At 35.7% G+C, this 72,089-nt stretch overlaps 2 protein-coding genes, 2 non-coding genes and 4 pseudogenes across 4 annotated transcripts; all 8 read right to left on the bottom strand.

Annotated features, from left to right (window-relative positions):
* The window catches only part of LOC116116422, a 4,480-nt pseudogene extending 3,332 nt beyond the window's left edge, over positions 1-1,148 (bottom strand).
* Positions 1,149-5,176: 4,028 nt separating this feature from the next.
* Positions 5,177-5,286, bottom strand: LOC116116424 (annotated as a pseudogene).
* A 9,579-nt stretch (positions 5,287-14,865) lies between these two features.
* Positions 14,866-17,878, bottom strand: LOC116116418 (annotated as a pseudogene).
* Positions 17,879-18,882: 1,004 nt separating this feature from the next.
* On the bottom strand, positions 18,883-21,227 carry LOC116116411 (40S ribosomal protein S14-3). The gene is made up of 6 exons (XM_031402479.1): positions 21,103-21,227; positions 20,362-20,481; positions 20,236-20,281; positions 19,866-19,951; positions 19,577-19,706; positions 18,883-19,135 (listed from the first exon to the last, which is right to left on the bottom strand). Exons 1-6 carry the CDS (start codon positions 21,103-21,105, stop codon positions 19,068-19,070), a joined length of 453 nt encoding a protein of 150 aa, XP_031258339.1. The 5' UTR covers positions 21,106-21,227; the 3' UTR covers positions 18,883-19,067.
* Positions 21,228-23,514: 2,287 nt separating this feature from the next.
* Positions 23,515-23,621, bottom strand: LOC116116425. Its single transcript, XR_004125811.1, has one exon. It is a non-coding gene; the product is annotated as a small nucleolar RNA R71 (small nucleolar RNA).
* An 11,661-nt stretch (positions 23,622-35,282) lies between these two features.
* On the bottom strand, positions 35,283-39,195 carry LOC116116403 (annotated as a pseudogene).
* Positions 39,196-39,401: 206 nt separating this feature from the next.
* Positions 39,402-39,481, bottom strand: TRNAL-UAG. Its single transcript has one exon. It is a non-coding gene; the product is annotated as a tRNA-Leu (tRNA).
* Positions 39,482-40,173: 692 nt separating this feature from the next.
* LOC116116413 (protein ABHD11-like) lies at positions 40,174-44,941 on the bottom strand. Its single transcript, XM_031402481.1, has 5 exons — positions 44,620-44,941; positions 43,932-44,170; positions 42,100-42,212; positions 40,836-40,976; positions 40,174-40,606 (listed from the first exon to the last, which is right to left on the bottom strand). The coding sequence occupies exons 1-5, from the start codon at positions 44,855-44,857 to the stop codon at positions 40,357-40,359; spliced, it is 981 nt and encodes a 326-aa protein (XP_031258341.1). The 5' UTR covers positions 44,858-44,941; the 3' UTR covers positions 40,174-40,356.
* Positions 44,942-72,089: the final 27,148 nt, after the last annotated feature.

Genomic DNA, 72,089 nt, shown 5'->3' with positions numbered 1-72,089 from the left:
ACAGTTGATGTTGTAGCATGATTTATAGAAAACATCGTCTTTAGAAGCAAACATTACAGCTTTTCTTTAAGTTCTCATAAAGAGTTTTCAGCATTAGTGATGAGCTAGGATTCAGAAATGTGTGTCAGTTTAATATCAGATTATAATACTTAGAACAATTAGAAATGAGTTATGCGCATACATGGATGATTAGCGCCACCATAAAGAATGTTCAATGGAATCATGTTGTTTTCTGTATTTTATAAGAACCATTGCATGACTATTGTTGAAGATTGTTTTGCAAACTCCCCCCTTTCCCCACTCACTGAGTATTTCAGCTCACCCCTTTTTAAATGTTTTTCCCCCCCCAGGACCTCCCGGAGATCGTGCCGAGCAGTGAGTCTCCGCTCAGGGTTGTGCCACGCGTTGACATCTTTATGTGGGTTTTATATTTATGTCGCATTGTAAAATTTGACTTTCGTTTCAAGAACTCGTGTTTTTCCTTCATGTATTTCCTTTTGTTACATATTTTGGAAATTGTAGTATAAGTGGAAAACCTGATACCACAAGTTTCCCTAACTCTTTTCTTTTGTAAAACGAAAGATGATGCATGTCTTTTTTTGAGATGTTGGAAATGAAATACTATGATGTTATTCAGAAAAGTATGTCTTAAAACGGTTTCGCAGTTTTTCTACATGGCACGTCTCGGGTTATCCGAGTCTGTGGGAGCGCCCGGATCCTACGAGATGAGGAAATTCGGGACGGGTTGTGTCAATACAATCATTATTACTGTCCCACATCACACCACTTTCTCTTCTCGTTTATAAAACTTTGCCTTCATTTCTGCCGGTTGTTCTAAATGATTCACAGCTTGAATGGTTCCACTAAGGATAAATCTATTCCGTGGTTGATTACTTGAAAAGCCCCAGGATTTTGCGGCTTCTTTTACTTGCTGGATGATGTTGGGACGTCGACCGGAGAATTTATTTGGCGAGGTCGATTACTGGAATGCTATGGTGGTGTCATCTTGAGAGATTTGAGAGTGGAGAGAGTTTCAGGGGGTAATGAAATTTTCGGAATGGAAGTAATGGATGAATCAAAGACCCTTTACTCCCATCTTTGATGAATCGAACTTCAACTTCTTTCATACGGTCGTAAGCTGCCATTGATTTGATTTCTTCAAATTTAGTGTTTGGAATTTTTTTTCACAACATTTCGCTTACTTACCTGGTTCTAAATAATAGACTATGCTATTCATTAGCAACTTTTCAACGCTTCTTTCTTAATTAAAAATGTTTACAATTAGCATAATTTCCTTGCACACCATCCTTACCAAATCATAGGTCTAATTGAAATGATGTGAAATGACACAATCAAACTAGTTTTTTCAAGCTTGATGGACAAACCGTCAAAACCGATTAACCGGATTTTAGAGATCAGTTAATCGGTAATCCGAATCGTCACGTCGGTTTGTCCCCAAAATCGTTCGGTTCCATTTCAAGAATTTATTGATGACCACAAATTACTTATTACTTAACAACCCCTTTTACAGCTAACCATTCCTATACTACTAAAAAAGTAAATAAAATTCCCAATTAAACTAGAATCCCTACTGACAAGATAAACAAATAAGAAATCAATAGGAAAATCAAATCTAACAAAATTCGTTTCCCAAATTAAGAAATCTAAAGAAATAAGAAAACAATTATGACAAAAATTAAGACAACTAAATTAAAATAACTCAATCTTATCCTCCATCATTATATATTATAATATATAAGATATGATATAATGTAGCACAAGTTTCACCTAACAAATATATATTTGATAGTGGGCCATTTTTTTATTGGTGATCACAATCGTCAAGATGCCTTACTAGGGCTGAAGAAAAAAAAGAAAAAAAAAAAAAAGAAAAAAAGAAAAAAAAAAAAACCTGAACCGGGAAACTACCGAAAAACTATTTTTTCAATTAATCGTTCGGTTTTCAAAAATTACTAAACCAATTTTCTGATTGGTTAAGTTGTACAATATGCGCTTTGTTTTTTATTACTAAGAAAGAGGGTGACTACTGTTACTTAAACACAATGAAACAAAACAAAAGGTAACAGAGGTGTTAGTTGAATTCTCCCGCCCATGGTTTTGTCTTCCTGGCAAAGAAGCTACTCTGCAAAGTAAAGACACTAGAGCAGAGATCGGAGGAATGCATTGTTTAATTTTGTATTTCTTTGTGTAGAAACCTAGTTAGTAAATACGGGTACGGTAAAAAAATGGTACGGGAATTTTACGGGTATAATACGGCAAACAGAAAAATATGTTTATAAAAATTCGGTCATAATTCGATACGGAAAAAATACGGTACGGGTTATACGGTTTATACGGGGCATTGTCATAATACGTTTGAAAATACGGCAATATCAATCTTAGTTTTAACACTTTTATGGACTACCTGGTTAAAATCAACATAATTTCAAATGCAAAGTATTCAATTAACCAATAACACAAATACATAATACATAATTGATATTCAAATTATTTCTCCAGACTCAAACACATATTTAGCCAAGATTCAACTATAGTATCAAATTAACACATAAGTCATAACAAAATCAAAATTTAAAGTCGAATAAGAGCTCCAAACAAATAAAATACACAAATAATATAACAAAGATTCAATTATAGTCTTTAACAAAACTCACAAAGTACATAAACTAATAAATCAATAACAACTAAAAAAAGAGCATCTTCAACCAAGCAATGTCATCATTATCAACATGTTCTGTCATTTAAGTCTAACTTCTGCACGAAACTTGTACCTCCTAGATTGATAATATTCTTAACTTTATATTACTATGCCATAATTGTCAACATGTTCCGAGAAATGTGATTCTAGATTATATAATCTTCCTCATTTTGAACTTAAATTGAGAGCAATCACGGCAACCAATGAGAGTCAAGTGGGATCGAACACAAATATCAAGAATTTTTTAATTTTTTTTGTCGAATTCTGAGACTAAGATTTGGAAAAATACATGACGTTAAGACACATCTCACGGCAATTTAGTGGCCCTATAGCGTGCTTCTTTCTTATCTTCTCTTTGTTTCCCACTTGTGGACTTTTCTCTATATATAATTAACCCATTTCTAGCTGCTTCTACCACATCGAAACAATGGCTAATTGGGTTCTCTCTTTTGCTTAATTGCTCTCATTTTCTCTCTCTCCGATGGTGCTCCTACAGCTCCTTCAGCTAGTACTAAATATCTTACGGTAAGTCATTAATGATTTCAGTTTCAGCTTGATATGTAACTGAAATGTCATGGTGGGTTTTACTTCGCGTGTGCTCGTGGTGTTCATGCGGTAAGGCTAGGCAACGAAGCTTCAATTTCTCAGAGTGTGAATGTGAAGGCCGAGTTATTTATACGCTCACTTTGAAAGAGAACAAGAGATGAAGAAAGCTGAAAAGTGAAGATTTGAGGAAAGAAAGCTGAAGTAAGGAAGAACGAAGAAGAAGTGAAGAACTGAAGCCTGAGATCTGCTTTAATTTTTAGTAAAAAACCCACAAACGACGTCGTTTTGGGGGTGACCTTTTTTGTTTTTTTTTTTTCAATAATTCGTGAATAATTCGCGAATTATTCGCGGATATTCGGGAGGGCTTAAAATATGCGTATAATTTGGCAGATTTTAGAAATATGTATACGGGCGTTTTAACGCGAATTATACGGCTCTCTTACAATTCGCGAATAATACCGTTTTTACTAACTAGGGTAGAAATGAACGGTGGGATAAGAATCAATTTTGACAATTGAAATTATCCCAGCCGTTTATTTTTTAACAAAGAAACATAAAATTAAACAATTTCATTCGAGCTACAAGTGGTCATCTATGTGATTACTTATCCCAGCCGTTCATTTCTACACAAAGAGTCACAAAATTAAACAATTTTATTCGTAAGATCTCTAATCGTATTCTTTTCTTTTCCTCTCAATATATTCTAGGTTTTCTTTGTGTTCGTCATAGATTAATCATGTTATTTTGAAACTGTATGTCATTTGAAGGTATTGCTTGAAATAAAATTTGACTTGTTATTATGTGACATAAAAATATCAGGTATCTCATTTACTATAGGATATTTTAATAATTTCAAACCTTATTTTACTTTCATCCATTCAATCAAAATTCAAAAACCATTCCAACCTTAGGCTCTTTTGATTTCATTCTCGTTTTCTGCATTTGTTATGCTCTCAAAATCATTAGCATTATTGACATGGTACACGTGAAATCAGTAAACTAAAGGTTTATAGATGTAACCTTTACCATTGTATGTGGTTTTGAAAAGAATAACAGTTCTTTTTATTCTGCATAAAATGTAAATAACATGGTTAAAACCATTAAAACTCCAAAGAATGAATTTAAATAAATTTTACACATCATTAATTGGACAATTTATCTTATCATTTGACTGCCCAAATTTTCTGCATATGCCCTCCCTTAATTTTGCTTTTGCCTTTCTCTTTTTCCCATTTCAATATTTTTTTCACACCCTTTTGCCCTCACTACTATTGGTTGTTGATTAGAACTGATTCTTTCAAACATGCATGTAACGCCCTTTTGACTTTGTTCATCATTCTCTGGTGGTTTAATATTTTAAACTACCGCCAGTGCATCAATCTTCAAACATTTTACAATTCTCTTCACTTCCAACAAATCTATCAATTATATTAGATGCAAGTTGAAACAATGTAGTTGATGTAGGATAGATTTTCTAAATTAGGATTTTATATTAGTTGATTTATCCTTAGAAATTTATTTGTTTTTTTTAGATTAGGAGGGTTTATTTTAGTTGAGTTTTGTTTTCTTATTTTATGATTTCTTGTTCTTGTAGTATTAAGATTTTCTTATTTCATTATAATTTGATTTTGAAGAAAAGTCTTAGACAATACGTAGGAAATGGGTATTTTAAGTATGTATTATTCTTCATTATATAGACATTTTTTCTTTAATATACCTGTATTTTTATTGTCACTCATAGTTTGAATGGCCCTCTAGAAGAAAGATCTTTCAATAGGGAGTTTATTACTTTAGCTTTTAAGGTCAAAGACAGGAACTGGCGTAAAGTATGTTTGTTACAGGGAATGTAGGTTATTAGAGGACTGAAAAAATAAAAAAATCAATTTCAAGGGCTAATGATGAATCTCTTATTAGCAATAGGACTATCTCTTAATTTGTGTGTGTTATCCTTGCGCTGGCAGGGGCCATGCTAATCTTTTCTGGTATCATTCCAATTTTATCATCACCCAATCATATCTAGTTGCTTTTGTCCATGTCTTTAAAATATATTGATCAAGTAAATACCCAATTCTCATTCTTTGTAAGCATGCTAAGATATCTCTGCATGAGATTCCTTCACTTTCAAACTTGTTATAACTTAAACTAAATGATGGCAAATTGAAACCATTCAAATACACGATTTCTCGAATTCTTGAACTAACTATATTCCACTTTTCAACTTTATATGTACAAATATTTTCATCATTAGTCACAACTTCGATCAGATAAGAAACTTTGTTCAATATTTAACTTGGAAATTATAAAACATTTTATGTATACAACTTTGCACATTTGCCTTTCCCTATCAAATGACAATTTCAATTCAAGCTTTTCATTGAGATATACATGATACGAGCTCAACTCTTCATGATGTTGTCATACATGTGCCCAGTTGAATCGCATTTTAAAATCTACCAAAGAATTTCTATTAGAAACTGTTAAAAGACAGCTCACCTTTCTAAAATATCCGGTAAAAGAAGAGGCTAGAAATATTGAAGATTTGGGCTTCAAATTAGAGAAGATTTCTCCATCTTTTGCTTGTTTTTCAGTGATGAATCTTGATTCAGTTTGCTTTTGTTATTTTATTTTGTTTTTGAATATGAACTGAGTTGTTTAGCTAAGGTTTGATGTAACCTTGATACAATGATTCAAATTTATATGAATTGATTTACTTTAAGTTTTAATTTCATGATTGAGTGTTTATCTCTTTGCTTAATAACTTTTGGATGCTTGATCACCATTTAAATGTGTGTTGTTCACAATGAGATTGAGAAATGATTTGTGATTGTGTCTCTTGGGATAAATACCGTAGATTAAGCAAACACTAGAGATAGGTTTAGCGATTTATGAGAGATAGGTTTAGCGATTTATGAAATCTAGATAGAATTCCATAAAGCTTAAAAGACTTTGAGCTATTAATCTTCATTAAGCTTAAAAGACTTTAAACTATTAATTTTCATTTTGTTAGGTGCGGAAGCTTAATAGGGATAAGTAAGAAAATATAGCCTGAGAATGTATGTTTTACAACTTAGGGAATTCGATTTTCAATCAAGGAATTAGAACTTGGATAATAGATTCTATGATTTGGGTTAACATATCTACGTGAAATCAACACCCTAGCATTTTTTTTAGCATTTTGTTTAATTAGTTAAGTTGTTGGGTTTCGCTTTAATTTCATTATCATTCATTTATATTTTCTTAAATTGTATTTAGTTAGTTAATTTTCTATCAATCCAATTTATTGTTGCTTCAATTAGGACTTAAACTAGAGAAATCGGTATTTAGTAACACTATCCTCGTGGGAACGATACTCTACTTATCACTGTATTACTTTTTGCGACTAGTGCACTTGCTATATTTGCATGTTTGTAAAAAATATGCATCAGTAAACTCTTTTGATTATATTGGATTTAAGTGGATCGTTAGATTATATTCCCGTGGTTTTTTTATCTCTTCACATTGAAGAGGTTTTTCCACGTAAAAATTTTCTTGTGTTTCCTTATGAATTGGATGTTATTTTCTTATGTTTTCACTAGTTGATTGACAAACAGTGGCGGAGCGAGGGCCCCCCCGGGCAAAAATCCTAGGTTCGCCACTGTCTGCAGTTTCGTCATTGTTTGTCAAACAACTAATGAAAACTTTAAAAAAAAATTCAAACCTTAAGCAAATGATATAATACAATATCAATAATCTGAAAGAAAATAATGCAATAACACAATATTTTACTACTTGAATAAATCCATGAGAAACAAAACCTTGAGCAAGTTATGTTGAAAATAACATCCAATTCACGAGAAAACACAAGAAAATTTTTACATAGAAAAACCTCTTCAATTAAAAAGAGCAAAAGACCACATGAATCTAATGATACACTTAAATCCAATATAATTAAAAGAGTTTACAAAAATCACAATCCACAAAAAATGTTCTACACAAATTTCTTATTTCTCCTCTTTTTTTTTTTAATTTTTTTTTTCACTCTCAAAGATTATAATATAAATTTCCATGACTTTGATCAGACATAGCCTAAGCTAAAGTCAATCCAAACTTAAATTAAGTCACGTTGTCTTGACTTTTAATATGAATTAATAAAAAAGGGGAAATTTTCTCAGTATAAACATAGATAATAACTCAAACTTCTTAAATAATTTTGAGCAACCAAATGGTGACGTTTGAAATGTAAGAAAGTGATGGGTGAAGGATAAAGAATAACATTCAGTAAAATATAGTTAAGGTTTAATTTGGGAAAGTATGAACATTCTTAAACACAAAACACAAAACAAACTCACAAGATCCATGCCTTTTTCCATCAAATTAGAATAAAAAACCTTCAAAAAATAAGCATGATTCAACCCTAAAATAAACTAAAATGAAATAAGCAATACACATACCTAAAACTAATAAAACAAAAAACGAAGCTAATTGTGGCACCTTGATTAGTGAAAGCTTCAACAATTTCAATCCTCAAAAATTTTAAGAACGAATAACATAGAGAAAGTGAAAGAAAGAATGAGAGAATAAAAAATTTTATGGATAAAATCATAAAAAACAGGTGGACGTAGAAAAAAGTGGTGAGAGATTTAAACTTTTAATATGATATAGGTCTAGTATATATGTATTAATAACAAGTTTTTTATGAGTCTGGATATATGTATAATATTTCTCATTTTTTTTTTTAAACCTGAAGATAGACCTGGATATATATATATATACATTTTAATAGAATTTTTATGTCCTATATAAACATTTTTTTTTTATCATTTATCATTTATCTATAAATAAGGAAAACTATTAACATTTAACAAGTGTTTTTTTCTTTTACGAATTAAAAGTTTCACCTCTTTTTTTTTTTTTTTTAATTGAATTAACAGATAAAATCTTTTTTTTTTTTTTTTTCCCTCTCCGTAATTTTTATGCCTTCATTTTAGTGGGACCTGAGCACTCGACTGACTCCAATTGAGCAATAGAAACTTTTTTTTTTTTTAATTATTCTCCAAATCAGTTTGAACTTAAAGATTAAAAATTCTTTAAACTAACAAATTATGATATAATACTTTTGAAAATGAATAATAAATAGAAGAGTGATTTTAAATTTAGAAAATAAGAAATAAAATAAAATAAAATAAAAACTCTTTTACTCTAATAATGTTCTGAAACCTAGACCGAAAGGTGACTCGGTCAAATGGTCAGTTTCCGGTCTGGGCAGTCCAACCAATCTGACCGACATAATGTCACCCCATCACCCGTCACCTCATCTTTTCTTTCTTCTTCTCTCCTTCGTCTTTTTTTTTTTCTTTTTTCTTTTCTCTTTCTGCTAGGATATAACTGCACCATACGAGGGAACAGCACCTCCCAAGAATGTTAGAGATAAAGAAGAAATTTTTTTATTAAAACTCAGCTCCCTGATTTAGAGAACGTTAATTCTTAAATAGCCTAACAGGCCAACAATCTTAATTGACTTCAAAGACTACCTTCCTAATTAATTCAAAAGACTCTAAAGACTTAAAATAATACTGCAACAAGGCAGTGACTGATCTTACTTGTCAAGGTTGTTTGCCGACAACCTGGTGCAACGCATAGGTGCTTGCTAGAGGCAAGTTCACTGGATAGACCCACTAGAGGATTCCATATGGATGGTAACCCTAGTGTCTATGGAATAAATCCTCTAACGGATGGTGGTACATGTGATCCTTAGACTTGAGATCACCGGAGCGGCTTGTGTACCAATTGGTGTAGTTTGACACTAGCCCAACATAGTTCTATTCAGAGCTATCAATACGATAGTGATTGGCTACATAGAGAAGTGTATCGAGACTGTGGTGAATCGACAAAAGATTCGTCACTCTTAGCTACGGGAGAAGTTATCTCACTAGGTAATTCAGTAAATGGCAATGACATTAAATCTGTGGCCACAGTGGGATTGAGTTGATGCTCAATCCAATTTATTATTCCGGTCATTAGTCCATTAACTGAATACAAACATGTCGAGAATATTTGAGGTTGACACAATTTCTGTACCTTAGTCTCGATGAGATAATAGATGATGAAAGAATTTGATTGCACGGTAATCATACTATTGACAGATTGCGATTTCGCTAAATCTGAACCTATGGGGTGGCCATGATGCCTTGCTAAGTGCTAATATTGGTCTGTGTGTAGTGAGATGATTAATTGGTGTTAACCGCGATACTACACACTGCCAATATGATGAGGAGCCTACGGGTTACACACTTAGAAGATAATTTAAAAATCAATTTGTGAGAAAGGTATTTTCGTCTTTCAGGACAAAAGGGTATTTTGGTAATCTCACAGTACAATTAAATTTGTTGAAGTTGTTGCATGTATTTAATTTTAATATTAAAATTAAATTAGTGAGATTATATTTAAATATATATCTCTGTATATATTTAAATGAATTATTATTATTAATTAAATGTTAATATATTATTATATATTAATTGATTTTAATTATAATAATAATTCATTAGTTAAAATACCATAAAGGGGGTGTTTGGTTGCAAGAGTGAACTAGGGTTGGAGCTCATGGCTATTCCTAAGTGGAATAGGGTTTTATTTGTTACACTATATAAGTGCAACTTAAAAATTAAAACATAAGTGAATTCATTCATTCAATAAAAAAATTAAAAAACCCTAGCCACCCTTTTACTCTCTCTCACGTTTCACTCTTGAGTGAAAAGAAAAAAATTTATTTTTCTTCTTTCCTTGAAGCCCTTTGATTGTTCTAGCAAAATAATCAAGGGTTCTAAAGATTGTCTTCATGTGGATTTGCGTGAGTGCAATCCTACTTTGGATCGATTGACGAAGAATCACATGAACAGTGTCGATAAACAGTTGCCGGTGAACAGTATTCGTGAGCGTAATCAGAGATATTCGAAAGAGCCTCCAAATGTGTGTAAGCATTTTGAATCCTTGTATGGATTTATCATATTGTTGTAATGCAAAAGGTTAAAGTAGGTGCCCTAGAGCCAATCAATTATTGTAAAATTGACTCTGCAATAAATGTTTATTTATCAATAAAAGACATATTCTTATATATCGTATATATAATGATATATGTCCTTAGGATGGTAGAACCGTAACGAGGGTATCAAGTGTTTCAAATCTTGATAGTGAGAACCCTATGATCATATATGGTGACCATTCTAAAAACGTCCGTAGCTCCAGTATTATTCTGACCAAGGACACAGATAATACAGTAAGGCTATCATAGTATTGAACGACTCTGTCGAAAGGCAATGACTGATCTCACTTGTCAAGATTGTTTGCCGACAACTTGGTGCAACTCATGGGTGCTTGCTAGAAGCAAGTTCACTAGATAGACCCACCATAGGATTCCATATGGATGGTAACCCCAGTATCTATGGAATAAATCCTCTAACGGATGGTAGTGCATGTAATCCTTAGACTTAAGATCATCGGAGTGCCTTGTACACCAATTGACAACATAGTTCTATTCAAAGCTATCAATACAGTAGTGATTGGCTACATTGAGAAATGTATCAAGACTATGGTGGATTGACAAAGGATTCATCACTCTTGGCTGCGGGAAAAGTTATCTCACTGGGTAATTCAGTAAATGACAATGACACTAAATCTGTGGCCATAGTAGGATTGAGTTAATGCTCAATCCAATTTATTATTCTGGTCATTGGTCCATTAAATGAACACAAACATGTCGAGGATATCTGAGGTTGACACAATTTATGTACTTCAGTCCCGATGAGATAACAGATGATGAAAAGATTTGATTGTACGGTACCCATACCGTTGACAGGCTGCGGTTTCGCTGAATCTAAATCTATCGGGTGGCTATGATGTCTTGCTAGGGACCAATCTTGGTCTGTGTGTAACAAAACGATTAATTGGTGTTAATCGCGATACTACACACTGCCGATATGATGAGGAGTCTACGGGTTACACACTTAGAAGATAATTTAAGAATCAATTTATGAGAAGTGTATTTTCATCTTTCAGGACGAAAAGGTATTTTGGTAATCTCACAGTGCAATTAAATTTGTTGAGGTTGTTGCCTGTATTTAATTTTAATATTAAAATTAAATTAGTGAGATTATATTTAAATATATATCTCTGTATATATTTAAATGAATTATTATTATTAATTAAATGTTAATATATTATTATATATTAATTGATTTTAATTATAATAATTAATTAATTAATTAAAATACCATAAAGGGGGTGTTTGGTTGCAAGGGTGAACTAGGGTTGGAGCTCTTGATTGTTCTAGCAAAATAATCAAGGGTTCTGCGGATTATCTTCATGTGGACTTCCATGAGTGCAACCCTACTTTGGATCGATTGGCAAAAAATCACGTGAACAGTAACTGTGAACAGTGTTCTTGTCCAAAATCAGAGATATTCAAAGGAGCCTCCAAACATACGTTAGTATTCTAATCCTTAAATGGATTTACTTTATACAGATTTTTGTTTATAAACATGTAAATGCTATAATCTATACTCAGATCTAAGCAAAGAAAGGTAATTGATTTACCGATTGAATTTTTGTTTTCCACTGCATATGGTAGATCAGTTACTTTCAGGCCGTTGGCGTGTTTCCAATGGTACCACGACAATGCAGGACCCTCCATGTGAAAAGAAGAGATGGCCAAGCGTTGCTCATTAGGTGTTTTGTGATAATGAAAAAATTGTTCAGTTTGGAATTGCCAACCTTCAGGTTTGTACCATCAAAACGAGAAAGTTCCAACCAAAAGGGTTTGAAAGGAACACCCAAGGAATTATGGCACTGAGACCCTAATCCTGTTGAAGAAACCCCATTGCCTCCCGCAAATAATTCGCCATTGTCTCCTTTAGGCGCCCCACTAGACTGTGACATCTGCCTTTCAATTCATTCAGCATCCAAGACAGTAACTTGCAAATCCAATTCCTTGAAAAATTGCCCCAAAGAATCCAATTGTTCCACCATATCAGCCTAGGAAGCCGCTAGTTGACAAACCTGTTCATCCAAAGTTTTCAAATGAGTTCCGTCTACCATTGAAGAAGAACGAAAGCACCAATTGTTAGGATATAACTGCTTTATATGAGGGAACAGCACCTCCCAAGAATATTAGAGATAAAGAAAGAGAATTTTTTTATTAAAACTCAGCTCCCTGATTTAGAGAACGTTAATCCTTAAATAGCCTAACAGGCCAACAATCCTAATTGACTTCAAAGACTACCTTCCTAATTAATTCAAGAGTAACGCTACACTTACATCACTCTTTTACACAATTTTCATTACATCATTATGTGACATATGCCATAACCACACAAATTTTTAATTATTTTAAATTTTTTAATATTGTAATAGAATTTATGTGGTTGTAACATATACTACATCATGGTGTAATAAAAATTGTATACAAAAATAGTGTAAGTGTAGTATTACTCTTAATTCAAAAGACTCTAAAGACTTAAAATAATACTGCAACAAGGAAATACCCTTTATTCCTAATACTTACTAAATCCCGATTAAATAACTTCCCACCACCTAAAACAAATACTACTTCTAAATAACGTCATCCTCCAGCTCAGCTTCCATCGCCACATAATCCTTGTACCATTCTGGAGGTTGTCGAACTCTCTTTGAAGTTCTCCTGGAAGTATATGCTCTCCTAACACTTTCTCGCCGTCCTCTTCTCCTTTTTCTTTACTTCTTCCATATTCTCTTCTCTTTTCTCACCTCCTCTTCTCTTTCTTCTTCTGCATCTTCATATCTTCTTCTTCGTCTTATTTTTTTCTCTCTTTCTCTCCTTCCTCTTCTCTCTCTTCTTCTGCATCTTCAGATCTTCTTCTTCATCTTATTTTTTTTTTTCTCTTTCTCTCCATCCTCTTCTCTTTCTTCTTCTGCTTCTTCAGATCTTCTCCTTCATCTTTTTTTTAATTTCACTTTTTAAGCTCGAATCAAACCGAAGATGAATAAAGGTGGAAAAGAAGATGAATGAAGTTGGATTAAAAGCTAGAGAAACAAATGGAGATTAAAGAAACAAAGGCTGAAGCAAAAAAGCCAAAAATTTTGCCTTTTAAAACAGTCACATTTGTTGGACCGGATTTCCATCTGATCCGATTGGACCGGCGGTCTAATACTATTTTGCCGGTCCAAAAGCAGTAAAAAACAGTTTAAATCAAAATATCGAGTTTTAATTCTTAATGAACCGGAGTTATTGACAAAACTCAGTCGTCAATCCGGTTCGAGTTTCAGAACATTGCACTTTAGCACTAGAGTGCAACCAATCAAGCTCTAGAGTGGTTTTCCTTAACTATTAGAGTAAAGAGGATAAAAATGAAAAGAAATTAGATGATGGACTTAATTACAAAACCAATTAAGAGATTAGATTTCAATTTGATCCCTTTAAAAAGAGATTTTTATTAATTGTTTCTGTAAATAAAACAAATTGGAACTCAAAACATTTATGGCTAATTATGTCAACAAATTCTCTGATGAATAATGTATGAGATACCCATCATCATTAATCATTTTATGAAATCTACTCTTTACATTCGTAAAACAAAAAAATGTGGAAGAGTAAACAAAAGCAAGTATTTAGTTTATTTCTTTTTGTTAATTACATTATATTTGCTTATAGTGTTAAAGTTCCAATTTCAAAACTATAATGAGATGGATATAATTGTCAGTATATATCATCAGTTATGGAAGACTTGTAATTGCAGTGGCAAAAAGAAAAAAGAATCTCCATCATGTAAAAAAAAATGTAAAATAAATCATTATTTTATTAAAAAAAATATTGAAAGCAATTGAAAAATACGGAAAATAAAAATACATTAAATAGTTTTGTCCAAAAATACGTTATAAAAGAAATGAACATACACAATAATGTTTTACAAAATTAAAATTAATATGATAGGGACTTAATAAATTAGTGGGGTTTGAATACGGAAATTTGGAGAGCAAAACTGAAAGTCCAACCCCAACATGACCTAAAACACACCTTAGGCCACGTAGGCCCAAACAAACTGAAAAATAAGCCACTTAGGCTCTGAACATTACATTCTTGGCCTCCTAGGCCCAAACTAACTTGTAGCATAATCTTAAAAAGGGCCCAAGCACCAAAACTATTTTTAAGCCCATTATCGATTTTTTAGTATACAAAACTATATAACGTATTCAAATTACCAAAAAGCGTCCATTTGTCAATTTTTTTTAAAATTTAATAGATAAAACTCCTTCCCATTAAGCAAATACAAAAAGAATATGAAGTTATTTTCTAATCCTGAATTTCTTTTTTTAAATAAAAAAAGAAAATTGTGAGAGAATTTCAGAAGTACATTTCCAGAGGAAATAAAAGAACTATTGTAATATCTGTGATTCACAGAAATCACATTTTTTTTTTATGATACACACAGTTAATCCCCCAAACAAACAAATAACATAACTTTTTATTTTCTTTTTCAATGTAAGATACCTCCCTAATAATGGCCTGGTGTGCCTCTGAAAACTGAAGAAATTCCTAGGGCGGGCTAAAAAAGAGTAAAGTAATTCACAAATGTAAAGTAATTCACAAATGAAACCAACAACCAATAATCTTCAAATTTAATACAGCTTGCTTCAACTGAATAATCAACTATAATTTTCCAACAGAATGGTTTTCTTGGTTCAAATACCACAATGCTTTCCAATCTTAAAAGGCAAAAATCAAATTCATCTCACTTAATATTTTACTCCTAAACCAAACAACATGAAGGAGTTCAAGCGTCTACTTGATCTTCTTCTTAGGCCTCAACTGCAAGAAATGAACAGTTTTCTTAATTTGTTGACAGAACAAAGAATCTCCAGACATATCAATTATCAACAAATATAAGATCAAATCAAGTGGCAAAAGGTAAGACAAACCTGATTGCTGTGACCACATTTCTTCTTCCGGCAATTTACAGCCCTTGGATGCAGGCGGGCATAACATCTAGCAATCCAAAATTTAATCCAGTAAAACAACTATAATTTAGTACCAAAAACCACAAATGACCCAACAATAACATAAAATATGATACTGGGCAGTGTCACACTATGTATCCCCGAAAATAAAGGTGCATAAGAATTATTAACATGCTATGACCTAAATTAGACGGCAAAGCCTTTTACTAACACTAACACAATCACTTCTGGCCCACATAACATAACAAGATAAGATACAAGGTATTTTACGACAATTACGCCACTACTGCCAAGACGGTTACGCAATTATAAGACAGCAGAAAACAGCTGATTCACAAATGTTTCAGAGAAAATTTAAACAAACTTGATTAAACTGAAATTGCAAATGATAATAAACACTCAAAAAATGTTATTGAACAAGTTCAAATTCAATTTCAAAAAAATAGAGCACATAATTAAGGCCTCCACAAGGAAAAACTAAAAATATTATCCAGGAAGGAATCAAGTATCCCAAGATGATAGAAACTCATGTACCACCCAAGAAAATCAACTGCCAGTAAAAAATAACAGTTGACAAAGTTGTAATGGAAATCAATGTCCGAACTAGGATGCTCTCCAATGCACCTTTATGGCAGTCGAGAGTTCAAGTATAGTCCCATCATATAAATAAATACTTTAAACTCTCACCCAATACAAAGAGTAACCATATCCTTCAACCAAAATGACGAAAAAAATCAAAAGCACTCTCTGCTTATAATACCCCAGCCGACATTGACAGTGTTTGGAACACTTCTGACAACAATAAAACACCTTCACTAGATTTAAAAAGCATCAATATTTATGTACAATAATCCTAATCACACCATAAGGATATTGTAATGCTACAAAAATACAAATTTTTGATTTATCAATATATGGAAGTTCTTTTATTTATCTTTTGTAAATAAAATATTGATATAATCAAAATTTGTCTCTATTCCCTTAGGACATACCTAAAAAGGTGTTCTTAACGTGTGTCCTAAAGGCACATGTTAAGGCCACAAACAAACAAATTTAGATTGTATCAATACATTTATTCAAAAAAGTAAAAAGTAAAAATCATTAATATTGATACAATCAAAATTCTGTCTTTTTGTAACCTTAACATGTACCCTTAAGGCATACATAAAATTACCTTTTATCTAATAGTTTAAACTGTTAAGCTAAGTGCATATTATGTTTAAAAACAATTGAAACGCTTTCCAAGGAAACACTTGATAGGTGCAAATACATTTAAAACAAGTTTACAAGAACACACTTTTAGGTTTTATCAAAGAAGTTTAAGTAATTTTATAGAGGCGCTTTTAATTGTTCAAAAAAATGTTTTACTACTTTAATAATTTAAACGCTTTCTACAAAACACTTAAACCAACTTTTTGATAGAACAATGAATTTTTTTCCTCAAAAGCAATCAAGTTACCGATCAATATTTCTTCAAAAAAACATGAAAATTTTCAAGATAAAAATCGCATACCTATCACCTATTTCTTAAATAACAATTCAAACGTTTCCTAGAGCAAAAAGCACTTTAGCCAAACCAAGTTCCTCTAAGCAATTTTTCTATAAAATATGAACATTAAGTCTTATTCAAAAGAATAATTCTCGTGTCCTCACCCCAAAGAGCTGCACTTCAGGAACTTCTTACAGAACACTCAGAACCACTTTGGGTAAATACCCACGCGATGCTTCCCAAAAAAAGTACATCAAGTTAAAGAATTTCACCTTGAAACTCTACTGTTAGTTTTTCAATAACACTAAGCATTCTCAACCTCACAACCATGAAATGTTTTCAAAAAATCACTTCAAGTAAAAGCACTCCCATTACACTATGAATATGGAAACCTTATATAGCTCCACCTAACATAACTCAGTTATACTGCTTGGAAAGAGCACTCACGAAAAAGTGCTACCTCGAAATCAAAAGACTAAATGAAGTTCATAGGCACACTTTTCCAACAATCAAGTGATATCCACCAGAAACCTCAACAATCACCACCTAAGTACGACAAGAATGCATTAATTCAAAGATGTACCACCCAAGAAAATCAACTGCCACTAAATAAATAAATAAAAAACAGTTGACAAAGTTGACGAATGAAGTTTGTTTATATTGGGTACTTGTATGACTTCTTCTGCACTGTCATAGCAAGAGAAGCTAAGTCAAGCCCCTTAACCAAAACCACAATTATCAAACCCAACTAAGTTTAATATAGATAAATATTCAATAGAGTGAGCATACTTGCGGCAAATCATCTTGTCCTGATTGTATTTACGAGCCAAAGCCATCAAAGAGGCTCGATGATTCCTCCTCGAAGCCTCAGAACCAAATGAAGAGTCGATTCTTTCTGGATATTGTAATCCGCCAAGGTACGCCCATCTTCGAGCTGCTTACCGGCGAAGATCAGACGTTGCTGTCCGTGGAATTCCTGTTCAATCATTTTCTGATCAAAATCTACACATAAAAGGCGTCGTTTTTGAGTTGAATAGAGAAAGGTTAATGAATCACCTTCCTTGTCCTGGATCTTCGCCTTGACATTGTCGATGGTTGTCGCTGCTCTCGACTTCGAGAGTGATGTCTTCCCGTAGTGTCTTTACGAAGATCTGCATCTTGCTCCGAATTTTTTCGCAAGAACAGCGGTTTGGTGGCCATGATAATTAGGGTTTTATAGAAAGTGTCTAGGGTTTTTTCGTAAGTCATATTGGGCTCGGCTCAACATAAAGAAAAGAAGGCCGAAAGCCCACACTTATCTCTTCTATGTAATTTAAACTATTTAATTGAATTTTAAGTGAAAATTTTTATATGTAAAGTTGTAACAAGAATAAAAACACTCGTCACTATTTTAAGTCAATATAGCCTGACTCTAATAAAATACAATAGTGAAAAAAAAAATTGAGAGTTATTTGCTACCTTATGTAGGTACTTCTAAAATTATTTTACTATAAATAATTAAATATCATTCTCAAGTTAATTGTATTAATTTTTGATGAATAAAATAATATCTATCAAAATGCAAGATGTTGAAAAAAATCTATCCATGCTAATTTGGTGCACGAACCAACTCCTTCACTAAACTTTAACACTTGATGTTGATTATTGTTTTTAAAAATGAAAATAAAAGTTTGATTTTATGTTTCAAAATTTGACATGGATTCCACATCTTTTGCAGTATTTGAAAATGAAAATACGTTACTTGCCTTTTTCTAAGAATAAATTTATAATATCATGATAGATATATTCGTTTAAGTTAATCATATAAATTTTCACTTGTAGAAACAACAAAATCAAAGTTGAACAGAACTTGGCTCATAAAGGCCAATATTTTCCAATTATATATCCTATCTATTCCTATAAACCTCTTTCTTCCGGCATCAATTTCCTCTCTACTTCCCTCTAGAAAATAAATGTTTTTCCCATACACTTTCCAATCACATTGACATCAGTTCAATTTTGTCAGACTATTATCAAAAACGATTGAAGGATTGTAAGACATTGATCAAGATGATCAAACCGTATGATCAGCATCTAGAAAATGATATTAAATGTGAATATAACCATTACAGTCATAATTTGCTGCTGAACAGGTACTGGCTTAACCAATACATCCAGAACCTACCAAAGAAGTAACTAGTCTTTACCATTGTATAGATCCAACTGATCAAAATTGTGAACATAACCAAATCCAAAACTACAGATGTCCCAAACAAAGGAGAAAAATCAAAAGCATTCTTGCATCTAATCAATGGGAAGGAAAAATCCCTGTAACAACAGCAGCAGCTTAAACAATAGCGCAAAGAATCACAACCTTCTTCCCCTTCTGCCACCCTTTCGGCGAGTACTGTCGGTGGGAATTGGTGTCACATCCTCTGGAGGGAAAAAAGAAAAACATTTAACCCAGTCTATAATGATAAATAGATCAAATTTCAATATCAAAATGCCCAGAAAATCATTGGACAGGCTAGTCCCAACTATCTATTTCAGCCATGAGGATAAGAAATTATTATTGCATTTCAACCATGTGACCAGATAATAATGATCAGTTGTCAATTTGAAGAAGAAAAGAAGATATTTATTAATTTAAGTATCAACAAGCATCCAAGGAAACCAAAAAAGTTCCAGAGCACAGAAGACATGGACAACTGTAATTCTTATGAAATCAAACCGAATTATAAAAGGTACTCATTAATCGCATAATCACATTCACTTGAAGACACAAGGTGAAAGAGGTAAATGCATTCTGATCACCCAGAGGCACATACACATAACAAACCAAACAATGCCTACTAAACTAAGTTAGAAAAACAGACCTATGCGACCAATTTTCATGCCTGAACGGGCAAGGGCTCTAAGTGCTGACTGAGCACCTGGACCAGGTGTTTTGGTCTTGTTCCCTCCAGTAGCCCGGAGCTTGATATGAAGAGCAGTTATGCCAAGCTCCTGCAGGTTACCAGTTCTACAAGTTAATACTTTTTGGAAACAAGTGCCAATAAACTGTTCTTTCTATAATAAGAAAAGCATGAATTTCTAGTTTAAATGAAGTCATGGTAAATATTAGATTTATAATATCCATTGAGAGAACTAAAAAGAATGTAAAACCTTGCATCGTTGAGAAACATCTTGCGCTGCAAGCATGGCTGCATATGGAGAGGATTCATCCCTGTCAGCTTTCACCTTCATACCACCTGTACATGGGAACATGTATCACCACTACCATAAAAAGAAAATCAACTTCTTCCAGTAAATCAACACAAACTAGAAATCACAGAAGTCTACAATAATAACTATACAACTACGATCTAATTTAATTTCTAGAACTTTATCTGTATTACTTTACAAACTCCAGGGAGACATAAAAGTAACTACACATAAGAATATCATCATAAATTGCAAGCTACCATAAAAGTTTGGATGATACATACACACGAAATAAAGAAACTATCTCAATGAACCAAGGAGTGTACCGTACCAGTGATGCGAACAAGTGTTTCTCTTCCAGACAAGTCAGTAACATGCTACAATTCAAAGAAACCACATTTAAGTAAATGCAAAACGATTTACAAGACAATCTAAATACATTATGCTCACTACTTACAATGAATGTGTCATTAAACGAGGCAAAAATATGAGCAACACCAAATACATGCTCCCCATCTCGTACAGCTGGTCCAAGTGTAATGTTTTCCTCCTTAGGCTCTCTGACTTTCTTCTTTGACTACAAATCCATCACCCAAAAACTAGCTATCAGATAAGATATTCGAATAATACTCTTCACTACCACAAAATGAGAAACAAAAATGCAACTCATTCTTCTAGTTCTTTTTGGTTAAACAAAATTCCTCAAATTCGTAAAAGGGACCCCGCCAAACCATAATAATCCAAGTAAGGACCTCAATAAAAATTCCAAGCCAATAAAAAAGGTTTCTAACAACAAACACTTCTCCAGTAAACCAGGAACAACTGTTTATTTATTTTTTTTTTTTTAAGAAAAGCTCGTAATCAGCTTTATTTTAAACATAATATGTATAGTAATTAGGCTTCACAATAGGATCCTTTACAAATGCGAAACATACAAAATGCCTGCCCTTAAACGTAGGAAAAAGTAACAGATTCTCACGTTTTAAGGAATTTATTGCCAATAATTTGGTTGCAAAACGAAAATAAAACCATCTACGCTTGTAAATCATGTTACAGTTAAATTTTTCTTCAGAGCAAAAAACAAAAAACGAGTATTATTGCACACTTCTTATATCGGAAACTAAATTGGAATTATGGCTTCAAATGATTAATTAATTGAAAAGAAAAAGAGAGAAGAGACTAGATTTGAATGGGTTACCATGGCTGCGAGTGAAACAGAGAGTGAGAGGATTCAAGTTAGAGCTTCTGAGAGGTTTGTTTGATTGATCTTGAAGCAGCTGCTCGAAGGGCTTAGAGGTTTAGCGATAGAATTTATAGTTAGGGTTTCACTTATACATTTAGAGTGATATGGAAATGACACAACTGCCCATCGTGTTAGTTTTTTCTTTTTTATGGAAAATACAAGTAAAATAAAAAGGTCTATTCCTTTTTTACATCCCTTAATATAAAATTTAGGATTTTTGATAAGAGCCTCAAAATATATATTTTGTTAGTGATTCAATTGGATTATTTTTGAAAAAATGTGTTTAATTTGATTTAATCATTTCATAAATACATTTTTACGGGATCACAGGTGCATTTTGAGCATTCTTAGGTTAAAAACTGATATTTGAAAGAAAAAGAATGATGTCGATGGAATTCGTGACGAGTAGGAACAAACGGTGTAAGAATTGGAGTTGAAACAAGAAAGTTGTGAAGTGTTGAAGACACGACATAAAACCTGGAAATCCTTCAAGATGAGCATGCTTCGATGTTTCGATCATAACTTGAGCTGTAGAAATCGGAATTCGATAATTCTTGTGGCGTTGGAAAGCTTATTCAAACAGACACAAAATTCATGTTGATGACTTTGCCAAATTCTAAAGATTCCAGACTCGTGGCACAGAAAGAATGATCATCGCAACGACCGTTTCTGATCGCCGTAGCGATGGATCACGGGAATGTTTGGATTATTGTATTCTCCTAGTCCGAATCTGAATGGTTTAAGGCACTTAATTCTTTCCTAATTAACTTCCAAACCCTACCACTATAAATAAGGGTCTTTAATAAGTTTTTAAGGAGATTAAAGAAGGAGAAAGAGCGGCTACTATTTTGGATATCGGAATTCTTGCAGTTCTCGTTCGCCAATTAGAGAAGCTTTTTCTATTTTTCTTTCTTGAACTCATGTTTGTTAATACAATGGTTGTTTTTATTACTGCAATTATGAACTTTTCTAGGGCTAAAGATGTAGCCCAATTTATGAATATGTGCTGATGTTATTATTGTTGATTTTTAATTGAGCATTAATTCTAAGTTTTATTATTGTGTGTAATACTTTCAATTCTTATGGATCTGAGAATTGAATGATATCATGGGTTGGGTTGAGATCGAGAGATGAAACCTGATTAGTCTAAGGTAATAAAACCATAGATTGAGCGAACGCTAGAGATAGGTTACCGCAATCTGTGAGGCTCTAGTAAATTTCATAGAACTTAATGATCTCTTAGCTTCTAAATTCAACTTAGAGATATTTTTGGTTGTTGCTTAAGGGTTAACTTGCTAATTGTTCGAGAGAAAGTTAGTGAAATATCAGGGAGTTTGGCCTTTAGAATAAGCTTAATTAGGTTAGCAATAATTGTCAATGCATAGGATTAAATTGGTGTGAAATATGTGCCTTAGATTTAGTCATATTGATCTTTTTACCAAAGTATTGATAAAATTCTGCTTTTGTTTAGTTTTTAGTTTGTTTTCTTTTTCATTAAATTCATTCTTAAAATTTTGTTTCATCAAATAGCAATAAAATATACTAGTTTGGTACTTGGTAGGTAGTTCTCTTGGGATTTGACACTCGTTTACTCGAGCTTTATTACTTGCACGATTTCGTACACTTGCAAATAGCCTATCAAGTTTTTGGCGCCGTTGTTGAGGAACTATTTTTTTTTTACCAATATCAATACGAAATATTTAGTTGCTAATTTGATTTGTTTTACTTTTGCGTAGAAATTAATTTTTATTTTGTTTTGTTTTGTTTGTTTCTTTTAGTTAGAACCTGGAGAGCTTGCGTTCAAAAGGTGGTGGTGATCTTAATCCCTTAGATTCTGAGATCGAGAGAATGGCTAAATAGTTGAGGAAAGAAAAGAGGCAAGCTAACTTAGAAAAATCAATGGCTAACACGGGAATTATAAATCCCAATGTGAAAAATCAAGAGAATGAGAATGAGGATATCATAGGAGGCAATGCAATTGGTGGAGTAGTAGTGGTTTGAAGAGCATTGAAGGACTATTCTAGTCCTACTGTTGATGAGTGCTATCCTAACATCAGGAGACCACCAGTTCAAGTGAATAATTTTGAGATCAAGCCAGCAATTTTTTAAATGATTCAGCAGTCGGTCCAATTCGCTGGGTTACCTAATGATGATCTCAAATTGCATATCACCAATTTTCTAGAGTTATGCAACACATTCAGGCATAATGGAGTATCCGATGACGTAACTAGGCTAAGGTTTTTCCCATTCTCTCTTCGAGATAAAGCTAAGGCTTGGTTGATTTCTCTGCCATCTGGGAGCATCACGACATGGAACGAGTTAGCTCAAACATTCCTCACTAAATATTTTCCACCTGCCAAGTATGCCAAGCTGAGGAGTGAGATTACCAATTTCTACCAACAAGAGTTGGAGTCATTGTATGAAGCATAAGAAAGGTATAAGGATCTCTTACGGAGGTGCCCTCACCATGGTTTACCAATCTGGTCGCAAATGCAAACGTTCTACCAAGGGTTGTTGCCAACTATTCAAGCCATGATAGATGCTACAAGTGGAGCAGCCTTGAACAATAAAACACCAGAGGAAGCATACAATCTAATTGAAGTGATGGCGAACAATAACTATATGAGGACTTCGGAGATAACTTCAACAAGGAAATCAGCGGGAGTGCACGAAGTTGATGGTTACACCGCATTGGTTGCTCAACTTTCAAACATTCAGAAGCAATTAGGTAATGTTTTAAAGATAAATGCAATTGAATCAACTTCTCTAACATGTGAACTCTGTGCATGAAATCATTCATCTAAGGATTGCCAAGAAGGGAATCTGTTTGCTTAGCCTGGACAAGCTAATTACATCAATAATTTCCAAAAGGGGCAAGGAAATCCATATTCCAACACATACAATCCGGCATGGAGGAAACACCCGAACTTGTCGTGGAGCAACAACAACGAGCATAAACAACCTCCTGTTTCTCAAACTTAAGAGCCAAAATCAAACTTGGAGAATGTGCTTACTAAGTTCATTGAAGAGACAAGCAAGAGGTTTGAGAAGACTGAAATCCTTGTCCAAAATCAGTCAACCTCTATTAGAAACCTTGAGACCCAAATGGGGCAAATCCATAACATATTAGCGGGAAGAGTTCAAGGAGTTTTGCCAAGCGATACAGAGAAGAATCCTAAGGAACAAGCGCATGCAATCACCTTGAGGAGTGGAAGAACTTTGGAGAACTCAAAGGAGAAAGATTTGAAGGAAAAACAGAAGAACGATCGCCACGGTGAGCGTAAAAATTTGGAGAAGATCGTCAACATGAAAGACGATCGATGCGACGATGATACTAGTGGCCGTAACGATCGTGAAGCAGCTCCCGAATAGTCAGAAGTTCTAACTCGTCGTTGCGGTAATGAATCTGGTGGCCGCGGTAGGCATGAATCTGAGTAGAAACTTTCTTCGAGCCATGCAAACCTTCCATACCCACAATGTTTGAAGAATTAGAAGCTTGACAGACAATTCGGTAAGTTTATTGATATGTTTCGAAGTTTGCATATTAATATTCCTTTTGTTGATATGTTAGAACAAATGTCGAAATATGCGAAGTTTTTTAAGGAAATCCTCACACACAAGAGAAAATTCGAGGAACATGAGAAAGTCATGTTAACGGAGGAATGCAGCGCGCTGATTCAAAAGAAACTACCACCTAAACTACGAGATCCAGGGAGTTTCACTATCCCTTGTATTATTGGTGATTGTTATTTTGATAAGGTTTTATGTGATTTAGGGGCAAGTATAAATTTAATGTTGTTTTCTATTTACAGGAAACTTGGATTAGGAGAAATGAAGGCAACCACCGTGTCTCTCCAATTAGCTGATCGATTAATAACATATCCTAGGGGGTGGTAGAAGAAGTCTTGATTAAGGTAGACAAACTGATTTTCCCAGTAGATTTCATAGTGTTAGACATGGAGGAAGATAGGGAAATACCTTTAATTTTAAGACGACCTTTTCTAGCTACGGGTAAAACATTGATAGATGTCCACCAAGGGAAATTAATCTTAAGGGTAGAAGATGAACAAGTAGAGTTTGATGTTTTTGACTCCATGAAGCGTCCATCTGAATTAGACACATGTTTTGAGATTAATGTCCTCGACAACATAGTGGATGCAGAATTTTGAAGAAAGCTACCCCATTTCTCCCTTAGAGAATTGCTTGATGAATTCTAGAGATCATGAGGATGAAGTTGATAATAAAGAGATAAGAGAGTGTTTAAGGTACTTAAATGCTCTACCACCCTTAGTTCGTCCTGAAGCTAAAACAATCAAAGAAGTTGGAGCCGTGGTATCTTAGTCCACTTCACCAATCAAGAAGTCACCTACACTTGAGCTCAAGCAACTACAATCTCATTTAAGGTATGCATTCTTAGAAGAGGATAATTTTTTTCCAGTCATTATTAATGCTTCTTTGAATGCTGTAGAGGAAGAAAAGTTGCTGCACATATTAAGGAAATACAAAAAGGCCATTGGATGGACAATTGCAGATATAAATGGTATAAGTCCCTCAATTTGCACACACAAGATCCTAATGGAGGAGAGCTATAAGCCTACCGTCCAACCACAAAATATTCAACCCATCAATGCAAGAAATGGTCAAAAAGGAGGTATTAAAGCTCTTAGATGTAGGAATTATATATCCAATTTCGGATAGTGCATGGGTAAGTCCAATCCAAGTGGTGCCAAAGAAAGGAGGAATGACAGTGGTCCATAACGATAACAACGAGCTGATTCCAACACGAACAGTCACGGGATGGAGAGTGTGTATTGACTATTGCAAACTAAATTCCGTGACTCATAAGGACCATTTTCCATTGTCATTCATCGATCAAATGTTAGAGAGGTTAGTTGGCCATGAGTTCTATTGTTTCCTAGATGGATAGTGAGGCTACAATCAAATTGCTATAACTCCAGAAGATCAAGAGAAAACGACTTTCACGTGCCCATATGGAACATTCGCCTACCGAAGAATGCCATTTGGCTTGTGCAACACTCCTACAACTTTTCAACGTTGCATGATTTCAATTTTCTCTGATATGGTTGAGAAGTCCATTGAAGTTTTCATGGATGATTTTTCTGTTTTTGGTGATTCTTTTGATGATTGTTTGACTAACCTATCTAATGTTTTGCAGAGATGTGTTGACACTAACTTGGTGTTAAATTGGGAAAAGTGCCATTTTATGGTATGAGATGGGATTGTGTTAGGTCATCGAATATCCGCAAATGGAATTGACGTGGATCGAGCGAAGATTGAAGTCATTGAGAAACTACCACCTCCCAATTCAGTGAAGGTTGTCAAAAGTTTCCTTGGACATGTGGGTTTTTATAGGAGATTCATACAGGATTTCTCTAAACCTTTCTGTGATTTATTAGCTAAGGATGTTCCTTTTAATTTTAGTCAAGAGTGTTTAGATGCATTTAAGTGTTTAAAAGCAAAATTAATCTCTGCTCCTCTTATTGTTGCGCCTAATTAGGAACTACCTTTTGAATTCATGTGTGATTCAAGTGATTATGCTATAGGGGTTGTTTTAGGACAGCGAAAAGGTAAGATTTTGCAAGTGATTTATTATGCCAGCAAGACTTTAACGGGACCACAGTTAAATTATGCCACTATTGAAAAAGAATTTTTAGCAGTAGTATTCTCTATTGATAAATTTCGTTCTTATTTGCTAGGTATCAAGGTTATTGTGTACACTGACCATGCTGCATTGAAGTACCTCCTAGCAAAACGGGATTCCAAGCCAAGATTACTGCAATGGGTATTGCTCTTATAGGAATTCGACTTGGAAATTAAGGACAAGAAAGGAACGGAAAATCAAGTAGCTGATCATCTATCCTGATTAGAGTCCAATGAGGAAGTTCGAGAGGAAGAGAAGCCAATCAATGAATACTTCCCAGATGAGCAATTGTTTGCTATTCAAGAAGGGTCGTGGTTTGCAGATATTGCTAACTATTTGGTGTAGAAAGTTATGCCCCCTGGAATGAACTCCCAAAAACAAAAGAAATTTTTTGCAGATTTAAAGTACTACTTTTGGGAGGACCCATTTTTGTACAAGCATTGTCCCAATCAAATGATAAGAAGATGTGTGCCAGAAGAAGAGATGACGAATATTCTTTGTCATTGTCATTTAATGGAAGTTGGTGGCCATTTTGGTTCGAGAAAGATCGCCGCTAAAGTTCTTCAATCAGGATTTTTTTGGCCCACTCTTTTTAAAAATGCTTTTAGTTTTGTTATGAGTTGTGATGAATGTCAACGGGTTGGGAACATATCTAGGAGAAATGTCATGCCTCTAAATAATATCCTAGAAGTAGAATTGTTTGACGTGTGGAGCATAGATTTTATGGGACCTTTCCCTTCCTCATTTTCTAACAGCTTTATTTTGGTTGTTGTAGACTATGTTTCGAAGTGGGTGGAAGCTGCAACATTGCCAACAAACGATGCTCGCTTGGTTGTCAAGTTCGTAAAGAATAATATTTTGTCAAGGGTTGGCACGCCAAAGGCCATTATCCGTGATGGTGGTTTTCACTTCTGCAATCGCCAATTTACGACATTGCTAAGCAAGTATAGGGTTACACATCGTGTTGCTACTCCATATCACCCTCAAACCAGTGGCCAAGTAAAAGTGTCCAATAGGGAGCTAAAACGAATCTTGGAAAAGACGGTCAGCACTTCTCGAAAGGATTGGGCAACCAAGCTTGATGATGCATTATGGGCGAATAAGACGACATTCAAAACACCCATAGGAATGTCGCCCTATAGGATGGTTTATGGAAAAGTTTGTCACTTGCCAGTAGAGTTAGAACATAGGTCATATTGGGCATTGAAGTTTTTGAACTTCGATCTACAAGCGGCAGGAGCAAAACGATTACTGTAACTCAATGAGATGGATGAATTCAGAAATAATGCATATGAGAATGCCCGAATCTACAAAGAAAAGACTAAGCAGTGGCACGAAAAACATATCGTGAACAAAGAATTCAAGGAGGGAGACAAAATGTTGTTGTTTACTTAAGACTACGAATTTTCCCGGGAAAATTGCGCTCAAAATTGTCTGGCCCATTCATAGTTCATCGCGTGTTTCTGCATGGGGCGATAGAGGTTCACCTCCGACGAAGGGAACATTCAAAGTAAACGGCCAAAGATTGAAACCTTATATTGAGAATGGGAATGAAGACGGGAGGGTCTCATTCTTTCTTCAAAATCCTCATTGACGACAGAAAGGAGTCGAGCTTAAGACTTTAAACAAGCGCTCCTTGGGAGGCAACCCAAGATCTTAATCTCGTTTTAATCTTAGTTCGTAAATTTTTAATTTTTAATTTTTTTTATTATTTACAATTTTTTTTTCTTTATTGATAAAATTTATTTCTTTTAGACTTAGATAATTGATTTTTTTTTTCAGGTCCGTGGCAGAACACATTTAGAGTGCTCAAAAACACGCTCGCCACGGCTAAAATATCCATCACTGCACTGAGCGTCATAATTCAACATACAGGCTAAGAACAACACTCGCTGTGACGACAATTTATTATCGCTGCAGCGAGCGTTACACTCGCGAACGCATATGACGAGCAGCACGCTCGCCGCTACGACAGAACCTGTCGCCATAGCGAGCGCACATTTAAAACGTGAATTCGCTTTTAATTGTGCGAATTCCCTACAGACCTTACTTTCTCCTCTCAAACACCCATTATATTTTCTTCTCCTTACACATATCTAAACACCATTCCATCCATCATCCCTTCATCCCATCTTCAATTTTTCCTAAATTGCTCACTAACAAACTCAATTTCAACTCACATTTCACAGATTAAGGAAGCAATTTGGGATTCTCACAAAATCAAAGTTAGGGTTTCAAAGATTGGGGGTTTTCGAAATTGAGCCAATCCACAAAAATTCAAGGCAGATTTGCATAGAATCAGGTTCAAGTAAGTATCTCTCACCTATTTTGCATTGTGTAATTGGTTGTTGAAGATTGGGAGCACTTGTTTAGCATTTTCGTGGGGTCATTGTTTATGCTTGAAAAGCTATGTGATTGAAATTGTGTGTTGTAGATGTTAATTGATTGCATTGATTGAGTGGAGAAATTGTAATTGGATTCGGGAGTTTGTGGTGATTGACATGGGTGTTGAAATTGCGATTCAATTGATTGTATTGGTTGAGTAGAAAATTGTTATAATGGCACCCAAGAGAAAGCCAGGAGGAGATAAGAGAGAAAAAGGAAAACGAAAGGCCTCCAGTGATGTCCGGTTTGTTAGTCAGGCTGCCAAGGAGAGATATGAAAATTTTGCAAAGAAACCTGGTGGATTTATTGAAGAAAGAGGGTTGGTGTTTATAGAGAATGTTAGGGGGATCAATGATGTAATTCAAGCTTTGGGTTGGCAGACATTTTGCAAAGAACCTCAGGCTCCTGCTGTTGCCTCTGTAGTAAAAGAGTTTTATGCCAGCGTTCCTAATAGCGTTGATGGAAGGACAATGGTAAGAGGCAAGGAAGTGGTATTTATTGCAGCCGCTAATGAGTTTTATGGGCTGCCGCAAGTTGAGATAGATGAGGATGTTTATGCAACATACAAGTAGGAAGTTAATTATGACGCAGTGATTAATTTTCTAACGGAAGGGAAAGCTACATGGTTTATTACGGCTGGGGAACACATCCATTTTGAAAGTTAGTTTTTGGACTCAATTTCGCGAATTTGGTTATATTTTATTTGCTCTAGATTGATGCCCTCAAAGCACATGAGCATAGTTAGCAAAGCTAGGGTAATTTTGATGTATGCTATCCACCACAAGATGAGGATGAATGTGGGTGAGATTATTTTTTATGAGATTCTCCATTCGGCAAAGCATAACATGACAGGTTTTTACTTCCCTCAATTAATCACTGAATTATGTAAGCAAGCTCAAGTGCCTTTGAATTATGAAGAAGTATTAATCCCTCAAGGAGTATGTCTTACAAAGCAATTTCTGCAAAATCTCACCAGTAGGGGCAAAAAGGAAGTATCCAAGATCAAAGCCTCTTCATCGAAGAAGCCATCCAAGAAAGATCAATTGACGAAGATGAATGAAGATATAGATAAGTTGAGAAAGCAACAGAATCGTCAAGAAGCCTGGATGACTTGGATGAGTGGGCAAATGAGGGTGCAATATGAGATGCAAAGATTACAATTTGCTCGCTGGAATAGCAGCGCTAGGGTGTGAATGGACTGATTTTGTGTACCCATCAGATGAGGAGGATGGCGATACTTCTAATGATGATTCTGAGGAGGGTATGGAGGAGTAGGGAGTGTGACACTACTATAGACTTGGAGATTTATGTTTTGTTTGATATTTTCAGTGCAATTTATTTCTTTTTCTATACTTGCATTTTGTTGATGTTTGTTCATTAAGTCCTTGTGAACTGTTTAAACATCTATTTTAGTTTTATTTCTGGTTTATTGATGCTCTCTATATTCGTTTATTTTTTTCTGTATAACAATGATGGTCGACAAGGTCCTTTTAGTTGTGATTTTTATAGAACAAATTTGGCGCATATGACACCACGAATTGGATTGCTTTATAACGTTGAGGAATGTGGTAACGTTTTCTTTCCTTTTTCCTATTCTTAACATTGAGGACAATGTTGATTTTAAGGTTGGGGGTAGGAATTTAATTTGAGTAGAATTTTTTCTTTATGGATATGGATTTAGGGAGCAGAATTTTTTGTTTTATTTTGTGAGTTTTTCTCTTGGATTAATTTATATGTCTATAATAGGAATGTGATTGCAATAACATTTAACAAGCAGAGAACATTAATTTTTGCCTTTAATTACGAATGATTGTAAATGTTAATGACATTTAGTTTGAGACCCTAGCGGTTTGTGGATTGAAAGTGGTTAAGTTTACCTACTTAGAGATGTTTTATGTGTGAATTTTCCATGGACATTTTTGCGATCTCAACAAACTCTAGAACTCATTTGACAACCACTCGAGGCAAAATCCTAGAATTCACATCACTTAATAAATTATTTAGGCTGTTTTTGGACCGATTGAGCCTTTCAAGCCGACCCTTTTTATTATCATCGCTAGTTAACCCTTTGAGCCTTTTAAACACAATTTAGCCTTGCTTTTCTTTCTTTGAACTTAATTTTTACCCTACCCTGATTATGAGGCTAAAACACAATTCTACCCATTTTATCTTTAAGAGACTTAATTGTTATTCAAGCTTAGTGTGAGTATTGGTGAGGAAGTGTAGTTTTGCCACAACCCAGGTTTATGCGAAGAAATTGGTTGGGGGTTGTGGAGTGCTTGTAAGATCAGTGGGGTTGTGTGTATGTTTTCTACTTTCTTCTTATTATTGAAGTTTTAAAAAAAAAAAAAAAAAAAATCTGAAAAAAAAAGAGAAAAAAAATGATGAAAAAAAAGAGAGAGAAAGAAAAGAAAAGTGGGCATTGAAAAGCATTGTGAAGATTTGAAATTATGCAAATGGGTTTATATTACTGTCGAAAAGAAAGAGCTCGATAAAGGTTGGGAAGTTACTAAGTGAAAAAGGGAAGTGTTTTTGTGTAATAGTAATAAGAACGAATTAAGATTAAGTCTTTTAATTTGATTTTGTTGAATTCCCTTTCCGTTCTTTCATGAACCAATACCCTGACCTAACATACAACCTTTACAAAGACCTATTGATCCAAGGTAGTGTGAACATCTATATTAGTGGAGAGTGGTTTGAAAGGTGAGCCTATGGAGTTTGATTTCATGATTCACCTATAAGTCATAACCCGAATACTGAGATCAAAATTTTGTTCATGAATGTTATACATAAAACCATCCGGGTTTGTAAACTAATGGTTTGTGGTTGTATGGATGTTTTAGGCTTGATAACAAAAATGGAATTGACGTTTGCACCGTCTGTGAGTTTAGGCGATTTTTAATAATTCTATTTGTTGTGTGTATATGCGATTTTTGAGCCAACTTTATGAATTGATCCAAAAAAATTTGTTAGTTTTTGTTCTTTTTATGTCTATTTTTATTTTTGGAGTTTAGGTTAAGTTTAGTGTGGATGTTTATAGGTATCATCGTTGGAAACCCTCACGAGACTATAACTCGTCCAACTAGGGCCGCCTAGGGGTTTAAAGGTTTGTTGCATACGCTAAATGCAATCGTGTCAATCTACGAAAGTGATTTAGGATAGTTTAGATATAGGTTTTAATGTTTTAATTATTTGTTTTATTTTCAAGCTTAGAGACTTGTTTTATCGCTTAGTTTGCTAGGGACTAGCAAGAAGCTGGTTGAGGGTTGTGATAAGAGCTTAAAAATATATATTTTGTTAGTGATTCAATTGGATTATTTGTGGAAAAATGTATTTAATTTGTGAAATTTGAGTTAATTATTTCATAAATACCTTTTATGGGATCATGGGTGTATTTTGAGTATTTTCAGGTTAAAAACCGATATTTGAAGAAAAAAGAATGATGTTGATGAAATTCGTGACGAGGAGGAACAAACTGTGCAAGAATCGAAGTTGAAACAAGAAAGTTGTGACGCGTTGAAGATACGACGTAAAACCTGAAAATCCTTCAAGATGAGCATGCTTCGATGTTTTGATCATAACTTGAGCTGTAAAAATTGGAATTCGATAATTCTTGTGGTGTTGGAAAGTTTATTCAGAGAGACACAAAATTTATGTTGATGACTTTGCCAAATTCTGAACATTCCAGACTCGTGGCATAGAGAGAATGATCATCGCAGCGACCATTTCTGATCACCGCAGCGATGGATCACGGGCATGTTTGGATTATTGTATTCTCCTAGTCCGAATCTGAATGGTTTAAGGCACTTAATTCTTTCCCAATTAACCTCCAAACCCTACCACTATAAATAAGGGTCTTTAATAAGTTTTTAACGAGATTAGAGAAGGAGAAAGAGTGGCTACTATTTTGGAGATCGGAATTCTTGCCGTTCTCGTTCGCCAATTAGAGAAGTTTTTTCTATTTTTCTTTCTTGAACTCATGTTTGTTAATACAATGGTTGTTTTTATTACTGCAATTATGAACTTTTCTAGGGCTAAAGATGTAGCCACAATTTATGAATATGTGTTGACGTTATTATTGTTGATTTTTAATTGAGCATTAATTCTAAGTTTTATTATTGTGTGTAATACTTTCAATTCTTATGGATCCGAGAGTTTAATGATATCATGGGTTGAGTTGAAATCGAGAGATGAAACCTGATTAGTCTAAGGTAGTTGAATGATAACATTGTAAAGTGACATACTTTCTAACATATTAACATCATATTTAAAATAATGATACTAAAAGCACAAATCTTATTTTTTTTTCTAGTGATTTTTGACGTCTCAATAATTAATTCTAAGTTCTCAATAATTAATTCTAAGTAAAAAAAATAAAATAATAATAGTAAAGAAATGAAAATGAAAACTAAATTTTGATTATGGATAGGTTCATTAAAGCTCTTTAACCTGATTTTGTTTGAATTATGATAATAATTTGATAAAATAAGATAGAAAAATAAAAGATATTAAGGGAATCAAGTGTACACAATGTAATTAATTAAGAAATTAAACGGTTTCTTCATGAGTTTTCAAATTTCAGGTGGGCATATGCCCCAATCTCATGTATGTTAGTCCGCCACTGCTTCTAACCTTGGATTTGAAAGGTGTGTTTGTTTTATTATTTTGAATAGTATTTTTTAAAAAGTTAAATTGAATTTTTAGTATAAGATAAGATTTGAATTTAAAAATGTGTTTGGTAAAACTAAATTTTAATCCTCTACATTTGTTAATTTAGTTAAACACCCTCTACAATAAAAGTTTTAAAATTAATAAAAATATCCCCACCCACCCATTAAATGCCAATAGTTGGCCACCACCATTAGAAAGTGGCAGAATGATGCACAACCGACTGGTTGAGGGTGTTTAGTCAAATTAACAAACCTATGGTGCACTTGGTTCATTATTCTGATACTTTTTAGAATAATATTTTGAAAAAAGTAAAATTGGGTGGTTATTACGATATAAGATTTGAATATTAACAAAATACCCCTTAGGTTTGTTTATTTACTAAACACCCCTATAATAAAATATTGAAAATTAACAAAAACGCCCACACTCACCCATTAAATACCTACAACCGGCCACCGTCGCTGGAGGGTGGCCGAAGTCGCTGTATCGGCGTACGACTGACTAGATCTAACCAATCATGTGCCGATATGGCCTTTTCCGGCCAAATCCACCATGGATCTAATCAGAAAAGACCAGATCTATGGTTAGATCTGGCCGCATATCTTGGTCGTCGTTGACGACTGGCTACGACCAGATCCACTGTGGATCTAGCCGAAAAAAGCTAGATCGACGCACTACCGATCAGATCCAGCCAATAGTACGCCATTATATCAGATTCCGACCAACTTCCGACGATGGTGGTTGGAATCTGATAAATGTGCGTAACTGGGGTGTTTTTGTCTATTTCTAAATTTTTTTTTTTTGGTGTTTAATTAAATTAACAAACCTAAGGGATTTAAAAAGAATTGAATAATATTTTAAGAATAAGAGAATAAATGTGTATTTTGGATAGAATAGGAAATAAAGTAGTGAAAAATTGTGTACCAAAAAGGCCCTAAATCAACATGGCGAAAATGCTATCTATATATTTGCTGATGTCTAAACTAAAATATGGTTAAATAGAGGCTAACTTAGGAGCCATAATCTAAAGAAGTCCTTTAGGATTGTCCACATGAACCCAATGACCTGAATTGGGTAGAAAATGTACGGAAACTTTATCCTCCCGTCCATCTCTCACTTTACTTGCAAGGCCTTCAAGCCGCTGAATCACATCTGGCTCCCATATGTCACTCTTCTCCGCTCATACAATATCTATCTCCATCCCTTGTGGAAGCCGGAAGGTGCTCCAACAGAGGCCAATAAGAATTCTCCCTAAAGAAGATCATAATAAAAGGAATCAAATTCCTTTGTTTAATGACTTTATAAAATTATTTTGATACCCAGACATCTTCAAATTCCCTTTTCTTTCTGGCAGCAAAAAGCAAGTGGTTCAAACTGATAGTTTGAAAAACTTTTAAGAGATTTTTAACGGTAAGAATTAAAAATCTGCAGCACCTTCAAGATTAAAGGCCCATGTTTCATGCTCTCCAGGTTCCTTGAGGTTGCTTCCGATCCACTCTGACACTGGTTTTGGGGAATCCAAAGCTCAATCATGTGGTTCACAAGCCACCTGGAGCAAGAAACAAAGTAGCAACAATAAGAACAGTACAAAGAGGGCAAAAAAAAAAGGGAAAGGCATAACGCTAAGAGTTAATCTACCATGCACATATGAATTTAAGCTATCCAATATCAAATCAATCAACATTGAGAAAAACTGATCCAGGTGAAACATTGACATGTTTATTTTTAACCAACATTTAAAAAGAAAAAAATAAAAAGTAGAGCTCCACGCAATTGCTCAACTGAAAAATACAGGTGACAATGTTTCCATGCAAGGGTGCTCTTGTCATACATTAACATACTATGACATCTCTTATCATATAGTTATTTAACTACTCTGTTTGAGGGTATCAAGATGCTTAGCAAATTTAAAGCAAGAACTGCATAATTTTATCCACATTTCATCATGTAAATAAATAACAGATAATAAAATTTAAATACCATTGATGGATACTTCCAATCAGCTAAATTTTTTTGGGATTAATGGTCATTCAGCATTTCTACAACCAAATTATAGTAAAATCAAATGATGATGATAAGTTTAGAAGTTGAAACTAGATTGCATTTTATTTTATTTTGTTTTCTTTTACGTTTTTCTTTTGAGAAGGATTACTCAAAGTCAAAGTTAACAAGGTATACTTTAATGTTTTAACTGTATGTTGTTTATTGACTGATTATTTTGGAAAATTTGAAAATAAATACTATTTTTTTTGACAAGGATAGGGTTTCTTCCAAAACCTTGAAGGGTCTCTGGCCTCCAACGGCCCCTCAGTAGTGCCAATGAAACCCACAAAATATTGAAGGGTGAAATTAAAATTGCAGAAGAAATCCATTCCCTACTGCCTAAATTTTGAAATAACACTTTTGCAATGACATAAATCAAAGTTTTAAGGAACTAAAGCAGAATAAGCATCCATCCCTTCGTACCCAAGGAAAATGCTTTGTAAAAAAGAAGATTATGTAGTTAATGTGCCTATATTTAATGAAAAACATATATAGAGATTACTCATTATTACCAGAGGTCAGTAAACATTATGCCATATCACAACTCCATCTAAAACCTGCATCTGGATCACTCTACCAAGGAAATGACAGGCTCACTAACACACAGTGAATCCACTATGCAAAGAACAACATGTCACTAAAGTGATAAAATCTTTACTTTTGAGATGGGACTTGTGAAGGTAAACTTTGCAAGAACTGCAGAAGAATCTCTACTCCACCATCATTGTTTTCAGCCTTCAATTCGCCAGGAAAAGTATCCAACACCCACAGCTGTTCTGCATCAGAAAAGAAAATGAAAATGCTCAGAACTCTTCTCATGTACTAATAAATTATAGTGGTCAAATCACCAAACAAAAAAACTTTAAGTTCTTCAACATGCTATCGGTAATGGATGGCCCTCTTGACATCAGAAATCACAAAAGAATATCAAAGTCCATATGACAAAGTTCACTCTATATTTTTCTGAGTTGTGCAAACTTCATCCATATCTAAGATTTCATTTCTATTTGGAATGTGATGTCTGATGGTAATAGTCAAATGCAACAAAGACTTAACTCAAACTCAATTATTACTGTATTAGGTATGGGCAGCCATGTTTATGTTTCTATGTGTTGCACATAGAATGAATATGACACATCAACTTTCAATTGGTGCATAGGAAGATTTTTTGATAAAATTTATCCCACCCAAACATCAAGTTTTGTATCTATTCTTGCATGAACATAGAATTGAAACATGCCCCAAAAGCATGTATATGTTTTATAGACATGCATAATGCGGCACAAGTATAATAATATTAGGTATCACTAACCTAAACACCTCATAAGGAGGTCAACAACATCCCCAATTAAATCAAGCTAGCACACACAAATTATTTTCTTGAAACTTTTATTAAGTTAATAAATGATGAAATATTTGCAAATACATCCCTTGGGATGAGAAATTTGAGTTTTCATTTGGGAACCTCAACTACCACTTGTTGGGACTAAAGAAATATTCATTTTTTCCATTAAAAATGAAGAAAAAACTAACCTCTTCCAAATATGAGGTAACTTTGAAAAATCCAAACATATAAGAGCATAAAAGCATATCCAAAGTACATGTGTGCAATATCAATTTATTTTAATATGATCAAGAAGATGACAAAGTAAGATGTCTTGACCAGGGGTACCAACAAGTTGTATCACACATTTGTGACACTTCTTCATTCAAATAGTAATTTGACCGATTGAATGCAAAACAAACTACAAATACTGTAACAGTTCTCATGATATAGGTTTTCTTCAAGAGCCAATAAAAAGCCAAATCAAATTGTGTCCAACCCTATTTCTGAAAACTCTACATTGCTCTTGTAAGTAGAATGTTATTCCTCTTTTTATCTCTTTGAACAATTTATCACAATGACTGCATTTCAAGACATACACTTGATACTAAGATTCATGTTTCAATAACAAACAAAAAGTCAGTTCCTTGTCCATCTAACTTTCACAACTGAAAACTCCTGTAGCTATACTAGGAAGAAGTTGTTAGACATTTGACAACAGATAACTGTCAATTTAAACCACCGAGACCTAATCAGCAACTACCACGGTGGAAGTAGCCAGGAACTGTATTATATTGCAAACTTATATATGCAATTATCGGATATTCATATTTGAACTCCTCCATAAATCTTAACACTAACCACTATCAATGATTTATTTAAGTATCACTAGAATGCTCAACAATACAATTGAAGTTAAGCAATCACAAGCATTGTCAAAAAAAGCTTTTGTTTGGGCAAAATATAAACCTGTTTGGGCAATGCAATGGATTGACCATATTCACCACGAGCACAACTCTGTGCGAAGTGCAAGGCTACCTTACTACCCGGGGAATGGCCAATTACAACATCAGGCCAAGCCCAACCTTTCGCTTTAACCAAATTAGCCAAATCATTAGCAGCATTAGCCATGTCATGCGGCAGAGCCAGTCCCTCTATCTCCACTGACCACGCGTGGTTCCTCAAATCCACCAGCACCATTCTCCACTCTACTCACACAAACAAACAAACAACAAATAATTATCAACAATAAGAGCAATGTTATATAATACAATTTATCATGTTACAAGTCTTTCACAATTACATCACAAAATTTGATATTATATATCTAGAAACTTCCTAAAACTAAAAAATTATCAACATTAACTGTCAGAAATTTTCTCTAATTTCCTAACATTTTTCATATTCTTCACATATCATCACTAACAGACTTCCTACAAATAATTAATGATTAAAAAGTAACTGTAAGTTTGTGTAAATGTGGTACCGGATGGAGGAGAATTAACTTAATGGACAAATATCATAATTAACATAACCATTATATCATTTTACAACTCTAGCGTAATTATATCACAAAATGACGTTAGATATCTAGAAAATCCCTAAAAGATGAGTAATAATTAAACATAGCGACTTTAAATTTGTGTAAATGCAGTACTAAATGAAGGAGAAGTGGTGGAGAGAGTGGCGGCGAGGTCACGAGAGAAGGAGCGCCAGCTACGACGGTATCCAAGGAGGCCATGGAGAATGAAAGCTGTGGAAGTTTAGGGTTTGTATTTTGAAGATCGGACCTCTTCGTAGGCTAGGGTTTGAAGCGACCGTGTTGTTGGAGAGTTCGAAAACCGAGTCAGGAGGTTGAATCCGCCCTGCCATTTTCGCGGCAAATGGACTATTTTGCTTTCTGGTCGTTTACGGGTGGACAAGAACTCCAGTGACATTAAAACACGACGTTGTTTCAAGTTAAACAAGAAGAACACAGTAAAGTTATGATCTACCTATCAGTTAGGGATGTCAAAAAATTCCTGGATATCTGAGTAGCAGTGGTTTTATCCAAATTCAAAAATTGTATTTTGAATTTTTGACAAGTATTTAAAAATATATTAAATTTATTTTGTTTAATTATTCATTAATTAATAATTCAGTAAAAAAATTCAAAATATTAAACCGGTCTGACAGCTGTGGGATTTGAACCCACGCCCTTCCGGACCAGAGCCTAAATCTGGCGCCTTAGACCACTCGGCCAAACTGTCCTACCTATCGAACGGATTCTAATTATTATTAACCTAATAACCATGAAATCTGTCACCACCCAACCTCAGCACCCAGAAATTTTCAAATGATTGAATACCCTCCTTAGATTATCACTTACCCTTATAAAGATACAAAAACCCCATTGGAATATAATACTTGCCAAAAATTGTGGATACATTATATTTCACTATCTTTATTGCCTGTTTGAGATGATTTCTCCATTTTTCTAAGAAAATTAGGTCAAAGTTCTATATTGAAAACCTTGGCTCAAAATAAATTTAAAATCATGTATTGATTAGCCTGTTACAGTATATTTCTAAATAAGTTTTTATCATTTAAACCCAATTTTGATGTATCAATAATTATCCAAGTGTAGAGTAAAATTTAAAATAATAATAGAACGAAACGAAAGTGAAAATGAATTATGGTTATGGATAGATCCATTCAAGCTCTTCTAAGAAATAAAGGAATCTTTGAGTTTTCAAATTTCCCGCCCGGGGGGGGGGGGGGGGGGGGGGGGGGGGGGGCGGCGGCGGCATGTGCCCCTTCTCATGATGTAGGTCTGCCACTGCTTCTGACCTGGATTTTAAGAAACTATATTGAAGAAGACCCCTTTTTACTAACGATATTTACCCATTCAAGGATTTTAAGACTAAAGAAAGCCATAAACTAAACAAACAAATAGTAAATCAACCCAGAAAGTGAACAGATATTTGATGTTAAAAAAAAGGCAACTCACCAGATCATTCAACAAATTCAGTACCTAGTCCTGACGCAGGGTGAACAAGAATTTATGATGAAATAAAGATAGGATATTAAATCAACATGGGAAAATGCTATCTATATATTTGCTGATGGTTAAACTAAAATATGGTTAAATAGAGACTAAATTGGGAGCCAGAATCTCAAGAAGTCCTTTCGGATTGTCCACATGAACCCAATGGCCTGAATTGGGAAGAACATGCATGGAAACTTTACCCTCCGTTCCATCTCTTACTCTACTTGCAAGGCCTTCAAGCCGCTGAATAGTATCTGGCTGCCATCTGTCACTCTTCTCTGCTCGTACAATATCTATCTCCATCCCTAGTGGAGGGTGCTCCAACAGAGGCCAATAGGAAGTCTCCCTAAAGAAGATCATATTCAACGAGTCACGTTTCAGTGAAATCATAATGAAAATAATCCAATTCCTTTATTTATTTTTTTAAAATATTTTGATGCCAGACATCTTTCAAGTTCCTGCATGCTCATCAAATCACATTCCCTTTTCTATCAGGTGAGTGTGCATGTCTGGAGTGAAAAGCAAGTGGTTCAAACTGATATTGAAAAAAAAAAAAAAAAATTAGAGATTTTTACCTGTAAGAATTAAACATCTGGACAGCACCTTCAAGATTAAAGGCCCATGTCTCATGCTCTCCAGATTTCTTGAGGTTGCTTCCGATCCACTCTGACAATGATTTGGAGAACCCAAGATTAATCATGTGGTTCACGAGCCACCTGGAGCAACAAAGAAAGTAGCAACAATAAGAAAAATACAAAGAGAAAAAAGAAAAAAGAAAAAAAAAAAAACTGGAAGGCATAACGCTAAGAGTTAATCTACTATGCACATATGAATTCAAGCTATCCAATATCAAATCAATCAATGTTGAAAAAAATTTATCCAGGTGAGACATTGACAATGTTTTGTTTTAATCAACATGAAAATTTAATTAAAAAAAAAAAAAAAAAAAAGAGCTCCATGCAATTGCTCAAATGAAAAAAATAGGTGACAATGTTTCCATGCATGTGTGCTCTTGTCATACATAAACATACTATGACATCTCTTATCATATAGCTATAATAACTACTCTGTTTGAGGGTATCAAGCTGTTTTGTATATTTAAAGCAAGAACTGCATATCGTATCCACATTTCATCATCTACATAAATAACAGATGACAAAATTTAAATACTGTTGATGGATACTTCCAGTCAGCTAAAATTTTTGGGATCAATGGTCCTTCAGCATTTCTACAACCAAAATACAGTAAAATCACATGATGATACATGTAGAAGTTGAAACTTGATTGTATTTTATTGTGTTTTATGTCTTTGCTTTTTGAGAAGGATTCTTCAAAGTTAACAAGGTATACTTAAAGATTTAACAGTAATGATAACATCAATTAAATGACCTTGTATATTGACAGATTATTCTGGAAAATGTGAAAAAAAAAAAAAATACTATATTTTTTTGACAAGGATAGGGTTTCTTCCAAAACCTTAAAGGGTCTCTGGCATCCAACAGGCCCTGAATAGCGCCAATGAAACCCAAAGAATATTGAAGGGTGAAATTAAAATGGCAGTAGAAATAGCATACCCTACTACCTAAATTTTTGAAATAACACTTTTGCACTGACATAAATCAAAGTTTTAAGGCACTAGAGCAGAATGAGCATCCATCCCTTCTTACCCAAGGAAAATGCTTTGTGAAAAAGAAGATTATGTAGTTAATGTGAACATTATGCCATATCACAACTCCACCTGCATATGGATCACTCTACCAAGGAAATTACAGGCTCACTAACACACAGTAAATCCACTAAGCAAAGAATAACATGTCACTAAACTGATAAAATCTTTACTTTCGAGATGGGACTTGTGAAGGTAAACTTTGCAAGGTCTGCAGAACTTTCTCTACTTCACCATCACTGTTTTCAGACTTCACTTCTCCAGGAACAGAATCCAATACCCACAGCTGCTCTGCATCAGAAAAGAAAATGAAAATGCTCAGAACTCTTCTCATGTTCTAATAAACTATAGTGGTCAAATCACCAAACAAGGAAACTTTTAAGTTTTTCAACACGCTATCAGTAATGGATGACCCTCTTGACATTTGAAACCACAAAAGAATATCAAAGCCCATGTGACAAGTTCACTCTATATTTTTCTGAGTCGTGCAACGTTCATCCATATCTAAGATTTCATTTCTATTTGGAATGTGATGTCTGACGGTAATAGTCAAATGCAACAAAGACTTAAATCAAACTCAATTATTAGTGCATTAGGTGTGGGTGGCCATGTTTATGTTTCAGTGTGTCGCGCACAGAATGAGTATGACACATCAACTTTCAATAGATGAATTGGAAGTTTTTTTGATAAAATTAATCCCTACCCAAGCAGCAAGTTTTGTATCTATTCTTGCATAAACATTGAACTGAAACATGCCCTAATAGCATGAATAAGTTTTTTTTTTTTTTTTTTTTTTTTTTTTTTTTTTTAAATAACTGAGGTATCCAGGCACAATCGCCAGTTGAGCCCACCTAATTCTTAGGGCCACAGAACACCCTACAAGCCTAATAGACCAACGTAATTGCACAAATGTGGTAGATGTCTCTCCTGCGACTTGAACACAAGACTCTTGGATATAACTAACTCTAGTGATTAAAGGGCTTACCATCCGGCCACAAGAGTAGAGGTCACATATAAGTTTTATATATATGTATAATGAATTAATGGATGTGTATAATCTGGCAAACTATTATTTTATCACTAAACCAACCACACCTCATAAGGAGGTTGCAACATCCCCACCTGAAATCAAGAAAGCACACATAAATTATTTTCTTGACACTCATATTAAGTTAATGAATGATGATACATTTGCAAATACATCCCTTGGGATGAGAAATTTAGGTTTTCATTTGGGATGTGTAGGATTGCATTACATTCTATCTTCTTCACTCTTTCAGAATGCCAGATTTGCTAAAAGAAAAAAAAAAAAAATCATGCACAGAAAATATGCATGGAGAGAGAGAGAGAGAGAGAGTAGGGCTGAGAAGGTGACAGAGTAAGATGTTTTGACATGGGAAACCAACAAGTTGTAACACACATTTGTGACATTACTTCATTCAAATAGAATGCGACTGATTGAATGCAAAACAAACTACAGAAATTGTCACAGTTCTCATGATATAGGTTTTCTTTAAGAACCAATAAAAAGCCAAATCAATTTATGTCCAATTGTAAGTAGAATGTATCTTCCTTTTTTTTTATCTCCTTCAACAATTTATCACAATGACTGCATTTCAAGACATACACTTGAAACTAAGATTCATATTGCAATGGAAAACAAAAAGTCATTTCCTTGTCCATCCACCTTTCACAACTGCAAACTCCTGTAGCTATACTAAGAAGAGGTTGTTAGACATTTGACAACAGATATCTGTCTATTAACACCAACGAGACCTAATCAGCATAGGCCAACAACCACAGTGGAAGTATCAAGGAACTGTAATACATTGAAATTTTATAGATGAAATTCTTTGACATTCATATTGGAACTCCTCCATAAATCTTAACACTAACCACTACCAATGATTTATTTAGGTACGATTAGAATGCACAATAATACAATTAATGTCTAGCAATCACAAGCATTGTCAAAAACAAGCTTTTGTTTGGGCAAAATATAAACCTGTTTGGGCAATGCAGCGGATTGACCATATTCACCACGAGCACAACTCTGGGTGAAGTGCAAGGCGACCTTACCACCTAAGGAATGGCCAATTACAACATCAGGCCAAACCCAACCTTTCGCTTTGACCAAATTAGCCAAATCATTAGCAGCATTAGCCATGTTATGCGGCGGAGCCAGTCCCTCTATGTCCACTGACTGCCCGTGGTTCCTCAAGTCCACCAGCACCATTCTCCACTCTACTCACACAAACAACAAATAATTATCAACAATAAGAGCAATGTTATATAATACAATTTATCATGTTACAAGTCTTTCACAATTACATCACAAAATTTGATATTATACAACTAGAAACTTCCTAAAACTAAAAATTAATCAACATTAACCGTCAGAAAGTTTCTCTACTTCCTAAAATTTTTCATATTCTTCACATATCATAACTAACAGACTTCCTACAAATAATTAATAATTAAAAAGTAATTGGAAGTTTGTGTAAATGTGGTACCGGATGGAGGAGAATTAACGTAATTGACACATATCATAATTAACTTCACTATCATATCATGTTACAACTCTAGCGTAAATTGCGTAATTATATCACAAAATTTGATGTTATATATCTAGAAACTTCCTAAAAGATGATTAATAATTAAAAAGCGACTGTAAGTTTGTGTAAATGTAGTACCGGATGAAGGAGAAGTGGTGGAGAGAGTGGCGGCGAGGTTACGAGAGAAGGAGCGCCAGTTACGACCCGATCCAAGGAGGCCATGGAGAATGAAAGCTGTGGAAGTGTAGTGTTTGTCTGTTGAAGATCGGACCTCTTCGTAGGCTAAGGTTTTAAGCGACCGAGTTGTCGGTGAGTGGAGGAACCACTTCAGCTGGTTGAAACCGCCCTGTTTGTTCTTCGACATTCTCGCGGCCATGGACTCCTCCTTTCTGGTCGTTACTGGTGTCCCGTGGACGTTTTCAAGTCAACTAAAGATAACAGGAAGAAATTTTACTCCGGGACATCCCAAGTTTGCGTTTAATAAAATGACCCTGAAATTTTTTTTTTAATTTTTTTAATTTAAAAGCTGACATGGCAAATTTAGGATTCATTAAACATGTAAAATGGGTTAAACTAAAAAGATTTAAATATATATGGATAAAATCATAATTAACGAAAGTTGTTAAAATTTGAAATTTGAAAATGAGTCTCCACCCTTCAAAATCGCTTAATCGAGTCATATATCCAAAAAAAGACCAATGAACGCTATTCATTTCTCTGTGATTTTCGGTGACTACAGTGCCTAAATTTTGGCAAATTTTCAATCCTAAACCTTCCTTACACAAAACCATGACTGACATTCACAAAGAAGAAGAAAACCTACACTTTGAATCCTAGACTCCGGCGGTGCCAGCAATTCAAAGGCTGTCGAAGATGACGCTCTGGTGGATCATCCAATGAGTGAAGGTGGTCCACAAACAGAGGAGACGATGGCGGCACAAGATAGAGAGAAGAATCGGAAAATGGTTCTGAAGAGGAGGACGCCAGTGAAGAAATGATATGTTTTTTACTTGTTTTTTTTTTTTTTTAATTGGATGAGAAAATGGATTGATTTGTACGAATTTGGGGGAGATGTAGTTGGTTTTATTGTTATGGTGGTTGTGGCGTTTTGTCGAGCTGTTGGCGGGCATTGGTGGAGTGGCTTTGTTTAGGTTCCAGAGGATAGGGGAAGGCAAGGGAGGTCATAGGGAGTTTTGTGGGCTGGAGATGGCAGGAGGTAACCAAATTTGGCGGGCTGGAGGGCTGCCCTGCATATTGGCAAGGCTGGCCATGCATAGAGCACGCAACGCTGCGTGCTCTATGCATGGCCAGCCTTGCCAATATGCAGGGCAGCCCTCCAGCCCGCCAAATTTGGCTACCTCCTCCCCTGCGTGCGCTATGCGAGGCTAGCCTTGCCAATATGGGCTTGCATGATTGTTGGCTATGATTTTACCAAACAATCATACAAGCCCTACTCTAGGGCTGTAGGGGTTGCATGATTGTTTGTAAGGCTGGCTATGATTGTTGTGTTAGAAGTGTTAAATTGCAGGGTTGGCTATGATTTATTAGATTTTTCGTTGCTTTATTATACAATGGGCAAATTACTTTCTTTGTTATATTTTGATTGAATGTCAAAACATTACATGATTGAAGGACAAATATTAAATCTCATTATACGATTAGGCAACTTATTATTAGAAGAATGTCACTACTTTTAGGTTGGCTCACCATCACCACTCGACTTTATACCATAATTTCTAAATCAAACAGAATCAATGAAACCACAAAAAGCCTTTCTTTAATTTTGGACTCAGAAGAAAATAATTATTCTCCTTTTCCCATCATTTATACAAAGGGTTTAAGCTTTGGTTAGGTTTGGTGAAAAAAAAAAAGATTAGAAAAACATTTAAAAAGTAAATTTGTAAGTAAATTTTATTTAATAATATAGGGCTTAAAAAGAGTTTCACCGGAATTTGAATAACATCACTTAAAAGCTTTCTGAATTGTTTATGTGATGCTGGGCTCATCAGCCCACTACATTCTCTTGTAATCTTGTTAGAGGTAATATTATTTAGTGGAAGACTGAGTTTGCATGCTTGCTTTTCAATTGATGCTTTGGTTGAGTTTTAGTTTAGTGATGTTATAGATGTGTTTTGAGTTGTTAATTGTTGTGATGGCAGGATTAGTAATGAGCTGTGTAGTATGGTTTTTATGTTCATTTACATTGTATGATGCTCCTTTTTTGTTTGTCATACACTTGAAAAGATTAGTTGAAAAGTTCATTGTATAATACTTTTTCTTTGTATACAAAGTATGTTGGCAGCCTATTAATTGTTTTAGTTTCTTTTTTTAGTTGATATTTAGTTTATATCGATTGTGCAGATTTGCCGAAGCGTGAACTATAAAGACTATAGGTTAGAGGTTGTAAGAGATAAGGTACTGTACTTCCCTGTACGGGTGACAGTTAGGTTGAGTTGACAAGTTTTTATGAGAATAATAGATATTTTACGGGAACAAAAAAAAAAAAAAAAAAGATTTAAACCGATTCAAAAAGAGTTGTTTATGTCATTTTATGAACATTGGAGAAAATTGGAAAAATGCGTTCTGAGGACAGGGAGTGCATTATATGTTACTAAACTCAGTTAAAAGCAAAAAAAAGAAATGTGGTTCATGGTGGATGGAAAGCCGCTATGTGTTGGGATGATGGAAATGCCTTGATGACATGCTTAAGATGTGGGAAATTACCAGATGCGACAGAGCAAGAGAGAATAAAGAACAGTAAGGCAACCGAAAACTTCACTAGAAAGGTTTTTTGGGGGGAAAACGTCTATTACGGGACACGATTTATAGGAGAGGTTAGAAGAAGGTGGGTATACCTCTTCAGAGAGGTTTAAAATGTGCTTGGTATGGTTCGTGCATTCGATCCTAATGGCTTTTGACTTAACAAAAGTCGTTAATATGGATTGGGTGAAGTTTGCAAGCAACATGGACTTCTTTAATGCTTATCCATGGGAACGAGTATCATTTACACTAACCATGGACTCCCTGCAAGGAAAAAATATGGCGTTAAAGCAGTCACAATCTGTCGAGAAGAATAGACCGAGCACGTACAATTTGTTTGGCTTCCCATAGGCAATGCAGGTAAATATTATGGGCTTTTTGTTATATTTTTTGTATTATATGTGTTTTAATTATGATATGGACTGTTTTTTTACAATGTAGGCTTAGAATGAGGTCATCCCTATCTTGGCTAATATCGAAGATGTCAAATGTATGTTCCTAACTCAAAATAGTCCTTTAGATGTTAATTTTATGTTAAAAAGCATAAAATCTAACTAAGGGCAAAATAGTCGATTCATTTGGAATGGTATGAATCAATTATCCATAGAAAGGCATTAGGGGCAAAATAGTCATTTTGCCTATGGATAAGCATTGAAAAATTCAAGTATTAGTATGCTTAATTGCATTTAATGGCATTAATTAAGTAATAATTATGTTTACTGTGAAATGACCAAAATGCCCTTATATGAAGAATTAAGGATTTATGAGTTATACAATTAAAATAATTGGGCCAATAGTATAATTTTGGAAAATAAATGAAATATTTTCCTATAAATGAGATGAAATTCGTTCAAGCCAAGGGAGAGAGTATTTCTTTAACATTTCTTCCATTTTCTCTCAAATCTTCCATAAAATAAGCCTTCTTTCTCTAAGTTTTAAAGGAGTTTTGCATAATTTTTCAAGGAGAACAAGATAGGAGCTTTGGATCTTCAAGTTGAAGGGTTTAAGGTAAGGATTAGAAACCCTAGTTTTGATGTGATTTGAAGATTTGAAGTAGATGTTGAGGTATAATGTTATATATGTAGGATTAAGGTGTAACAGAAGACAAAGGCAAAGGATTTATTGGAGAAATTCTTTTAAAAAAGTAAGGAAGAACCTCTCATGACTTTAGGGATTATGCTAGGGTTTGTAGATTTTTATGAAACCTTAAATTAAGGCTTTAAGGCATAGAATTAGTTGATGGCAAGTGTCGTTGAACTCATTTATTCTACTTATTGCCTCGAATTCATTATACATGAAGTTATTGCTATTTATGTTTTATGAGTTGTTATCTTTGATTGAAGAAAATGAAGTGTGGATGCTGATTGTGGCAAAACTTGTAGTATTGGAGGCCACATGGTGTTGAATGGTTGCTATTAGAAGTGTTGATTTGTTGTTTTCATTAGCTTACAATGTTATAACAATAATGGATGATTATGGGAATGAGATTTTACACTTCCTTTAAGATGTTAAAGACTATTAAAGGGAGATTTATTTGATCCATAAGTTGACCTATTGGTTAATTGTCAGTAGGAATTGATGTGGCATACTTAATATGAAAAATTTGGATTTGGTAAGCTTAGGGGTTATGTTAAACATGCTTCAGTAGTTCGACCATAACTTGAGTTATAAAAATCAAAATGAGATGATTCTTCAAGCATTAGAAATTTAAGACATAGACCTATAACTTTTATGTTTATTCCAAGAGCCAATTCGTTTGAGAAATGGATGGAAAATGGCCTGAAGTATAAACTTCTGGTTATTAAAGTTTAATATTAAACATGATCAATTCTTATGATTATGAATTGATTATTAATGTAATATTGTAATTATGCCATGTACTAATGTTTACCCATTAGTTAGATGATCTTTGAAACATATACATGGTCATGATGTCAATGCATGATTAATGTTATGAAATGGCATGAAGATGCAATGTAATACATGTTTTAAGATGATGTATGTGAGGAAGAGGTAATGTAAATGGATTGATAATCCATAGATCAATTAAAAGTATTAAGCTCACCAAAATATTTATTTACATGCCGTAAGATGTTAGAGATCCATATAGACATGATAGAGATGCATATAGTCATGATGGGAAACGCGTAAGCATCTCCTTATATACCAGTTGAGGAAAGATGAATATATGCTTTAGATGTTAAATAACGTGTAAGCACGCCTCCCGATGATATGAGCTCTAGATGAATTTGAGGCTAGATGATATGAAGTGCTTAAGATGCTAAGAAAAGTCCGATCGGCTACATGTTAAATGCTTCATATGCATTTAGTTGCACTACATGAGTTATGATGTTATTTACATCATGAGATGATTTGTACTCATGTTAGATGATATTTATATGTTATATCATGACATATAATGTGTGTGTACTATGTTTACATACTTATTTGTATGTGCATGCATTGATGTTTATATAGCCATAGGATAAAATCATGAAAGACATATGAAATAGAAAGGAAAAAAAAAAAGGGAAAGTATCCCTAGATGTACAAGATAAGTGGTGTGTTAACAAATATGTTTAAATAAGGGTCAAATAGCACATTTAGAATGCAATGGATCATTCCTTACTGAGCGATTAACGCTCACCCTTTCATTATTGATTGCTTTGTAGGTAAACCATAAGCGAAGGATGCTAGAGACAGCGAGGCTACATGTGAGGGGAGATGATTTATTTTCCTCTTGATGTAAATAATGTAAATGATAAATGTTTGTGAAACACCTTTGGAAGCTTCCACCCTATAAATATGTTTTGATTGTGTAATGTCCGGATAAATTCATAAAGTTTTTGAAATTATAAGTTTGGATCCTGTGTGACATCTTATATGCATGTTTTGGACATTATTATTATTATCCTTACCCAGTTTCTTTTTTTTTTTTTTTTTTTCTAGATACAACTAGTTCTCCGGGATTCTCATTGAGGGATATTTAGAGGATACCTGACTGGAAGGGGGTTTTACAAATGAAGACTTCGGATGAGCGACCGCAATTTCCTAGGATGTTGTGGTGGCACATAGAGAACTGTATCTATTGGGATTACGACAAAATAGACATGGAAATTCAAGTGGCTCAGGTAAGATTAAAGGATTAAGTTTTTGAATATGCACTTACTTTTAAATGTGGCTTAAATTTGATTGATTTTGTTTCTTATTGTAGGGAGTCGTCTATCCCTTCCTCACTGCTACTAGGGGTGAAGCGGGAAAGGAGTATGTTACATCCTTCGAAGCACTGGAGGATGAAACAGATGAATGGATAGACTGCCTAATGCGGGACCTAAAAGGGGTCATGCATGTGAGTGCAGTTGCAGGGCCACTGCTTGAGAATGTTGTTGACGCCGAGGATGATGAAGCTCCAATCGGCGAAAGGGAGGAGAAGGAGGAGGAAGAGGTTCGTATGCCTCCACCCAATTGGCAAACCGGTACAACAAGTGCCGCTTTGCCAAGGTGTCAGGGTTGGGAGAACGAGGTGGTTGACCTCATAAACGGTCTGTTTGAGAGTTTTACGACAGCCGTTTATGAGAGGTTTGAGAAGATGGAAGAGCGGATGAAAGGAGTGGAGGAGAAAGTTGATAAGGTGGCAGAGAAAGTTGGTAGGGGGGAGGAGGAAGTTGGTGGAGTATTGAAAGCAGTTGAACTACAACTTGAGCTGAAAAGAGAGAGCCGAAAGAGTAAGTTTGTCAAATCTCCTTACACCATAGTAACATACGGAAAGAAGAGGAAAATGAAGAAAAAAATTGAGGAAGTCCACGAAAGTGGAGAAGCAAAAATGGAGGAGGTTAAGGAGATTCTAGAGGAAGTGGGGAAGTGATAATGGAGGAGGGTGAGGCAGGATGCGAAGGAAGTGGGGATGTGCAAATGGAAGAAGGGGGAGGAAATGGGCAAGTGAAAATGGAGGAGTTAAAAGTTGATTTGTATAGGTCAATAGAGGAGGAAAATAAAAAAACTCTTTTATGCCTATTACAATGAATCTAGAAGTGATGCCCATGTGAAGTGCAAGACTAGAGATTATCCCTTGGACTGGTTTGAAAAGAGGTTGACGATGAGCAGGTGGCTTGACGACTCGGTGAGTTATTTTCCCTTATTTTTCCTTATTTTTGCTTATGTTTTCCATGAGGTATTGTATACTTATCATGTTGTTTTTATTTGATGCAGCACATCGATGAGGTATTGGCACTCATAAGGTTACAACAAAGTAGTACTGGTGATATATTGTATCCCAATTGTGCCATCACCGATGTGGCCTTTGGCCAAATGCTAGTAACGACATATGACACTTTAATGAAAAAGGCCATTGGTAGAGGTGCAGCAAGAGGAGGCTAGCCAAAAAAAAAAAAAAAAAAAAAATAATAATAATTGGGCACAGATGACTTCGATAGCATCTTTGATGATTTTCAGTTTGATGATAGGATCATGTAGTATGTACGGGGGCAAAGGCCCAAACATGGCCATAGTTGGGCAAAGGTTAAAAGAGTATACTGCATTATCAACATCAAGGATATGCACTAGATAACTATCATTGTGCTTCTAGAGGAGGGCTTGCTAAAGATCCTTGACTGCAACCCAAGTATTTGTCGAGAGAGGCAATTGGAGACGGAGTTGGAGCCACTGTGCATATTGTTCCTGCGGCTGTTGCGTGATAGCAGGATGTTTTAGTACTTTGGTGACAAAGTATTGATGGGAAGTGGCCACTCAAGCGTCTTCCCATCTTGAAAAATGACTCAAGGTAAATTTTGTATAAAACTTACATAATACAATTATTCTATAAGCTGATTCTAATACTAATGTCTTCCTTCTATTGTAATGCTGATTATGGGGCATATGCACTTAAATTTATTGAGTTCGACATGACAACAACCCGATGGACGGCTTGAATTTCCAAACAATGAGCAACTATCGGGAGCGCTGGGTTGTTGAGTGCTTCCATGGGCATATGGATCCCTTTTGACTGACTAGAACCCAATTCAAGTCATTGTTGATGCTGTCATCAAAAGGTATGGAAGTTGGACTTAGAATTTTGTAGTTTATGTGATGATGTCTTATTGGGTTGTCTTGAATAATTGGATTATCTTGAATTGGATCAGCTGGTGTTGTTAGGCGTCAGGTGTTGATACTTGGGTTGTGGTGTTGATGTAGAAGGTGTGCCGGATAATTTTGGAGGATAGAGAAGTGGTTAAAGAGAATGATGAAGATTTATTTGTTGATACTTAGGTTGTGGTGCTGATGCTGAAGGTGTGCCCTGCTTTTTTTTTCGGTGTATATAGGAGATTTATTTATTTGTTGTACATAATGTTGTCATTGAATGTAATTGACACATTTCAGATTAATACAAAAGCAATTCAGTATTTCTCTCGCTCTTTTGAGTTTGAGTTTATTTAGTATTTTTTTACATGGCCTTGACGTGTTGATGATATTAGGTTGTCAAATTCAGGAGAAAATATGGAATTAATATGTGTTAATGATATTAGGTTGTCAAAATTCAGGAGAACGGTTGGAAAAAATATGTATTGCCTATGATCGCTTAAGCGATATACAAGCGACTAGATATATCACTTAAGCGACAAAGGGTTTTCAATAGAGGATCGCTTAAACGAGAGAATAAATAGCTTAAACGATCGTGCAATTGGACAGATCTTGATTCTGCCTCGGACTTGATCGCTTAAGCGATCGAGGGTAAAAGCGAAGAATCGCTTAAGCGATCGTGCACCTGGGCAGATCTTGCTTCGGCCTCGGACTTGATCGCTTAAGCGACCAAGGGTAAAAGCGAAGAATTGTCCAACCAATACCATAAATCGCTTAAGCAATCGTGCACCTAAGCAGATATTGATTCTGCCTCGGACATGATCGCTTAAGAGATCGACGATCGCTTAAGAGATCGACGATCGCTTAAGCAACAAACGGTAAAAGCAAAGAATCGCTTAAGCAATACCATGAATCGCTTAAGCGATTGTGCACCTGGGCAGATCTTGATTCTGCCTCGGAATTGATCTCTTAAGCAATCGTAGATCACTTAAGCGACCAAGGGTAAAAGCGAAGAATCGCTTAAGCGATACCATAAATCGCTTAAGCAATCGTGCAACTAAACATATATTGATTCTGCCTCGGACTTAATTACTTAAACGATCCATAATTGGGTAAATGGCCAAGGGTAAAAGCAAAGAATCGCTTAAGCGATCGTGCATTTGGGCAGATCTTGATTCTGTCTCAGACTAAATCGCTTAAGCGACCAAGGGTAAAAGTGAAACATCGCTTAAGTGATCTTAAGATTTGCTTGTACGTGATCACTTATGTGACTAAGGCTAAATACACAGGATTGCTTAGGTGAGAAATGAAATCTCTTTAGCGATCCAGTGTATTCGGATTATTTTTATTGCCTTTCACAAGATCACTTAAACAATTAACGCTATCACTTAAGCGATGAAAGCTTATCAACACTAGATCGCTTAAGCGATTCCTTTTATTTTATTTTTATTTTTTTGTAATAGGTTGTCTGATATTGATTTGATTATTTATATCACTTGATCAGTTTAAAAAAAAAAATTATATTACATTAAATTAAATTAGTTCTTTTATGTCTATATTAAACATACATGGTGTAGAATGTTTACGTCTATATTAAACATATATGGTGTATGATTAGTTCAGTGGACCAGGATCTGTCTTGTGTCAATTGATTTGATTATTTATATCACTCAATCGATTTTCTTTAAATTAAATTATATTAAATTAAATTAAACATACATGGTGTAGAATGTTTACGTCTATATTAAACATATATGGTGTACGATTAGTTCAGTGGACCGGGATCTGTCTTGTGTCAATTGATTTGTTATTTATATCACTTAATCGATTTTCTTTAAATTAAATTAAATTAGTTCTTTTACATCTATATTAAACATATATGATATAGAATGTTTATGTCTATATTAAAGATATATGGTGTACGATTAGTTCAATAGACCATGATCTGTCTTGTGTCAATTGATTTGATTATTTATATCACTTAATCGATTTTCTTTAAATTAAATTAAATTAGTTCTTTTACATCTATATTAAACATATATGATATAGAAAGTTTACATCTATATTAAACATATATGGTGTATGATTAGTTCAGTGGACCATGACCATGATTATATTTTAATTAAATTAGATCTTTTACATCCATATTAAACATGGTCCATAAACTTAGAAAAGAAATATTGAAGTAAATTACCCTTAATCGCTTAAGCGATATAAGGTATCTCTTAAGCAATCCAGTCTATTTAGCCTTGGTTGCTTAAGCGATATATTCTTTCGCTTAACAGATCCTGTCTATTTAGCCTTAGTCACTTAAGCAATAATAAATCGCTTACGCGATCTTGTCAAAGGCAGAACAAAGGTCATCTGAGTACAATGGATCACTTAAGCGATCCTAGGTCTCTCTTAAGCGATCCTAGGTCTCTCTTAAGCGATCCAGTATGTTTAGAGTTAGTCGCGTAAGTGATCACGTCAAGTCGCTTAAGTGATCACTTACAAGTGAGGATTAGAAGCACTTATGCGATGCTTCACTTTTACCCTTGGTCGCTTAAGCGATCTTGTACAAGGCAGAATCAATACATGCCCAGATGCATGATTGCTTAAGCGATTTACATTCTCGCTTAAGGATCAAGTTCGAGGCAGAATTAAGACCTGCCCAGATGCACGATCGCTTAAGCGATTCTTCGCTTTTACCCTTGGTTGCTTACGCGATCATGGATCGCTTAAGCAATCAAGTCCGAGGCAAAACCAAGATCTGCCAGTTGCACGATTGCTTAAGCGATTTACGCTATCGCTTAAGCAATTCTTCACTTTTACCCTTGGTCGCTTACGCGATTATGGATCGCTTAAGCGATCAAGTCCGAGGTAGAATCAAGATCTGCCAGTTGCACGATCGTTTAAGTGATTTACGGTATCGCTTAAGTGATTCTTTGCTTTTACCTTTGGTCGCTTAAGAGATTCTGGATCGCTTAAGCGATTAAGTCCGAGACAGAATCAATATCTGCCCAGATGCACAATCACTTAAGTGATTTATATTATTGCTTAAGCGATTCTTTATTTTTACCCTTGGTCCAAGTCTATGACAGTATAAACTTCTGTCTAGATACACGATTGCTTAAGCAATTTATTTTCTCGCTTAAGCTTAAGCGATATATCTAGTCGCTTATATGCTGCTTAAGCGATCATGGGCAATACGTATTTTTTCTAGGCTTTCACTTGAATTTTGACAAACTAAAATCACCAACACATAATTCCGCACTTTCTCCTAAATTTGACAACCTAATTGCATCAACACATCAAGGCCACGTAACAAGAATACTAAATATAAAAGATGATTTATTCAAGGTAACAATAAAATTTAAAACATAAAAATTTAAAACAACAACTCCTCAACGGTTGGCCTTGGTAACTCTCTCGATTTCATCCTTTATCAAACCTAATTTTCTAGATTTGCATGTGATTGATTCTGGCAACTGCTTCTCTTGTGGCCAGGTTGCTTGCAAATTGAGCACTTATTCATCCTCCGGGGAACCTTAGAGGCTGATGGAATATGCTTAACTTTTTTTCTCCCTTCTTCCGTCTTCTTGAATGGCGGATGTATGATAATGTCAGCCAACTCTGGTGGCACTACCTACTGCTCTTTTGGAGGAACTAGATATATTGTTTCTAAATAAGCCAGCATATAGTGATTTGCCATATAGAGAGGGGAGCAAAGTTCCATGTAAATTCTTGAACCAAAATCCAGCTTCCGTTTGTGTTTCAGTACTGTTAGTGCATGAGGACAAGGTAAACGTTGAATGTCAAACACTTCACAACTGCAAGTTTTACTAACAAGGTTAACTAAGGCATCCAGATCATAGCCACACACAGTGAACTCTTGAGCATTAAGAGGATAGGCAAACAGTGCATTTGAAAGTTCCATACGTGCTCAAAATAATTTTTCAGCTGACAAAACAAGGGTTGTAGTAAAATTATCTGACTCCGTATGACGCTCATGGAACCACTGTGACAATGTTCTCTAGATTGCATCAAAAAGGGAAACTATTAGAAACTCTCTTTCTATTAACAACTTCAAATATATGGACTCGGCTATATTTGTGGTCATGACATCAAAGCTTCTTCCAGGAAAGTAAGCTCTACTCCATCGCTCGAAACCAACATCATGCTCAAGATACTTAGCAATTCTATCATCCTTGATTCGGATTTGCCAGAAGTGCTCCTCGAACTCATCAACTCGATAAGCTTTTGTTGCCATGTAGTATGTCTGAAAGAGGCCAGCATACTTAAACTTTTGTTTTATATTCTCATCAAGGTGCCTCATACAAAATCCATGATGTGCTTGAGGGTAAATAGTGGCAATCCCTTTCTTTATAGAGTTGTGCCTATCAGATATTATGCACAACTCGTCACTGTCAGGCACTATCGTACATAATTGCTGAAAAAACCAAGTCCACGACTTGTCATTCTCAAAGTCAACCACACACCATGCAACGAGATATGTGTGATTCTCGTTGTCCTGTGCAGTGGCCACCAACAATGTACCTCCATACTTTCCAGTAAAAAAGCAACCATCAACAGCTAACACCTTTCTCATGTTTACAAAACCCCTTATATAGCAGAATCGTAAGCAACAAAAAAATATTTAAACATCATATTCTTGTCCCACTTCAAAGCCCTCTTGCTACCTTGGTTTGTCAACTCAAACATATAACGGTACGCTTCTAATACTGCGTACCCATGTTTCGGCGTGCCCTTCACAAAATCTTATGCATGTTGTCTCCCTTTCCAGCATTTCCAGTAACTAATAGCACATCCCAACTCTGTGTGCACAAGTCTCTAAATGTCTTTAGGAGATGGATCTTTCCCTTCAACGAACTGACTTTTGACAAATTGTCTAATAACATCAGTAGAAGCTTGTCGGTGCTCACCTGAAATATGTCCCAAACCACATGTGTGCTCACGGGTATATGTGCTAAGAATAAATTTTTTGGACTCCACCAACCTTCTACAATAAACCCGCCAGTTGCACTTTCGGTCACGACATGCAAACGTCACAACCGATGAATTAGACTTTTTGGTGATGAACTCAAAATTACCTCTCACGGCACCACTTCCTCTTTGTTGTCAAATAAATACCCTATACACAACTTCAATCCATCCGCAAAAAACATGAGCTGATTTACTACTACCTGCAATTGCCCCCTCTGAACCTACATAAAGAACCATAGTGTTCTCTTCCTCACAAACTACACCTTCTGCATAATCTGTATTTAAAGAAATCTCTAAATCTGCGAGAACATGTACGGGGTCCTCCTCCTTAACATTTTCATTCTGCCGCACATGACCAACCTCTTCTATAGTGTCATTCTCACCACCCAAATCACCACCTACTCTTGATTTTTCAACTAACAAATCAGTGCCCTCATAGGTCAAATTAAAACCAGCCAAATCTCCACCAACTTCGTCGTTATCCCCTTCTTTTGAATCAACTTCCAACGGTTTATCTACAAAAGAAACCCTTAAAATCGGCATTGAACCATTATCGGTCACATCAATCATATATAACTTCACACCTTCATCCGACTTTAATATAATATGAGGTACCTTATAATGTTCAGGAACTTTGCTTAAAACATATTTCACAACTATATCACTACGTGAGCAACTCAAATCACCTCTTCTAATTATTTCATCAATCAACTCATCAAAACTAACCTTTGTGCTCACAGTAATTGGTATAACTTCTTTTCTCTTCCCAATCCACTTCCAACAACTTTCTTCCTCCACCTACTCACCAAAATATTCAACACCCAAAACAACTTGTCCCATGTCTAATAATAGCTAAGTACCTATAATGCAAGAAAAAAAATATTATTAAGGGTTGAAAGATTTTAAAAAGCATTTGTAGAGTAGCTTGAGCGATCTGCTGTATCGCTTAAGCGATCTGGTATATCGTTTACTGGATCGCTTAAGCGATCCAGTATAAATAAGTCTGATCGCTTAAACGATCTTATGCCATTTACTTGATCGCTTAAGCAATCTGCTGCTATACACCAGACTTATAGCAGATCGCTTAAGGGATCTTCTGCCATATACTTGATCGCTTAAGTGATCTACGAACTGCTATATTATACCAGACATACCAGATCACTTAAGCAATACACTAGATCGCTTAAGCAATCCATCATATCCAGAACACATTTTCAGTCATCTCCACCTATAATCGGTGCTATTACCCCCAGCTACCCACGCTGTAAGAAAATATTCAACAAATTTCACTCTTTTCAACTTCCATTACATCAAACACAACCCAACAACCTAAACAACTAAATCAAAATCATAACCCAAACCCAATCCATCATTAAATCTTTGTAAAATGAAATATAAAATGGAAATGGGAGATACACATACCTAGACGAAATTTCAAGAGGAGGAGGATCTATGGTGGAGAAGATGTTAATGGCAGAGGAGGAAGATAATGTAAATGGCGAATGAAGAAGATAATGTTAATGGCGGGAAGAAGAAGATGTATAGGACGAAGGAAGAAGAAGATGTACAGGAAGAAGAAGATGTAGACGAAGAAGAAGATGCAGAAGAAGAAGAAGAAGAAGAAGAAGAAGAAGAAGAAGACGAAGCTTACAAGAAACAACAACCAGGGGAGGAATGCGTTAATGTGGCGGGAGGAAGAAGAAGAAGGTGTTTGGGTTTGTTTGCAAGAATTTCAGCTCTTTGGGGGCATATTATAATTTTTAAAAGATTACAAAATACTTCATTAGTCCTAATTAACCCTAATCATGTTTAATTAATCTTAATAAAAAACAAGGTTGTTTACTTAACACTTTCAAACTACATAGCCTTTTAATTAAATTTGAACTTCATATGGCATTTTAATAAAATGCCCCATAGAACAGCAGTAACATTTGATACGGCATCGCTGCCAATTATTGTAGATGCAAAAAATCTACCATCATGAAAATAGGGTCTGATCTCATAAGGTTGAGGCCACTAACAATCTGCTAGACCTGTACACAAGAAAGGGTAAATGTGAAGCTTCCGAAAAACACTGGGGTGGTGTTTCCCGTAGGCACTCCGATGCTCAAGTTAGCGAGGCTAAAAGAGATAATTTGATAAGAATTAAGGAGATGAAAAATTACAAGGAGTCTTGTCGGAGGCTAGGACTACGACGGAGGTGTTGGGTTCTTGGGAGCAAGAACTTTGGGAGCAAATAGATGGTTTTGAGTAGTGTAGATTGACTATGGGAGATTGCATGCCTAATGAGAGGGCAAGCCTTTGTTTTTATAGTGAACCCAAGGGGATGGAATCCTAGTAGGACATTGAGTCCTCCTTTTTGGGAGATAATCCTTATCAAGAAAGAAATATGATTTATTTGCCTTATCAGATTAAGTTTAATAGTTTAAGTAAGATTTGGAATCTTAGTAGGACACTAAGTCCTATTTTGGAAGATAATCCCTATCAAGAAAGAAATATGATTTCTTGACCTTATCAAATTAAGTTTAATAGTTTAAGTAAGATTTGGAATCTTAGTAGGACACTAAGTCCTATTTTGGGAGATAATTCCTATCATGAAAGAGATATGATTTCTTGACCTTATCAGATTAAGTTTAATAGTTTAAGTAAGATTTGGAATCTTAGTAGGACATTGAGTCCTATTTTGGGAGGTAATCCCTATCAAGAAAGAAATATGATTTCTTGACCTTTAAGTTTAATAGTTTAAGTAAGATTTGGAATCTTAGTAGGACACTAAGTCCTATTTTGGGAGATAATCCCTATCATGAAAGAGATATGATTTCTTGACCTTATCAGATTAAGTTTAATAGTTTGAGTAAGATTTAGAATCTTAGTAGAAGAGGAAATAAAATGGAATTCTGATTTCCTATTTATGGATTGTTGCAGGCTAATGGGCTGAAACCCAGTTTAGCTTAACTTATAGGATAGCCCAACTAATAGAGTGGGTAGTTCACAAGGTGATTTTAAGCGTAGACCCAATCGGGATTGGGTTGAGGCCTTGGGTCGTAACATGTTTATTTCGTTATCAGGCCTCGTCAAGCCCAGGATGATTTTTGGCCCTAACAGTTAGCCCCCCACTCTCTAAGTTAAAGAGTATTTAGCTTAGAGAGTATATTTAATCGAATGAGTGTAGACTGAGCGGATTAGTGATAGTAGCTCGTTAGGTCAGATGGATCGTTGTATGGATTGGATCGATGACTTGTCGATTTGAGGTGCAAGTCCTTCAATCGGTCTAGGCAGATTTAATGTGTAAATCTATAAATCATTCTAGGCCGATCGAAGATGTATACTTATGAATCGGTCAGGGCCGATCAAAGGTGTAAACTCGTGAATCGAGCAGGGCCGATCCGAAGGTGTAAACTCGTGAATCGAGCAGAGCCGATCTGAATGTGTAAACTCATGAAACGGGAAGGGCCGATCCGAAGGTATAAATCCGTGAATCGGGCAGGGCCAATTCAAAGGTGTAAACTCGTGAATCAGGTAGGGCCAATTCGAAGGTGTAAATCCGTGAATCGGGTAGGGTTGATTTGAAGGTGTAAATCTGTGAATTGGGCAGGGCCGATTCGAAAGTGTAAACTCGTGAATCAGGTAAGGCTGAATCGAAGGTGTAAATCCGTGAATCGGGCAAGGCCAATTCGAAGGTGTAAACTCGTGAATCAGGCAGGGCTGATTTGAAGGTGTAAACTCATGAATCGGGCAGGGTCGATTCGAAGGTGTAAAACTCATGGATCGAGTAGGGCCAACAAAGGTGTAAATCCGTGAATCGGGCATGGCCGATTTGAAGGTGTAAATCTATGAATCAGGTAGAGCTAATCCGAAGGTGTAAATTTGTGAATCGGGTAGGGCCAATCCGAAGGTGTAAATCCGTGAATTGGGCAGGGTAGATTCAAAGGTGTAAACTCATGAATCGGGCAGGGCCGATTCGAAGGTGTAAAACTCATGGATCGGGTAGGGCCAATCGAAGGTGTAAACCTGTGAATCGGGCAGGGCTGACCGAAGGTGTAAATCCATGAATCAGGCAAGGCCGATTCGAAGGTGTAAATCCGTGAATCGGGGAAGGTGTAAATCCGTGGATCGGGGAAGGTGTAAATCCGAAGGTGTAAATCCATGGATCGGGTAAAGCCGATCCGAAGGTGTAAATCCATGGATCAGGTAGGGTCGATTCGAAGGGATAAATCCATGAATCGGGTAGGCCTAATTCGAAGGCATAAACTCGTGAATCGGGTAGGGCCGATTCGAAGGATCGGGCAAGGCCGACCGAAGGTGTAAATCTGTGAATCAGACAGGGCTGATCTGAAGGTGTAAATCAGTAAATCAGACCGGGCCGATCCGAAGGTGTAAATCCGTGGATCGGGCAGGGCCAATCCAAAGGTATAAATCCATGGATTGGGTAGGGCCGATCCAAAGGTGTAAATCTGTGGATCGGGCAAGGCCGATCCGAAGGTGTAAATCCCTAGATCAGGCAAGGCCGACCGAAGGTGTAAATCTGTGAATCGGGCAGGCTGATTCAAAGGTGTAAATCCATGAATCGGGCGGGGCCGATTTGAAAGTGTAAATCCATGAATCGGGCAAGGCCAATCCAAAGGTGTAAATCCGTGGATCGGGCAGGGTTGAACGAAGGTGTAAATCAGTGGATCAGGATGGGCCGATTCAAAGGTGTAAATCCATGGATCGGGCAAGGCCGATCCAAAGGTGTAATTCCATGGATCGGGCAGGGCCGATCCTATGGTGTAAATCCGTGAGTCAGGCAGGGCCGATCTGATGGTGTATACCGAATGGAGCTTGTATGGAGCTTGCAGTTGAGTCGGCGTGATCGACTTGTAGTTGAAACCTTTGAGCGCTATGTGGCCCACTTAGCGTGACTGACTTTGTAGTTGAAAACATTTGATTGAAGCTGGAGTAGTGACATTCATGGCATACGTGTTTTAAGCAAATAGTCGAATGGAGAGTTAATATGCATGATGTGCATGTGTTGTAGACTGAATAAAGAGTGAGCTAAATGGAAAAATGGGCTGCATGTATTTAAGTAATGGGCCGAATAGAGAAAGATTTAACCAAACAGAGTGGTAGTTAAAAGGAGGCAATGACACATACCTTTCCCCTTCAAGTGCTGCCACTCATGCTTGCTAGACCGAGTGGAGAAAGGGGTGTTACTTTCTATGTCGGAGCTAAACTGGTTGAAGTTGAGTAGGCACGTGATTCACTTTTGGGCTGATCCAAATGGGCACGTTAATATCGTATGTGCAAACCCAAATATCATTGAGTGGACTACTCTTGTTGTTTAGTGGTGTTGAGTTGCAGTGGGGAGTGGAAAGTTTGCAGACAGTGGAGAGCGTGAGGGCTTTTGTGATAGGTGTGCTGGAGATTGTGATGTGAAGGTGGTTTGAGTTGATATGTATTGGTTGGGAAGGGGTGATGGTTCGAGTTTGGAGTTTTGGAATACGATGGGGTAAGGAGATTAGGCGCGAGTGGGGTGGCGTCACTTAAGCAGGTTTTGTTTGGGGGGTTTCTCTTCATGTTTAGTAGATGACTTTAGGTGTTTTGAGAGGATTACTACTGTGTTTTTAAGATTTCACTGTGTGATTGGAGAAGCTGTTAGGGCAATTTTAGGAGAACAGATGGACGGTTTTTGGGTTTCAAAGTGTTGGCAAATCTCTGTGAAGTTGAATTGGGATTGGAATCTTAGTAGGACACTAAGTCCTATTTTGGGAGATAATCCCTATCAAGAAAGAAATATGATTTCTTGACCTTTAAGTTTAATAGTTTAAGTAAGATTTGGAATCTTAGTATGATATTAAGTCCTATTTTGGGAGATAATCCCTATCATGAAAGAGATATGATTTCTTGACCTTATCAGATTAAGTTTAATAGTTTGAGTAAGATTTGGAATCTTAGTAGAAGAGGAAATAGAATGGGATTCTGATTTCCTATTTATGGATTGTTGCAGGCTAATGGGCTGAAACCCAGTTTAGCTTAACTTATAAGATATCCCAACTAATAGAGTGGGTAGTTCACAAGGTGATTTTAAGTGTAGGTCCAATCGGGATTATGTTGAGGCCTTGGGCCGTAACATGTTTATTTCGTTATTGGGTCTCGTCAAGCCCAAGACGATTTTTGGCCCTAACAGTTAGCCCCCCACTCTCTAAGTTAAAGAGTATTTAGCTTAGAGAGTAGATTTAATCGAATAAGTGCAGACTGAGCAGATTAGTGATAGCAGCTCTTTAGGTTAGATGGATCGTTGTGTAGATTGGGTCGATAACTTGTTGATTTGAGGTGCAAGTCATTCAATCGGTCTGGGCAGATTGAATGTGTAAATCTATAAATCGGTCTGGGTCGATCAAATGTGTATACTTATGAATCGGTTAGGGCCGATCGAAGGTGTATACTTATGAATGCAGCAAGGCCGATCCTAAAGTGTAAACTCGTGAATCAGGCAGGGCCGATCCGAAGGTGTAAACTCGTGAATCGGGAAGGGTCGATCTGAAGGTGTAAATTAGTGAATCGGGCAGGGTCGATTCGAAGGTGTAAATCCATGAATCAGGTAGGGGTGATTTGAAGGTGTAAATCCGTGAATTGGACAGGGCCGATTCGAAGGTGTAAAACTCATGGATCAGGTAGGGCTGACCGAAGGTGTAAACTCATGAATCAAGAAGGGCTGATTCGAAGGTGTAAATCCGTGAATCGGGCAGGGCCGATTTGAAGGTGTAAATCCATGAATCGGGCAGGGGCAATTCAAAGGTGTAAACTTGTGAATCGGGCAGGGCCGATTAGAAGGTGTAAAACTCATGGATCGGGTAGGGCCGACCGAAAGTGTAAATCCGTGAATCAGGCATGGTCGATTCGAAGGTGTAACTCTATGAATCGGGTAGGGCTGATCCGAAGGTGTAAATCCGTGGATCGGGCAGGGCCGATCTGAAGGTGTAAATCCATGAATCGGGCAGGGCTGATTCGAAGGTGTAAACTCGTGAATCGGGCATGGCCGATTTGTAGGTGTAAAACTCATAGATCGGGTAGGGCTGATGATGCGTTGTAACTACAACATGTATAAATAGCAAGTGCACTAGTCGCACAAAGTAATAAAGTGATGAGTGAGTATCGTTCCCACGAGGATAGTGTTACTAAGTACCGATTTCTCTAGTTTAAGTCCTAATTGAAGCAACAATAAATTGGATTGATGGAAAATTAACAAACTAAATACAAATTAACAAAATGTAAATGAATGATAATGAAATTAAAGCAAAACCCAACAACTTAACTAATTAAACAATGCTAAAAATTGCTAGGTGTTGATTTCACCTAGATACGCTAACCCAATTCATAGAATCTATTACCCAAGTTCTAATTTCTTGATTGAAAATTGAATTCCTTAAGTTGTAAAACATACCTTCTCAGGCTACATTTATCTACTTATCCCTATTAAGCTTCCGCACCCATCAAAATGAAGATTAATAGTTCAAAGTCTTTTACGCTTTATGGAATTCTATCTAGATTTCATAGATCGCTAAACCGATCTCTAGCGTTTGCTTAGTCTACGGTATTTATCCCAAGAAGCACAATCACAAATCACTTCTCAGTCTCATTGTGAACTACACACATTTGAATGGTGATCAAGCATCCAAAAGTCATTAAGCAAAGAGATAGACACTCAATCATGAAATTAAAATTCAAAGTAAATCAATTCATATAAATTTGAATCATTGTATCAAGGTTACATCAAACCCTAGCTAAACAACTCAGTTCATACTAAAAAACGAAATAAAATAACAAAAACCAACTGAATCAAGATTCATCATTGAAAAACAAGCAAAAGATGAAGAAATCTTCTCTAATTTGAAGCCCAAATCTTCAATAATATTCTCCTTTCATGAGCTGCCTCCCAAATGACGAACCATACCCTTTTCTCTTCCTTTTCACTCTAATTTATACCTCTCTCACTTAAGGATGAAGCCCTAGCAAGCCAAAACGCGTCGTTTTATTTTTACATCTGATGCAGGTTTTGCCGTGGTGAAGCTTTTTCCTTGCCGCGGCAAGGACTTTCGGGCCAAATTTGAGCATGATAGAGTCTAAATCTGGAAAATTATTAATATGAATTGTATCCCTTTCAATTATATTTCTGGTAGTTTAAGAATCAGCACAATCCGAGGTCTATAGCTTAAGTTATGGCGGAAATACTGAAGCACGTCTAAAGACGTTTTTCTTTAGTTCCCAACGTACTTTTCACGACTTCAAGCTAAGTGTTCACCCTTGTCCAATTAGAATTAGGTAAAACCTAAAACATGAAAGTTTTAGCTCTTCTTCTTAGCTTTCCAAACCTTATAAAGTCATGTAATTCTGAGTTTCCAAGCTCAAGTTACACAATTTATACTCAAAACTGTCATTTATGCTCAAAATCATCGTTTAGGCTTGCAAAGACAAATTAATAGAATTAGGTAGCAAGTATGGCCCAAATTGTATGAAAAGGATCCTAAATCCTATCAAAATTCAATGCAAAATCATAGTGTAAAACATGATTATCAGCCGACCGAAGGTGTAAATCCGTGAATCGGGCAGGGTCGACCGAAGGTGTAAATCCATGAATCAGGCAGGGCTGATCCGAAGGTATAAATCGGTGGATCGGGCAGGGCCAATCCGAAGGTGTAAATTCGTGGATCGGCAAGGCTGATCCGAAGGTGTAAATCTGTGAATCGAGCAGGGTAGATCCGAAGGTGTAATTTGTGAATCGAGCAGGGTTGATTCGAAGGTGTAAATCCATGGATCGGGCAGGGTCGATCCAAAGGTGTATGCCAAGTGGAGCTTGTATGGAGCTTATAGTCAAGTTGGCATGATCGACTTGTAGTTAAAACCTTTGAGGGCTATGTGGCCCACTCGGCGTGACCGACTTTGTAGTTGAAAACATTTGATTGAAGCTGGAGTAGTGACATGCATGGCATACGTGTTTTAAGCAAATAGTCGAATGGAGAGTTAATATGCATGATGTGCATGTGTTGTAGACTGAATAAAGAGTGAGCTAAATGGAAAAATGGGCTGCATGTATTTAAGTAATGGGCCCAATAGAGAAAGATTTAACCAAACAGAGTGGTAGTTAAAAGGAGGCAATGACACATACCTTTCCCCTTCAAGTGCTGCAACTCATGCTTGCTAGACCGAGTGGAGAGAGGGGCGTTACTTTCTATGTCGGAGCTAAACTAGTTGAAGTTGAGTAGGCACGTGATTCACTTTTGTGCTGATCTGAATGGGCACGTTAATATCGTATGTACAAACCCAAATATCATTGAATGGACTCTTGTGTTGTTTAGTGGTTCTGAGTGGCAGTGGGGAGTGGAAAGTTTGCAGACAACGGGGAGCGTGAGGGCTTTTGTGACAGGTTTGCTAGAGATTATGATGTGAAGGTGGTTTCAATTGATATGTATTGGTTGGGAAGGGGCGATGGTTTGAGTTTGGAGTTTTGGAATACGGTGAGGTAAAGAGATTAGGCGAGAGTGGGGTGGCTTCACTTAAGCAGGTTTTGCTTGGGGGGTTTCTCTTCATGTTTAGTAGATGACTTTAGGTGTTTTGAGAAGATTACTGCTGTGTTTTTAGGATTTCACTATGTGATTGGAGAAGCTGTTAGGGCAATTTTAGGAAAACAGATGGACGGGTTTTGGGTTTCAAAGTGGTGGCAAATCTCTGTGAAGTTGAATTGGGATTGGATCAAAGCTGGTCGAGTTTGAGTTACCTTCTAATGTAGCGGAGGTCCTGGAGATGCTGGAGTATTGCGGCATCTTCTTGAATGAACAAATTGACTGGTTTTGTGACAGGTAATGCATTGCAAAGCTCTGATGATGGTGGCGGACCACCTAGTGGTTTGATGATTGAAGTGAAAAGGCGCGTGTAGAGAGATTAGAGACAGAAGCTATTTCCTTATCTGAACAAAGGATTAGAGAAGAGAGATTGTTGAAGCAAAGTCAATGAATCAAGTGGTTTAGGAACACCACTTTAAACTCTGACAGATTATTATTCTATTATTAGTTTAGAACAATAATATGAAGCTATTATTAATTTAGAACAATATAATGAGCTTCAAGGTCTTATACTACCCGCATAATGGATATAATATAAAATAACTTACAATATGCCGAATAGATATAATATGGCATGTGAATAGATAAAACAAACGAAGAAAAATAAAGGAAAAAAAATTCTTATCGTGATGGGATTTTCTGATTAACATTGTCAGTCAAGAGGAGTTTCGTGTCCCCTCCTATGTTGTAAGTCGTCATTGGCAGATGATTGTCAGGGGCCCACGGTGGGCACCAAACTGTAGATGCAAAAAATCTACCGTCATGAAAATAGGGTTTGATCTCGTGAGGTTGAGGCCATTAACAATCCACTAGACCTGCACACATGAAAGGGCAAGCGTGAAGCTTCAGGAAAACACCGGGGTGGTATTTGCCGTAGGCACTCTGACACTCAAGTCAACAAGGCTGAAAAAGATTATTTGATACGAATTAAGGAGATGAAGAATTACCAGTATTCTTATCGGAGGCTAGGATTACGGCGGAGGCGTCGGGTTCTTAGAAGCAAGAACTTTGGGAGCAAATAGATGGTTTTGAGTAGTGTAGATTGACTATGGGAGATTGCCTACCTAATGAGAGAGCAAGCCTCTGTTTTTATAGTGAACCTAAGGGGCTAGAATCCTAGTAGGACATTGAGTCCTCTTTTTTGGGAGATAATCTCTATCAAGAAAGAAATATGATTTATTGGCCTTATCAGATTAAGTTTAATAGTTTATGTAAGATTTGAAATCTTAGTAGGACAGTAAGTCCTATTTTGGGAGATAATCCCTATCAAGAAAAAAATATGATTTCTTGACCTTTAAGTTTAATAGTTTAAGTAAGATTTGGAATCTTAATAGGACACTAAGTCCTATTTTGGGAGATAATCCCTAGCATGAAAGAGATATGATTTCTTGACCTTATTAGATTAAGTTTAATAGTTTAAGTAAGATTTAGAATCTTAGTAGAAGAGGAAATAGAATGGGATTTTGATTTCCTATTTATGGACTGTTGTAGGCTAATGGGCTGAAACCCATTTTAGCTTAACTTATAAGATAGCCCAACTAATAGAGTGAGTAGTTCACAAGGTGATTTTAAGTATGGGCCCAATCGGGATTGGGCTGAGGCCTTGGGCCGTAACATGTTTATTTCGTTATTAGGCCTCGTCAAGCCCAAAACGATTTTTGGCCCTAACAATTATCTAATTAGAAATTAGAAAAGTGGGTGCGCTTGATTTATTATTTTGGATAGGATTTTGGAGATAGTATTAGATAATAGGGTGATTATTACGAGGTAAAATTTAAAAACTTATAAAAAAGCCCCCTAGGTTTGCTAATTTAACTAAACACCCCAATATATAAAAATTTTATAAAATGACAAAAACACCCCCACCCACTCACAGTGCCAGATTTCGGCCACCACCATCAGAATCTGGTCAGAATATGGCATTACGACATAGATTACGTGAATCTGGCCGGACGTGTGACGATCTGGCCTTTTTCGACCACATCCACCACGGATCTGGCTGGAAAAGGCCAGATCGACGGCCAGATTTTGCCGTCAACGACGACTAAAGATGAGGCCGTCATTGTTGATTAATGACGGCCAATAGTTGGTTCATTGTTGATGGCCAGATCGATTAATTACCGACCATTTTTGGTCGTTTTTAGGCCGAAATTTGGCAACTATGGGTGGGGGTGTTTTTGTTAATTTTTAAACTTTTTTCTGGGCGTATTTAATGAAATTAATAAACTTAAGGGGTCTAAAGTAATTAAAAAAATAATAGTATTTCCTAAATAATTAAACAAACAAATATTTTGGGAATATGATTGGGAATGTGGATAGAAATATTAAACCAAACGCACCATAATTTTTCAATAATTTGGTGTCCGGTGGACAAGAAGTCAGGACCAGTAACAATAAAACGACTTGCTTTCAACAGCAGTAAATTTGATGCGACGTCGTTCGAGCAGTTTTGTAGTCATAGGAGTTACGACGCCGTTCCACAAGTTAACTTATCAGCTGTGGGATTTGAACCCACGGGATTTTACATATGCCCCGCTTAGAGATAGTCATTTATCCACGATTTTCGGGAAGTCACGGATACCACCTGGCGTCAGGTGAAATTTAGGTTCTTCCAATTGATTTTGAAAAGTCAATTTTACCCCTTTTTTTACTTTATTAGTTTCTTTGTCTCCCATTTATTTTGTAAAAGTCTTTTTTATCCTTTCATCATTTACCTATTTTATACTTTTCATCATTTACTTATTTCTTTTTTAAAATTCCTTTTATATCAAACTTAATTACTGTACTTATATTATTTTTTTCATTTATCATTTACAAAAAATGCTTTAATCTATTTTGTTTCATCTATTTTTTTTTTTACCATTTTCATCATTTATCTGTTGTTTATAATTCATTTTACATCAAACTTAATTAGTTAATTATTTTGATTTTTCTTATTTTCTATTTTATTACTGTTATGCCATTTTTTAAACAATTAATCTCTTTTATTTTATTTTCTTAAGAAAATTCTGTCTATAATTTTCTATTCAACAAAAACTTTCTCGGCATCGACAGCAAAAAAAATTAAGTTTCAACAATTCGACCATACAAACTCCACTGGCCAAAATCGAAAAACCAAAAACACAAGCTACCAAAGCCAAAACACTGGCAAAAATCCGGCCAAACACAAGAAAAAATCCATTCTCCAAAAATTATGAACAAAGACAACTGATTCTCCATTTTTCAAAACCCAACAAAAATCATCTAAAACAATTCTGCATCATCTCACGTAAGTCAACTCAGCGAGACGGCGTTATGATGGTAGACCGAGACAGCGTTATGAAGGTTTTTGATGATATTAACGCAGTGGATAATGGAGACGGATTTGAAAATGTTTTTGACTAATTGTAGGTTGCTTTTGTCTACAAATATGCTGTGATCAGTTTAATAAGAAATAATCGTAAAAAATTAATTTGTGATTGTTTTATGCATAATATATTGAATTCAACGATAATTTTGACGCTACAATGATGCATTCAAGCGAAATAACATACGTAAAAGTGGGAAGATCAGCATAACTAGCTTGAAACTTAAAGAACATAGTGAACAAATGAAGAATTTCATCATTGGTTCCCGAGAAAATTTAACTGGCCGGCCATCCCAAGTTTTCATTTAACAAAATGGCCTTGAAAATGTTTTTCATTTTTTTTTTTTTAATTTAGAGAAGCTGACGTGGCACAGTTAGGATCCATTAAACATGTAAAATGAGTTAAAATGAAAAGATTAAAACATATAAGGACAAAATCATAATTAATGAAAGTTTTCAAAATTTGAAATTTGAAAAAGAGCCCCACCCATTCAAATCACTTAATCGAATCTGATTAAGGCAAAAATCGATTTCCTCAATCCCTAAACGCATTCTGTGCAATTTCCGGTGATAACAGTCCACATTCCTGCAAATTTTCACACCCAAATTCAATCCTAAAGCTTCTTCCTTCCTTAAAACCATGGTTGACATTCACAATGAGGAGGAAAACTCAACGCCTCTTTGAATCGTAGAGTCCGACAGCGCAAGCAGTTCAATGGCTGCTCCGGTGGATCATCCGACCAGTGAAGGTATTCCAGTAGCGGAGACAACGGCGGCAAAACAAGAGAGAGAACAGGAGTGAAACGGTTCTAAAGAGGAGGAGGCCGGCCAGAATTCAGGCCAGGAAGAGGAGTCTGGCGAGAGTTCAGGTGAGGAGCCGCAGAGGAGGAGGAGGCTGCAAAGGAGGAGGAGGCTGTAGAGGAGGAGGAGGCCGCTGAAGAGGAGGAGGCCGCCGAAGAGGAGGAGGCCGCCGAAGAAATGGTATTTGTACTTTTCCCTTTGCTTTGTACTATCGCTTAAGCGATTTAGGATCCCTTAAGCGATAATGTCCGAGGCTTAATGAACATCTGCCCAGACCTAAGATCGTTTAAGAGATTGATGGCCTTTACTCTTGGTCGCTTACACAATTTAGGATCGCTTAAGAGTAAAAACGATGAATCGCTTAAGCGATATAAAAGATCACATAAGCGATCTTAGATTTGGGCAGATGTTGATTCTGCCTCGTACAAGATCTCTTAAGCGATCTGTAATCACTTAAGCGACTAAGAGTAAAAGTGATGAATCGCTTTTACGCTTGGTCGCTTAAGCAATTTCAGATTGCTTAAGAGTAAAAGCGACGAATCACTTAAGTGATATAGAAGATTGCTTAAGCAATCTTAGATATGGTCAGATGTTGATTCTAGCTCGTGCAAGATCTCTTAAGCAATCTGAAATCGCTTAAGCGACCAAGAGTAAAAGCGATCTTCTATATCCCTTAAGCAATTCGTCGCTTTTACTTTTAAGCGATCTTGTATGACGCAGAATCATCTGCCCATCGCTTAAGCAATTCTTCTGGAGTGTATTTTGTTTGTATTTGATTTGGTTTAATTTTTTTGCTGATATTTTGTTTATATTGATTGGGCAGATTTTTCGGAGTGTAAACTGTAGAGAGTACGGGTTAGAGATTGTAAGCGATACGGTACCGTACTTCCTTGTGAGGGTGACAGTGAGGTCAAATTGGGATGTTTTAACGAGAATAACAGGGATTTTAGGGACAGTGAGGAATGGTGAAAAGAGATTCAAAGAGACTTGTTTCAGTCATTTTTGGGATATCGACACAAAATGGAAAAAGACATTCTGGG

Source organism: Pistacia vera, unplaced genomic scaffold (genome assembly GCF_008641045.1).
Source record: "Pistacia vera cultivar Batoury unplaced genomic scaffold, PisVer_v2 Contig771, whole genome shotgun sequence".
Classification (NCBI taxonomy): Eukaryota; Viridiplantae; Streptophyta; class Magnoliopsida; order Sapindales; family Anacardiaceae; genus Pistacia; species Pistacia vera.
Note: the sequence above shows the minus strand (reverse complement) of the source record. Positions and strands in the feature narration are given on the sequence as shown.

What these genes read in the sequence shown, in the direction of transcription:
- LOC116116411 (XM_031402479.1), bottom strand. An exon ending in CGTTTAATGACACATTCATT is followed by an intron (nt 20,282 to 20,361) that starts GTAAGTAGTGAG and finishes TTTGAATTGTAG; the next exon opens with CATGTTACTGACTTGTCTGG. An exon ending in AACACTTGTTCGCATCACTG is followed by an intron (nt 19,952 to 20,235) that starts GTACGGTACACT and finishes TCCCATGTACAG; the next exon opens with GTGGTATGAAGGTGAAAGCT.
- LOC116116413 (XM_031402481.1), bottom strand. Translation starts at nt 44,857, where the DNA reads ATGGCCGCGAGAATGTCGAAGAACAAACAGGGCGGTTTCAACCAGCTG. An exon ending in CCGCTGCATTGCCCAAACAG is followed by an intron (nt 42,213 to 43,931) that starts GTTTATATTTTG and finishes GATGCAGAGCAG; the next exon opens with CTGTGGGTATTGGATTCTGT. An exon ending in TCACAAGTCCCATCTCGAAA is followed by an intron (nt 40,977 to 42,099) that starts GTAAAGATTTTA and finishes TTGTTGCTCCAG; the next exon opens with GTGGCTCGTGAACCACATGA.